Here is a 59,357-nt window from a genome sequence, read left to right as displayed (position 1 = left end):
AAAGCACAGGCATTCGAGTAATGAGATGTGGCTATGTTAGGTACTCTTATTAGATACTATTAAGTAACATGTAGACGAATTGTCTAAGGATGTAAAATTTTGCACTGGAACCTAAACGGAGAAAAAGCACCATATTTGTGTAATACTTTAAGACACCAAGCAAATTTTTCAAACTATATTAACACTTGGTGTTTTAGTGTGTGTCTTCTCTCTGTGTCTGAGTAACTGTGTAGTATCCTGTCTTTTGTGTATGTGTTTGTACCTCTTTCCTTGGCTGCCAGTGCTTTTGTAGTATGAGATTATTTGTAGAATGGTTGTGTCATGTCGCAAAATCGCCACAATATTCTGGCAATGACCACAACATTGCCATATAAACATGAGCCTCGTGAATGTTACAGCTAATCTATAAAGTATGGACGCTTAAATTGTTGTATGGAAGATGATATGGTCCTTGAAATTACAGATAGAAACTGTATGTTTTACTGTGCTTGCTCCATTCATGTTTGTGTTACTATCAGGGCGTTTAGCTGCTAATGCTTTTAACGTATTCAGGAAGTGGTAATTCATTAAGTGATTACTTCAGGTCGCAAAATTGCTCGCAATGTGATGGCAATGGCAAGCTCGGCAACAGGTGAAGCCCCTCCAGCAGTTGTTACAGGACAAGAGATTTCAACAGAAGTGTCACAGCTGAGCCCCCAGAGCTTGTTAAGAAGATTCAACAAGCTGTACGCAATTCAGATCCTCTGCAGTCACTTGTATAATGTATTCAGAGAGATGATAGGAAAAAGAATATGCATACAATGAAAGTATTGATTGGATTAGATTCCAGATGCAGTTTCACTGTATTATTTCTCTCTCTTTGAATGAATGGCTCTATGAATAGAGAGGATCCGCTCCAAGTTATAGGAATGTGTTTGATATTTTTGAACTTGTTTATCCCTAATGGTTAAAGTGACTGACTTTATGTTGGGTTTATAGTGGGACAAAGTTGAAGATAAATATGCAGTGAGCACAGTAGCAGCAGCTGGTGTAGTTGCGTTGTGGGGCACAGCTGGGATGATGTCGGTAGGTTATCTGAATTCTTAGTTCGTATTCTCTGATCATAACGTCCTTCTATTTACAGCCAGTTTCAAGTTTTGTTTAGCTCAGTTGGTAACTATTTGTAGCTATCTTATAAAACAGGCAATCGATAGGCTTCCTTTGATTCCTGGGATGCTTGAGGTTGTGGGCATTGGCTACACTGGGGTAAGTTTAATATGCTTCGCTGCTGTTATCACCGTATGTCACTCACTCTTCTCAATTAATGATTATAACAATTTGTCCAGAACCTGGAGATCTGTGTTTGCTTCTTTTGAAAAACACTAGAACAGTGAAGCTTTAAATGCACTACGCTAATCCAGGAAAATGCTCTATAATATCAAAAGAAGAAGAAACAAGTTTCTCAAGAAACTCGAAACCTGCCTCGTAATCCTTTTGTTTCTTATTGCTTCTTGGGTAACAGATATTGCTGGTCTATCTATTAACTCATCATCTCTGTTCCTTTTTACAGTGGTTCGCTTACAAGAACCTAGTTTTCAAGCCAGACAGGTGAGCCTTATACACTGGTTGAAAATTTGAATTTAATCAATTCATCAAGTTCTGAACGATATTTTTCAAAATCCCATTACTTTGCTTTTAGTCATAACCATGCCATTAATAAGCATGTTTAACGCAATTACAGGGAAGCTTTTGTTCGAAAAGTAAAAGAAACATACTACGAAATAACTGGGAGCAGTGCCTAGAGGAGGAGCCATTGACACAAGCAAGGACTGTGGTTGAAGATACGGAACCATTGTTGATAAATGCTTCTGACCATATACTACATTATCCAATGTAATGTTACGCGATTATCTGTACTGAAAATAAATGTAACTTTCACATCATTTCCACCATTATCTCGTACAGTTTTTAAGGGTGGGAAAAACAATAAATTTATGGCGCCTCATTCACCCAGTACAAGAATATTGTCTCCCCTGTATTTGTTATCTGCAGGCACACCTCATGAGCAGATCGCATCTATTTCATATAGATATCCTTTGGGATTCATTCAATTCATTCAGAATTACGCTTCCTAAAAAAGCATATTTAGTTAGATCTCACCTCAAGGATGATTTTAGGTGTTACAGTCTTGAAGCCTCTTTTACCGTTCTGTATGAATTTTAGGTATTACTGAGTTAAGTAAAGCTACTGTCATCATCAAAAAGAAACATATATGTTGTGTGGAATGTTGTGACAAGAGAGAAGAATTATAGGGTAACCATACCATACTTCCATATCCAATTTAGATTCTCCCCACACTTCTTCCGAATAACCAGTTGGATTACAGAATGCAAACTAAATTATCATATTTATTATCATTAGGTTAATTATAAAATGCGTAATAATACTCTCAGAAAATGGAAATATCTATTTGAAGAATTCCATAATCCAAAAGTTACGAACAAAACATTCATATCTGATGCCACTAAACCCTGCTGCCGTAGCCAATTCCATGAACTCTTGCTCACTTCTCTCTTTGCCACCTGGGTTCTGAGTCAGCATTACGAGATCAAGCTGGGAGGTGCTCTTTGCCGCAGCAGAAGTCTGTGGTACAATGGGCAAAACTGCGTCTATCCGCGACCACTTTTCCATCTTCAGGAATGGCATTGTAACAGTTCTTCAACAGCTTCAAGCACCATTCATCACTCCAATCATGAAGTATCCACTACAAAGTTTACCAAAATAAAGCTGAAATTAATTAACCTCTAATTACCATATTGATTATATAATTATCACTACTCACAACCCCACCTTCATGAAGATGGCATCTCCTTGAGGCACGCTTTCAAACATATCTCCTCCCACATGTTCGACTCCTAGAACGTCACAATCATTGATTTAATCACCGATAATTGTTTGTTTTGTTTTCAAGAAAAGCTTACGTGAACGCTTCAGAGAGTTCCAAATTCAGTGTGCAATGACATACCAGGATAAGGAGGAGCGTGCTGGATGACATGAGGCAGGTCGAAATTGATTCCTTGAACGTGAGGACATTTATTAGTGATCAAGCTTAGAGTAACCCCAAGACCTCCACCAACGTCGACGAGTCGGGTGATGTCCTCGAAACCTCGGTAGGATTCAAGAATTTTGGTCACAACTAAGGTGGTCTGATTCACCATTGCCTTGTTGAAGACCTCGTTAAACCTTGAATCCAATCCCGGATACTCGAAAGCATGTGAGCCATGCACCCTATTGAACGCTAACCCCTCCTTCACATATTGCATCCTTCAATTCTCGCCTAAAATTTCCATACTTATCAAGTTTACAGCAAGTCGAAAATGACTTCTTGTAATACATTATTGGGACGACCAAATATTTTTTCGGGCCAATACAATTTTTGGTCTCTAAAATTTGGGTATAATTTGATTTTAGTCCTTCAGATTTCAAACACATAGTTTTAGTTCTTAGAATTTAGTTAATTTTAAAATGTTAATCCTTGGATATGTAATAGTATTAAAATCTATTAAAGTGTCATAAACAGCATTAAACTGGTGATTTAAACTTACCAAATGACACCTAATCGAACCTTGTGTGGATAATAGAAGAAAACAAAAGGAACAAATCCTCAAAACAAAACTCTCTCGCCTCTTTTTTTTTTTTGTCACCATTTGTTTTTAGGAGCTTTTGCATCATCAGGAAATAACGTTTTAATATGGACTAAATTTTAGTGGCTAAAATCACGGGTTTTGAATTTGAAGAATCAAAACTAAATAGGTTCAAATTTCAGTGATAAAAAATTATATTAACCCTTTTCTATTTGTCTATATTCTAATTTTTTTTCATATTACATGTAATTCGTAGAGAAAAAATAAATGATATGATAACCTAAAATAAAGCAAAAGCAATAGACCAGAGATAATAATAGGGGTAAAAAGTCAATTGGTTAGAGAGAATTGTAATCAAATTCTAAAGGAAAAAAATAGTTACAAAATAAGTCTCAGAAATTGTCATTTTCTACTCTAAAACCTTATTACTGGCTGCTTAATTTGTTGTTATTAAGATTTTTTGTAATTATTTTTCTTTCTTGAAATCTCATTGTAATTCTCCCAATTTGGTTATCTTTATTCCAATATTTTTATATCGAATGATCATAAAGCTTTAAAACTATTTTCAACTATTCAATAGTTAATAAATTAAATTAATATATATAATTGACTCAAATAGAAAGGAAAGGAGTAAACGAATTATCATATAAAGAAGAAAAATGAATCTTAATTCAATAGTTCCTCTTGAATGATTGTATAGCCGTAAAAATCCATTTAAGGAATTATACTTCTGTATTGTAGTTTAAAACTTTTTTCCTTTCACTCTTTAGAGCAGCTTAATAATTTAACCTTTTTTATTGTAAGCTTAAATTTAACCTTATATATATCATAATTAATGAATCCAATATTTAATCACACTCGCTGGCCGAAAAAATTTCAATTAGACTATTGTTCTTTTCATCTTAAGATAAAAATCCATATATATTCCTATAATATTATCCTCAATTTTTAATATAAGAGTTATATAACAAATTCATAAATATTAAAAAAATTAGTTAAATTAGTTATTTGTCAAGTATTATCTTTTCTAAAATATTTTTATTAATTATGTATATTATTAGAATGAAATTTTTTTTAATATATGCGGTTTTTATGAGCAGGTCCAGATTGAATCTCTCACTAGTTTTTGTTTTGTATTTAGAAAAAAACACTTACTAACCAGCTGTCAAGGAAGACCTTATCTTGAATCAACGCAATAAAAGGGCCCAACGACACCCCATCTTCATTTCTCGCAAAGAATTTGGCCACCGGACGGAGGCCGTACACTCGTCGGGAACACCCCCGGCCCTCGATCCTCATCGGTGATGACGGAACAGGTAAGAACAGAGTGCGACGCTAGAAGCCAGAGGAGACGATCGAGGCGGAAGGCGCTTCGGAGTTCTTGCAAGAAAGCTCCGTCGCGATCTCAGCGGCGGAGAGCTTGGCGCCGTGACCAGCTCTATGAATGACGTCGAAGACACCGAGCTCCACCGCTGTTTGCATCGCCATGGAAATCGCAGTGGAGGTCGCGAGCTGCATGGCGTAGGCGAAACTCTCTTCTTCGATGTCATCTATTTTTGGCGATTGGTGACTGCTCGCTTCGTCGTGAAGAGGCTTAGACTGAGACTGAGATTGTGGTGCCTGAGCCTGAGCCATCATGAGTGGGTAAGTTGAAGGGAGAAATGTGTATGCTTTGATTCAAAAGATTTATGAATCACCAGATTTATAGGGCTCTGAAGAACAAATAATAGTGTTTGGCAAAGAAAGTGACCATGGGGCCTCTTCATTTCGAAAAGAAAATGAATTGGCATTTCGTTCGCCTATCATTTCTTACTTTCTTTCTATTATCTCTTCTCGTTCTTATTATCTCTATTCTTCTTCTTATTATAGAGACGAATAACCGAATTATGTTGATAAAAAACAGTTAAAATTAGTTAAGAACAATCAATTATAAAAATATAATTTTTTTCTAAAAATACCCTCATTATAAAAGAGAGAGCATGAGATTAAATATTGAAAGAAAGATGGGAGGGAGAGAGAGTGTGATTGGAACAATAAATTGGGTAAATAGAAAATCAACACAAAAAAGTAGAGACAACTTTTAAGTATCTCTATATATAGGAATATACCCTAAGCATCAAATGTCTCTTTAATAAGAACGGATATAAATTTATTTAACTAATTAATTAGATTAAAAAATTAAATAAATTTAATATAAAAAATATGATATGTTTATTTAAACATCACAATCATTTTTAAATATAAAAATAAAAATAAATTTTATATTTAAAATTAAAATCAACTTATAATTATTTCTATATCTATTTGAAGGAGTATCTTTCTCTGTGACTTAATAATTTAAAGATAATGATTGAAGTATGGATATGATAGCTGAAAATAAACCACCTAATAATTTAAAGATACTGATTACAGTATGGACACGATCACCGAAAATGAAATTACATAGCTCAGTAGGCCCCTAGTCCCACATCAAAGGGTTGTTAAACATTTGACTTTGGTTATAAATATAAAATTTTAGTTTATTTAATCTTTATTTATTATTTTTTAAATTAATTTATTTAACTTATAAATTAATATACTAATTTAATTATATATAAAATAATATTTAGTAATATAATCATGTCATGATTGTTAGGATTAAATAATTTCTTTTTTTCTAATATACTTCAACTTATACTTTATATAAAGTTAAATAGCTAAAATCATGCTCACCCCTTATCTCTAATTATATAACTCAATTATCTAGTATGTATATTAATAAAGCTTAATTTTTATATATTTAATCCCACTTTAATCTAGGAACTAAATTGGGCTCAAATAAATTTTTATGTATTATTAGATTAATTGATTAATTTTAAAATATTTCATAACTATTGAGATTTTGGATTAAAATATGAATATTTTGGGATGTTCAATTTTAACTCGAAATTAATATTCCCTATTTTTTTAAAATAATTTTTAAATTTTTAGAAAGATTATTTTTGAAATTTTTTAAATTTCTTACTGGTGCAAAATTATTTCTTAAAATTCAAACACAGTCCAATAACTAAATTCAAATAGTTCAATCAAGTATTAATAGGCTTCGGTTTTGGATTAAAAAAATTTCCTCTTTTCTTTTAAATTAACCTAGCTGCCACTCCTTAGGGGTCCTCTCTCGATTTTCCAACGATCCTTCTTTTCTTTTTATGGCGGTCACCTCGTCAACTCCACTCATCATATTCCATCATCGCGTTTTTTGATTTCCTTTCGTCAGCATCCACTCACCATATTCCATCATCATCCGTTCAATTGATTCCCCTCTATTTACCGCACGGACACGCGCGCAACCACACCATCCATCCTCATCATTCCAACCGCGCATACTTCACCCTTGTTATTTTCCTTATCCGCCATGATCGTGCTATGTACGAAGCTTGGGAAGAAGCTTTTCACCGTGACAGTTTAAGCTTGTTTGGGAGATAACTTAGAGAGGAGCATGAAAGGGGCTAGAGTGTTGGCCTAGCATTCGAAGACCATTTATTTTTTAATTTAAAGATTTGAGATTATTTAATTTTAAATTGTATTTTTATAAGATAATTTAGTTTTAAATTGTCATTTTTATTCTTAAATTAGATTGATATTTGGATATATTTGTACCAAGATACTTATTAAAATTTATGTTTATTAACTTTTGTATTGTTAATTAAATTTATAATTGAGTTTTCATTGTAAATTTAATTATTAACATGGTTTGAATTGTAAATTTGAATTCTGTTGCCTCTTGATTTTTTAACTGAGTTAGTGAATTATCTAATTATTTAATTGAATGATTTTAAGCATAATTTTTAGAATTAATTGTTATTGGTTTTTTATGGTTTAATTAACAAGTCCTATGCAGTTATGAGTTCTCTAATAGTTTAAGTGTTTTTGAATGTGAGATTTTTTTGTTTCAAGTAGATAATTGAACTTATTAATTCCATTCTCTTGTCACTTCTCTTTGATCTAATTAATTGATTTAGGCTATGAAAGTTAATTCTAAGTAAATCCAAAGTTGTTCCCTCTACTGTATTTGAAGAAAATCCCTCGTTTTTGCTTTCTTAATTTTCTGCCTTTTGCTTTCCCTTCTAAACAAAACCTCCCAAAAAATTACATTGGCATTCATTTGGTTTACTTCAATTTTTGTATAGAGTCTAGAGCATTTGCATATTGCATTTAGATTTAGTAGATTGCATTTTATTTTAGATCCATTTTATTGCATTTTTCATCACCTAAATTTTTACCTAAATAAACCTATAACTTGCTCTTTGAAAGTAATAATCTTGGTTGATCCTAAATTATAAATCATTTGAGACTTTGTTTAATTGAGTACTTTCATGATAGAGTTAGCATCAATGTATATGTATCAAAAAATTAATTGATATCTAAAAATTTATTCTTTCTTGTTTTTTAAGCTTTATAGGCGTTTCAGGAAAAATATTTAATTGTTTTTAAGACTTTGTAAAGAGTGTTGTAGGAGATATGAACTCCTTTAAAATTGTGTATGATCACTAGGGAGAAATTAAAGGCAGCATATATTTTTCCTATTGATCAAGATATAAAGCTATGATAGAGATTAAACGAGACGGTTGTTGTGGCAATCTAATCAGCTGGCACAAAATTCCAAAACCCCACTGTGCTTTTTACTGCTTCTACTTTCTCTCTCTTCTTTCATTATATTTCTTCTCTTTGTTTGGTGAGATTAATATCCTATTTAATTAATGATTGAAAACAAATCAGTTGAGAGGTATAGTTAGATAAAAAAAGCAAAAAACAAATCACTCTTTTAGCTTGTTTAAGGGCTTAAGCCCTCGTTTAATTTGTATCAAGAAAAAAAAAATCTTTCTGTTTTCCATTGTTTTTTTCTATGTTCGATTTAAAAAAAAAAAAACTACATATTTTTAAGTTCAAGCTTCATGGTTTGCATTTCTGGCACAAAATTCCAAAACCCCACTGTGCTTTTTAGTGCTTCTACTTTCCCTCTTCCTTTCACTATATTTCTTCTCTTTCTTTGTTGTGATTAATCCTATTTAATTAATGATTGAAAACAAATCAGTTGAGAGGTATAGTTAGATAAAAAAGCAAAAATAAATCACTCTTTTAGCTTGTTTAAGGGCTTAAGCCCTCGTTTAATTTGTATCAAGAAAAAAATCTTTCTGTTTTCCATTTGTTTTTCTATGTTCGATTTTTTAAAAAAAAAAACTACATTTTTTTAAGTTCAAGCTTCATGGTTTGCATACGTGGTCAAGATCTAGTTCGATATATGATAAAAATTATTAAAAAAAGCAGAATATGTGCACAGAATCCATTTGCTGATCCTCCCTCCTCTATTTATTAATTGGCTAGCTGGCTTAGGAGTTACTACTAAGTTAATTAGAGGCTGATTTGTAAGTCTTCATCTTCATCGACTTAAGAAGAACCATTTTTGTGGAGGAGCTGAATTCAAAAAATTTCTAGCTAACTACTCTTGTATGAACGCATGGGCAGAGGCCTCTTCTCTCCTCAATTTTGGTGGTTATATTAGGCCCTGCTCAATAACTTTCCAAATTCAAAGTCCTGATCTGTAATAATGATCTCTCTTTAACGACCATTAAATTGTACTTTTCTCTTTTTTTCTTAAAAAAGTGTTTTAAGGATGGTAAGAAGGGAAAAGAGTATGTATATATATATTTATAAATTATTCCCAAGTCATTTTAGGTTTAAAATTAATCTCTATCAGATTGGTAACGTTAAGGTTAAAATCCTTTCAACAAATACGCTTTTCGAAATTTGAACTTGTGTTCTCCTTTTTATAGGGATAAGACTACTTACCATCTAAATTAACAGCTTGCTGATAGGGAAAGAATGAGCATATTATATTCTCCCTCCTAACACAGAAGGATCAGGCACAACTAGAAGGCACGCGTTCAATTAAAGTAGAAGTGCTTTGTTAGTAGACAACTATGTGAATACAAGGGATTTAATATAGGTGCTCATCATGAAACTCATCAAATGTGGACAATTCATATTTGATGAGCTTGGGGTGCCCAAACCCATTCCGTCACAAGGACATAATGTTGCAGATATTGAAGAGTTGTCAACATAAAGTTATAAATGAAAAGGGAAAGGAAGAAAAAAAGGAAATGAAATGAAGTGTATTTGATCGAAGAATTCCATAACCCAGAAGATCTCCTAAAGCCGACTGAGATGGCTAATTGCAAGAAGTCCTTTCCACTTGGATTTTGAGTGTTCATATAACCGGAAACACTGCTTCCAGCCACCACTATCACCTTTCCATCTTCAGTGGTTCTTCGAGCACAACTCATCACTCCAATCATCAAGTATATATCCACCCAATTATCCTCTTCTTGGGTCTAATCAATATTACATTTTCTTATAACCAAAATATATTATAAAATGGAGAGATATAAATCTAAATCAGCAAGAGATTTCACTAATCAATTGCCTACTATATATCTACTTGAAGAACTCCATGACCCAGAAGTTGTCAACAAAGCATTCATATCTAATAATGGCGTTAAAGCAAGATGAAGTAGCCAAATGCATGAACTGTTGCTCATTCCTCTCTTTGCCAGCAGGGCTTTGAGTTGCCATAAGTAAGTAAGTCAAGTTGAGAGATGCTCTTTGTTACAGCAGAAGTATCTGGTGTTGTGAGAAAAACTGCATCTATTACAATCACCTTTCCATCTTCTCGGATTGCACTATAACAGTTCTTTAATAGCTTTAAGCACTTGTTATGAGTCCCACATTGGGGAATTTTACAAGTATTGTGGGGTTTATAAGTTTAAAGGGCTCTCCCTCCTAATAGGCTAGTCTTTTGGGATTGGACTCTCCCCTTGGACTTATGCTCATCACATTGGTGTTTTCATTAACAGTCGGCCAACCGGAAAGGGCTACCTGGGGAGGGTTCTGACCGGTAAGAAGACCGAGTGAAGTGTTGTAGAGTGGAGCTGCCGGGAACATCGGCTCTCGAGGGGTGCTCTATTATGAGTCCCACAGTGGGGAGTCTCACAAGTGTTGTGGGATTTATAAGTTCAAAGGGCTCTCCCTCCCAATAAGCTAGTCTTTTGGGATGGGCTCTCCCTTTGGGTTTATGCTTATCATATTGATGCTTTTATTGAGAGTCGACCAACAGGAAAGGGCTACCTGCGGAGGGTTCTGACTGGTAAGAAGATCGAGTGAAGTGCCGTAGAGTGGAGCCGTCGGGGACATTGGCTCTCGAGAGGGGTGCTCTATTATGAGTCCTATATCAGGGAATCTCACAAATGTTGTGGGGCTTAATAGTTTAAGGAGCTCTCCCTCCCACTAGACTAGTCTTTTGGGATTGGGCTCTCCCCTTAGGCTTATGCTCATCACACTGGTACTTTCATTGAGAGTCGACAACTAGAAAGGGCTACTTGCGGAGGGTTCTGACCGGTGAGAAGACTGAGTAAAGTGCCGTAGAATGGAGCCGCCGGGGACGTCGGCTCTTGAGGGGGTGCTTTGTTATGAGTCCTACATTGGGAGATCTCACAAGTGTTGTGGGGTTTATAAGTTTAAGAGGCTCTCCTCCTAATGGGCTAGTCTTTTGGGATTGGGCTCTCCCCTTGGGCTTATGCTCATCACATTAGTGCTTTCATTGAGAGTCGACCAACCGGAAAGGGTTACCTGCGGAGGGTTCTGACCGGTAAGAAGACCGAGTGAAATGCCGTAGAGCGGAGTCACCAGGGACGTTGGCTCTTGAGAGGGGTGCTTTGTTATGAGTCCCATATCGAGGAATCTCACAAGTATTGCGGGGTTTATAAGTTTAAGGGGCTCTCCCTCCTAATAGGCTAGTCTTTTGGGATTGGGCTTTTTCCTTGGGCTTATGCTCATCACAACACTTCTCATCGTTCCAATTATAAAGTATCTACTACCATTGATGAATCCATAATATCACTAACCCCTCATCCTTAGGGATACTATAGTTTATTAGTAGAGTTAGTTACTAAATTCTTCAATTCCATATAACTCACCTTCATAAAGATGGCGTCCTTTTAGGCATGCTTGCAAACATATCTCCCCCCACCTGTTAGATTTCTGTAACATAAAAATTAAAATTCAATGTTTTAGTACCACATGAAACTCACATATAACTTGATGAGCTCAAAATAAATTACTTTTATATCATTAATGAATGTTTATTTTCTACATATACAGCTACTTTGTCATTAAAATGTATACTTTGAGAATGAACAAGTAAAGAAAGTGAAATGTTAATTATTACTGGGACCCCATTTTGGTTAGCACAAAATCATTCAATATTTTAACCTATAATTAAGCCCTCTCGCACACGAACCAAACCCCTCAAGGCTTCAACATAGTCATTGCTTCTAGGTTCTTCCTGGAAAACTTGAAAGGCAATGTTGTTTGCAGAGAGTTTAGCACGCACCTTCAACTTTTTTGGACATTTCATTGAACATTCTCAGAATACAATGGAGTGTTAAAAAGCTTTCTGGATCTTCTTTATCCTCTTCAAGCTTGTGGTGTCGTATAGGTATTATTACTTTTTTTTTCCAAATATATAATTGTCGAGTAGTCATTTGGTGTTTCGCTTTATTAGAGCAGAAGTGAAAACAAGGCAACATAACTCAAATGAAAATAAGGCAACAGAGACACTCAAGGAGAAGAGTAAGTAACATGTGTATTGATTGTATTTCTATAAATAGTAGTAGCCCAATATATAGAGATTACTATCTAGTACAGGTGTTACACGTGTAAAGCAAAAGTAAAAAAGGAGAGAAGAATTCTACCAGCGTCCCACTCTCCGTTATGGGCTTTGTTTAAATGTTGTGCTTGGTTTGTCTTAGGCTTCAATACCCCCCATGAGTTGAACTGGACTGGAAGGACAGTGAGACTCAAATGCAAGATATTGAACTGAGAGGTAGGAAGAGGCTTGGTTAAGATGGCTGCAATCTGATCTCTGGAAGAGACATGCAGAAGATTGAGAAGATCAAAAGTGAGGCATTCACACACAAAATGATAGTCCAAGGAAATATGTTTGGCCTTGGAGTGAAAAATAGTATTGGCAACAAGGTAGGTGGCACCCAAATTGTCACAGTAGAGAAAAGGTGCATCAGGAAGGTAAATGCCAAGCTCATATAATAGGTTTTGTGGCCAGATAACCTCGCTAGCAGTGGTGGCAATGGCTTTATACTCAGCCTTAATGCTTGAGCGAGCTACAGAGGCTTGTTTTTTTGAACTCTGAGCAATTAGATTAGGACTGAGGTAGACAGCAAAGGCCCCTGTGGATCGGTAATCATCTAGGTTGCCTCCCCAATTAGCATCCGAAAAGGTAGAAAGGGTGAGAGACGGGGAAGACTTGATATGCAGAGCATAATGAAAAGTTCCTCTGAGATAGTGTAAGATGCGTTTGATAGCTGTCCAGTAGTGCTCCTTTGGGTGGTGCATAAATTGACAAACACGGTTGATGGCAAAGGTGATATCTGACCTGGTAAAACTTAAATACTGAAGGCTGCAAACAATACTTCGGTAGTGGTGAGGATTGGGATAATCAGGACTAAGGGAGGCAGTGAGAATAGAACCCGAGGCCATAGGTGTTGACACTAGTTGAGCATTGGACATGTTGGCTTTCTCAAGAAGGTCGAGAATGTATTTTTTTTTTGAGAAAGAATAAGACCAGAGGTGGAAGGAAGAACCTCAATGCCCAAAAAGTAGTGCAATTTATCAAGATTCTTGACAAGAAAAGAGACACCAAGAGCAGTGATCAGATTATTAATAGCATCAGCAGAGGACCCAGTAACAATTATGTCATCAACATAAATTAAAATATAGATAGTGCAATGAGAGTTGTGACAGATGAATAGTAAAGTATTTGATCGAGAAGAGTAGAAACCAAGTTCAGATAGACGAGCACTGCGGCGAGTGAACCAAGCACGAGGGGCTTGTTTGAGGCCATAGATGGCCTTGTGCAGCTTGCAAATGTGGTGTGGAAATTTAGGATGAACAAACCCAGGAGGTTGCTGCATATATACATTCTTAGTAAGGAATCCATGAAGAAAAGCATTTTGAAAATCAATTTGATTTATTGGCCAGCCTTTTGAAACTGCAAGAGCCAGGATGAGCTGAACTGTGATGGGTTTGACAACCAGAGAGAAGGTGCCAGCAAAATCAATCCCTGGTTGTTGGTGAAATCGGTTGAGAACAAGCCGTGCTTTAAGCTTATTAAGAGTCGGGCCTAGCAAATTGGGATATTTTTAAAATTTCAGCCTTGGAGGACTAGCCCTTTTAAGCCCGCCAGCCCTGAAGGGCCGACCCTAATTCCCACCTGTCCGCAAATGAAAATAGCCCAAATATTTAATTATCTAGCAGTTCTTAATTTCATTTTCTTTTGTTAATTATTTATCATATTGCTCCCGTCACTAATCACATCAAGAGACATATTTGTCAAAGAGGTCCGTTAACCATGAAGAATTGGGTCATACATATCCAGATGAAATTAAAGGGAACAGAGCTACAACTGGGAATTAAATTAAAAAAAAAAAATATGATTTAATGATTTAATCGGCCTTAACAATTTGCTCAGAGCCTGGAGATCTGAGTTTGGTTCTTTTGGAAAACACTAGACAATGAAGGTTTAAATGCACTATGCTAATCCAGGGAAATGCTCTATAATATCAAAAGAAGAAGAAGTAAGTTTGTCAAGTTAAGACCTGCCTCAAAATCCTTTTGTTTCTTATTGCTTCTCATGTAACAGATATTGCTGGTCTATCTATTAACTCATCATCTCTGTTCCTTTTTACAGTGTTTCGCTTACAAGAACCTAGTTTCCAAGCCAGACAGGTGAGCCTTATACACAGACTTGAAATTTTGAATTTAATCAATTCATCAAGTTCTGAACAATATTTTTCAAAATCCCATTACTTTGCTTTTAGTCATAACCATGCCATTAATAAGCATGTTTAATGCAATTACAGGGATGCTTTTGTCCGAAAAGTAAAAGAAACATACCACGAAATAACTGGGAGCAGTGCCTAGAGGAGCCATGGACACGAGCAAGGATTGTGGTTGAAGATATGGCACCATTGTTGATAAATGCTTGTGACCATATACTACATTATCCAATGTAATGTTACGTGATTATCTGTACTTAAAATAAACTTCACTTTGATATCATTTCCACCATTATCTCGTACAGTTTTTAAGGGCGGGAAAAATAATAAATTTATGATGCCTGATTCACGGAGTATAAGAAAATTCTCTCCCCTGTATTTGTTTTCTGCGGGTCCTCTCCTCTGTATTTGTTATCTGCAGGCTCGCCTCATGAGGAGATCGCTTCTATTTCATATACATATCCTTTGTCATTCATTCACTGCATTCAGAATTACATTACCTAAGAAAACATATTTAGTCATCATCAAAAGAAACATATTTTCTTATGGAATGTTGTGATGAGAAAAGAATAATTATAGGGTAATCATACCGTACTTCCATATCCAATTTGTATTCTCACACTTCTTCCAAATAACACAGTTGGATTGCAGGATGCAAAATAAATCATCATATTTGATTACCAGGTTAATTATAAAATGCATAATAATACTCTCAGAAAATGGAAATATCTATTTGAAGAATTCCATAATCCAAAAGTTACGAACAAAACATTCATATCTGATGCCACTAAATCCTGCTGCCGTAGCCAATTCCATGAACTCTTGCTCACTTCTCTCTTTGCCACCTGGGTTCTGAGTCATCATCATCACATCAAGTTGGGAAGTGGTCTTTGCAGCAGCAGAAGTCTCTGGTATAATGGGCAAAACTGCGTCCACCACAATCACTTTTCCATCTTCAGGAATGGCATTGTGACAGTTCTTCAACAGCTTCAAGCACCATTCGTCACTCCAATCGTGAAGTATCCACTACAAAGTTTAGCCCAATAAAGCCGAAATTAATTAACCTCTCATTACCATATTGATTATATAACTATCATTACTAATAACCCCACCTTCATGAAGATGGCATCTCCTGGGGGCACGCTTTCAAACATATCTCCTCCCAGATGTTCGACTCCTATAACGTCACAATCATTGATTTAATTCACCGATAATTGTCTTTCTTGTTTCAAGAAAAGCTTACATGAACATTTCAGAGAGTTCCCAATTCAGTGTGCAATGACATACCAGAGTAAGGAGGAGCGTGCTGGATGACATGAGGCAGGTCGAAATTGATTCCTTGAACGTGAGGATATTTAGTAGTGATCAAGCTTAGAGTAACCCCATGACCTCCACCAACGTCAACAAGTCGGGTGATGTCCTCGAAACCTCGGTAGGATTCAAGAATTTTGGTCACAACTAAGGTGGTCTGATTCACCATTGCCTTGTTGAAGACATCGTTAAACCTTGAATCCAATCCCGGATACTCAAAAGCATGTGAGCCATACACCCTATTGAACGCTATGCCTCCTTCACATATTGCATTCTTCAATTCTCGCCTGAAATTTCCATGCTTATCAAGTTTACAGTAATAACTTTATATACACACGCACACTAAAGTCATAACTAATGAATCCAATATTCAATTGCTGACCCAAAAAAAATTCAATTTTTCTTTTCATCTTAACATAACAAGTCCATATATTTTCCTATAATATTATCTCCACCTTTAATAGTTAAATAATTAATTTATAAATATTAAAGAAATTAGTTATTTGCGACGTATTGTGTTTTTAAAAATACCTTTATTAATCATACATATTATTAAAAGGAAAAATCTAAAAAAAAAGCCTTAAAAATTAAAAAGTTGCATACAAGGACCCTTTCATAAAAATTATTGTCATTTGCTTATCAATTATTATCAAAACTTGTATTAATATTATAATGAGTCCCTATTTGTAATATTTTTATTTTTAAGGTCTTTTTTGTGATTTTTTCTTATTAGAATGAAAACCCATTAATATATACAATTATTTTAAGTAATATCAAATTGCATCTCAGACTAAATTTCATATTGAGGGAAAGGACATACTAACCAGCTATCAAGAAAGACCTTATCTTGATTCAACGCAATAAAAGGGCCCAACGACACTCCATCCTCATTTCTCGCAAAGAATTTGGCCACGGGACGGAGGCCGTACACTCGTCGGAAACACCCCGGCCCTCGATCCTCATTGGTGATGACGGAACAGGAAAGAACAGAGTGCGACGCTAGAAGCCAGAGGAGACGATCGAGTGCGGAAGGCGCTTCGGAGTTCTTGAAAGAAAGCTCTGTCGCGATCTCAGCGGCGGAGAGCTTGGCGTCGTGACCAGCTCTATGAATGACGTCGAAGACGCCGAGCTCCACCGCTGTTTGCATCGCCATGGAAATCGCGGAGGAGGTCGCGAGCTGCATGGCGTAGCAGAAACTCTCTTCTTCAACGTCATCTATTATTGGTGATTGGGGATTGCTCTCTTTGTGGTGAAGAGGCTTGGACTGAGACTGAGATTGTGGTGACTGAGCCATCATGAGTTGATAAGTTGAAGGGAGAAATATGTCTGCTTTGATTCAAAAACTTTATGAATCGGCAACGAATAATAATGCTCGGCAAAAGAAAGTGATCACGTGGCCTGTTCATTTTGAAAAGAAAATGAATTGAAGTATGTCCCCACTTTCTTTCTCTGCTATCTTTTTCTCTTGTCGCTTTATAATATATTTTTTTTTGGTCAAAACTTGTCGCTTTATAATTTGAAGATATTGATTGAAGTATGTGCATGTGGCCGAAAATAAAAGAGTATAGCCCACTAGACAACTAGTCCTATATTATGGGATTGTTATCTTGTTAGAAGCTGGTTATAGATATGAGACTTTACTTTATTTAATCTCTATTTATTATTTTTTAAAATTAATTTATTTAACTTATAAGTTAATATATAATCTAATCTTATACATAATAATATTTTAAGAAGATAATCATGTCATGATTGTTAAAATTAAGTAATTTCTTTAACTTCTTTAATCTAATCCATTTAACTTTGTATAAAATTAAATAACTAAAACCATACTCACCCTATATCTCTAATTATAAAACTTAAATATGTAGTATGTATATATATCGAAAAAATTAATTGATGCCCAAAAATTTATTCTTTCGTATTGTCTATTTAAACTTTAAAGGCGTTTAGGGAAAAATATTTAATTATTTTTAAGACCGGGTAGAGATTTTTGCAGGAGATTTGAAATCTCCTTTAAACTTGCGTCTTATCACTAGGGAGAAATTACAGGCAGCATATATTTTTACTGTTGATCAGGATAGAGACTGAACAAGATGGTTGTGGCATTCTGATCAGATGGCACAAAATTCCAAAACCCCACCATGGTTTTGGCTACTTTTACTTTCCCTCTTCCCTTCATTTCTTGCCTTTGTTGGGTGAGACGAATATCCTAATAAATTAATGATTGTAAGCAATTCAGCTGACAGGCAGTGAGCTTGAGAGACCAATCTAGATGACATAGGGGAGAACTGTGAATGCAGTTTAAAATTTTTTAACGACTCTCTCAATATACTGAGAGATTGATGTCAGCCTTCATCTTCATTGAGTTAAGCAGAACCATTTTTATTGAGCAGGTGAATTCATAAATTTTTTAGCTAACCCCTGTTCTATGAACGAATGGCTACTCCTATAAAGCATTGACATATAGAGTGTCTCCCCACTCTCTCACTCATGTGGGCGGCAAGGCCCTCCCTCTTTAACGATCATTAAATTGTACTTTTCTCATTACTTTTTAGAAAGTGTTTTACGGCAAGGGCGGAAGGAGAGGAGTATACTGTATCTATGTTTACTATGAAACTGTTCCACAAGTATTTTCAGAAGAGAGAGAGAGAGGAGAGAGGGGGAAAAGGAAGGGAAATAGAGTGCTGGTGAGGCAATGCTACATGGGACTTAATATAGAGCCAACATTGTTATATTTTCTACACGTGACATTGCTTCTAAGTGAAAACTTCCAAAATAAAATTGCATATTATTCCTAGTTTTTATTATATATATTAGACGCATTGTTTTCTTCAAAATTTGTTGAGTCTGTTGTACTATGAATGATTCATAGCTGTGTGCCTTGTTATTGATTTATATTTTATGGCGACACATGAAATCTTCCAGACTTGTAGATAGAGTGTTTCGTTAGGGATATTATATTTTCAAAAACATTTTAGGTACATGTTAAGTTCTCAAATCATATACGGGTATGTACTTCTTTTTTTGGGTTTCATGTAGGTTTATAATTAAATACTATTACATGTCAATATTTTAAAAATATAACATGTAGTTGCGTGATTGGAGAACTTAACATAATGAATATAAGAAATTTAATGTAAATATTATCTTTATATTTTCTATTTGTAATGACATTTTTTTTTGTTAAAAAAAGAGTACTTTCCAAAAATAAAGTATTTAACTTAATTTTATGAAAAAAAAATTGGGCCCTGTTTGTTTTTTTTTTTACCAGAACAATTTTATAAAATTGTTTTTTCAAAACAGATTTTGAAAACAAAGAATAAAAACATTTGTTTGGATAGTTGTTCTAAAAAATTAAATTTGAGAATAAAGATACTGAGGTTGGAGGGTGAAGCTTCAATAATAATTAAGTCTTCACATGGAGAAATAGCCATTGAGTAGAGAAAAAAAATTCCGAATTTTTTAAACAAAAAATACAAAATACAAAAAAAATTGTTTTGATTTTTTATTTTTTAAAACATATTTTTATTTTTTTTTAAAAACACTTAACTAAAAATAAATTACTAAACAAGTTTTTTATTTTTAAAAACAAAAAACTGTTTTTAAAACAAGAAACCAAACAAAGCTTTAGGGCCTGTTTGTTTTTGTTCTTTGTTTTCTTATTCTCAAAAAAATTTTATAAAATTGTTTTTAAGAACAAGTTTTGGAAACAAAAAACAAAAAAAATTGTTTGGAAAATAATTTTTTAAAAATCATATGTGAAAAAAAATTTAAAAAATTATACTTTGACAAGTGGTAGTTATTACCTGTAATGATAAGTAGTAAGTAGTAGAGAAGAAGATTTCTCCAAATTTTCAAAAAATAAAAATAAAAAAACACAAAAGTAAAAACAAAAAGACATGCAAAAGTTGTTTTGGTTTTCAGTTTTTAAAAATATATTTTTGTTTTTTGGTTTTTAAAACAATCAACTAAAAACAAATTGCCAAACAAGTTTTTTTGTTTTTCTGTTTTTAAAAACAAAAAATTATTTTCAAAACAAGAATCCAAATAAGCCCTTAGTTTTTTTTTTTTTCCGGAGTCAAAGCAAAATCAGAAGTAATCGGTCTGCTGTAGAAAATGAGCATTAACAACACAAATGTAAAAAATTTTAATTTTTAAAAGCTCCGTATGAAATTATTTTACCAAGTAAATTACTTGTCCGTAATTGTGCATTTTATAATGTCTATTAATAAAACAACTTAAAACAACTACTCGTATATGTGTTATTTTACATAGAGTGACCATAAATGAAAATAGGATAATATTAAAATCTCTTGAGAATTTTCTGTGAATAGCACCAACAAATGATTCAGGATTTTCAAATCCAAGAAGTTGTATAGGAGTATAGGAAATCATCTAAGTAAACCATTTTCTTAAAGAGCTAGTCATATGAGAAACAAATTTTGCAACGAGCTGTCTAAGAGTTATCTTTAGTCTTGTCATTTGAAAATTTAGTCATGCTCTAAATTCATGTAAACGATCTCTCCATTTATGAGGAAGAAGGTCATCAAAAGTATTTTTTGTTAATTATTTATCATATGGCTCCCGTCACTGACCGCGTAAATCAATAGAGATATTTGTCAACCAGGGAATTAAAATCCATTAACCATGAAGAACTGGGTCATACATATGTGGATGAAACTAAAAGGATCGGAGCCACAAGTGGGCAATTAAATTAAAAATTTAAAGCTAAAAATATGATTTAATGATTCAATCAGCCTTAAACAAGACGAGGCAAGTTTCCTTGGCGAGGCCTCTGTTCCAGAACTGGTGGTAGTATTCACCGAAGGTGAAATCCCGGCACAGCGCAGGATGATGAGTGTCTATGAGGTCGGGTGTCGGACCAATCACAGCGTCCGGTGATGTGCAATAGAACGTTGGGATAGACATTCTCTCCTTCGCGCAGTTCACGACTGCTCGGTGCAACACACACTTGTACCTGTCGCTGCTTATCGCTTTCACCACATACCAAAACCAAACCTTGCATCAGCTTTTTTGTATTGTCTGATCATAACGTCCTACTATTTACAGCCAGTTTCAAGTTTCGTTTAGCTCAGTTGGAAACTATTAATGGCTATCTCCTAAAACAGGCAATCGATAGGCTTCCTTTGATTCCTGGGATGCTTGAGGTTGTGGGCATTGGTTAGAGCTGGGAATCAGGGCCGATCCTTCAGGGCTGGCGGGCTTAAAAGGGCCGGCCCTCTAGGACTGAAATTTTAAAAATACTCTAATTTGCTAGGCCCGGCCCTTAAGCTGCAGGGCCAGGGTCGGCCCGCGGGCTTTTGGCCCATTTAAGAAAAAATACTATTTCTTATATTTATCATATTTTTTATAAAAATATAAAAATAAACCAATGAAATTATTAATAAAAGACATAAATATGAATAAAATTAAGTCACAAATATAAAATATTATCATATATAAATATTCATCAACATCTAAAACATTCATTAACAAGATAACATCTAAAAGTTTTATCTATAATGCAATTGTATAATAAATAAACACTATCATTAATCTTTTGAAACTTCATCATCACTATAATTAATTACTTTTCTTCATAAGTATGCTTTTCATTCGTAACAAAAATATCAAGTTTTTCTTCTTTATAAGAATTTTATTTTTAAATTTTGCAATCTAACTTTTATTTTACTTTAATGTGAGAAACATTGTTGTTGAAACTCATGAATTTCTAATTCAAATTATAGAATCACAAGTTACATAAGTATAAAAATATTCTATTATCAAATATATATATAGTTTAAAAATATCAACGCATATAATATAAATCAAATCGTTATTAAAGTCCAAATTAACCCATTTTTTAAAAATTTAATTGGATAAATTATTGTCTAAAACTAAATTTAATTTTAAAATGATAATAATAACTAAATATTTGAAATATTATTAACAATGTAAAAAATTAATAACATTAATATTATATAAAAAAATTAAAAAAATAAAAAATTATAAAAGGGCTTAAAAGGGCCAGCCCGCGGCCCTCCAGGGCCGGCCCTTTTAAGCCCTCAGCCCTCCAGGGCTTATTTCTCATTTTAACAGAAAAATATCAAGCCCGGCCCTCATAATTTCAGGGCCTAAACGGGCCGGCCCGATGGGCTCGGCCCGTTTTCCCGGCTCTAGCATTGGCTACGCTGAGGTAAGTTCAATATTCTTCGCTTCTGTTATCACCGTATATCATTCACCCTTCTCAATTAATGCTTATAACAATTTGTTCAGAACCTCGAGATCTAAGTTTGCTTCTTTTGAAAACACTAGGACAGTGAAGCTTTCAATGCACTATGCTAATCCAGGGAAATGCTTTATAATATCAAAAGAAGAAGAAGAAAACCAAACGCGATGAGTCGAAGTTTGCTCTCGTTGGCGGACTTTCCGAGCTTGAACGATTCTGGGCGGCACACGACGGAGGAGGCAGATCTCCTGCATCGAAACAAGAAGAAAGTAAGGAATGATGATGGGAGAGCAATGGACATGGATTTTGAAGGACATACCAGATCGTTTAGTGATACTTTAAAAGGAGTAAGCTCGAATGGGAAGGAAGAATCATCAAGTAGGGCGCGTTTGCAGAAAGAAAAGATCAAGGAAGGGATTCGGATTATTGATCACAAGAGAGGTAATACTACTATTCCTGAATTCATTCTTTCTGAAGAAGTAGTAGATTATATCTGTCGGCCATTTGAGTTGAGCCTAATTGTTAAATTGTTGGGCTGGAAACTTGGATTGGGCAAGATGGAAGAGAGGTTGCAAAGAATGTGGGCTAGGGATGGAGTAGTTTCAGTAGTTGATCTGAGAAATGATTTTTTTGTGGTAACTTTCTCTAACAAATCTGATTATGAGCAAGCTCAAGCGGGAGGTCCTTGGATGATCTAGGATCATTATTTGACGGTTAGAAAGTGGAGGAGGAACTTTGATCCGTTGATGGAATCAATTGAGGATGTTATAGTATGGGTGAGGCTAACAGATTTTCCTCTGGAAGCATATGAGGAGACGATTCTGGCAGCAATAGGAGATAGGATTAGTAATACTGTGAAGGTGGATCTAGCTACTTCCTTGTTAACCAGAGGAAGCTTTGCGAGGCTGGGGGTTCAGGTGAATTTAAGAGAGCCCTTACTGCCTAGGATTATTTTTGAAGGGAAAGAATATGATGTAGAATATGAAGGTTTACATCTTCTCTGTTATGGATGTGGGAGGTATGGGCATTTTGAGAGAGATTGTAGTGAAAAGGCTGGGGATGAGGCTAATTCTAGAAGGGAGGAGCATATGGAGGAGGATGGAAGTGGGGAGACAGAAAAGAAGGAAAAACTCTATGGAGCTTGGATGACGGTGAGGAAGGAAAGGAGGACTAGGCGTGGAGGGACTGGTAGTACTGGAGGGGTACGCAAGAGCTCAGGTTCCAGATTTACAGCATTGGTAGTAGAAGAGGTAGAGGAAGAGAAGCAAACCTCTGAAACTGTGAATCCTTTACTGATTACTCAAGGAGCAAACCCTGAGTCCTGGAAGGAAGTTAAAGAACGGATCAAGCAAAATAGATGACAACAGGACCTTGAATCTTTGAAGGGGCCTAAAAAGGAGAATAATGAGGTTGGAAACATAAGGGAGGATAAGGAAAGAAGAATGGTGGTGAGAAGAAAGGAAAGAGAAGCCAAAGCAGGAATTGAGTTTATTTCGGGGCAAAAAGAGGTTGTGAGACGATTAACTTGGGAAAGAGAATGTTTGAAAGAAGTTGACAATAATAGAGGGGCCATGGTTCCAATTTCAGGAGACAAGGATGCACTAATGGAAGGTACAACAAGTGGAAGACCCCCAGATCTAGAAGAAGCTGTGTTTGAGGTGAATACTGGGCAGTGTGACTTGGAGTTTGAAGTGGGGAAGGTTGTGATGGCCCTTGACTGATTGTCCTATTCTCTTGAAAAGTTTTTTAATGTTTATGAATCAAAAAATTTTGGTGTGGAATTGCAGAGGTGCTGGAGGAAGGGGTTTGAAGAGAGGTTTGAATTTTTTGGTGAAGGAGAAAAATCCAGATGTAGTGGTTTTATTAGAAACAAGAGTAGATGGTGGTAGAGCAGAGGGATTGATGAGGAGTATGGGCTTTAGAAAAGTGACAGTCATCCCGGGGGCTGGGTTTTCTGGTGGGATCTGGATCGCCTGGGTGGAGGACAAGGTGACTATAAAGATGGAGGAGATGGATAAACAGTTTGGGCACTGCGAAATCCAATTTGCCAATGAGGATTCGTGGAAAGTTACTTTTGCCTATGTTTGCCCAAGAGAATGCGAGAAACAGGAGTTTTGGTGCAAAATGATAGAGGTTGCTGAAAGAGAAAGGGGGCCATGGTTGTTGATTGGTGATTTAAATGATATAAGAGGGGAGCAAGAAAAGAGTGGGGGAGCTCCTGTGAATGTTTGGAAGTGTAGTAAGTTCATTGAAAGAATTGATCAGTGTGGATTGATGGATGTACAGACGTATGGAAATCGATTCACTTGGAAGGGGCCTCTAATCCCAGGATATAACAGGGTGTTTGAAAGATTGGATAGGGGACTTTGTAACATAGCATGGAGGACAAAGTTTCAAGAAGCTGGAATCAGAGTGTTGCCAAGGCTTGAGTGCTCTGATCATCACCCTCTTTTGCTAGTCTTAAAGGAGGATAGGGAGTGGAGGGGAGAGAAACCATTTAGGTTTGAAGCAGCATGGCTCTTACATGAGAAGTTTGAGTCAATGTTAAGGGAAAACTGGAAGAAAGGGGGGGTAGTGAGTAATAACCTGAAGGAACTAAGGGGAAAGCTGCAAAGTTGGAACAGGGAGGTGTTCAAAAATATTCAAAAACGGAAAAGATCCATATTGGTTAGATTGGATGGAATTCAGAGACAGATAAGTAGAAGAAGTGACGGAGGACTGTTTAAATTGGAAAAGAAGTTACAGAGAGAACTGGAAGAGATATTGAAACAGGAAGAGATCCTTTGGTACCAGAAGTCAAGAGGTGATTGGATCAACGATGGAGACAGAAATACACGGTTTTATCATATTAGAACTATAAATAGAAGGAGAAGAAATAGAGTAGTTATGTTGAAAAAAGATGATGGTGAATGGGAGGAAAATCAAGAAGAGTTGAAGAAGATGGCAGTAAACTTCTATAAAAGTTTATTTTCAGTAGATGCTGTAGAGGAATCAGCTGGGGACTCAGTGGAACAGGGAGTTTGCACTTTTCCTGTTCTGAAGGATGAGGAGGTTAGGAGGTTGGAGAGACCGCTTGCGGAAGAGGAAGTGAAGAATGCTATGTTCAACATAGGGGCCTTTAAAGCCCCAGGTGTTGACGGATATCCAGCTTTGTTTTTCCAAAAGGAATGGGAGATTGTGGGGAAGGAGGTTTGGAAGTTTGTAAGAGAGGTTTGGACAGGAGAAAGGGCGATGGATGACATAAATAAAACGCTTTTGGTTCTTGGTCCAAAGATTGATAGGCCAGAGCATTTACAACAAATGAGACCTATAGCACTCTGTAACGTAATATACAAATGCATTTCTAAAGTAATTGTAGCAAGAATGAAGAGGGTAATGGATAGATTGGTTGCCCCGAATCAAGTCAGCTTTGTACCAGGCAGGCACATACAAGATAACATTGTTGTCGTGCAGGAGGTATTGCATTCGATGAAGGGAACCCGAGGAGGAAGAGGGTATTTTGCTATGAAGTTAGACCTTGAAAAAGCGTACGATAGATTAAAGTGGGACTTTATCAGTGTAATGCTGGAGGAATTAGGGATGGGAAGTAAGATGAAGGGCTTAATTATGCAGTGTGTTAGCACTGTGGCAATGCAAGTTTTATGGAATGGGGAGAAGACAGAAGTGTTTTGCCCAGAAAGAGGTGTTAGACAAGGGGATCCTCTTTCCCCTTACATTTTTGTTTTGGCTATGGAAAAACTCACGCATATTATTCAGAAGATGCAGAGTAGTGGAAGGTGGAGGTCAATCAAGATTGGTAGGGAGGGTCCTATGGTTACTCATCTAATGTTTGCTGATGATCTGATGATATTTGGGGAGGCTACTAAGGAACAAATGCAGTGTACAATGGAATGTCTAGAGTCCTTTTGTCATCTAACAGGGCAGAAGGTAAATTTTACCAAGTCGGCTATTCTTTTCTCCAAGAATGTAAGTAAAGAGTACGGTAGAGAGCTTGTAGGTGGGACTGGGCTCCGTATAGTGGATGACTTGGGAGATTATCTGGGGCTACCGCTGAGCTATGGTAACGCAAAAAGTAGAAAATTTGTGTCTGTGTTGAATAAAGTAAAGAGCAGACTAGCAGGATGGAAGGTGAGATGCTTGAGTATGGCGGGACGTGTAACCTTGGCTAAGTCAGTGATTGGTGCCATACCGATCTATCCTATGATGGTGACTGAGATTCCGAAGGGGATTATCGATGGGATTGAGAAAGCACAGAGATGTTTTGTGTGGGGGCATGATAATGAAGTAAGGAAGATGCACTTAGTGAACTGGAATCAGATGCAAAGGCCAAGACAGTATGGGGGGTTGGGCATTCTAAACTTGACTAGTATGAATAAAGCGTGTCTGATGAAACTTGCGTGGAAACTGAAGGCTCAAAGTGGAGGATTGTGGAGGGAGGTACTGTTAAATAAGTATAATGATGGAAGGGAAATAACTGGTTTCCCCATAGTCAGAGCTTCGGCGTCAACGTTATGGAAGGATTTGGGAAGAGTTTGGGAAGAGGTTAGTAATTTTAGTTGGAAAGGTGTGGGGAATGGTCAAAACACGCTGTTTTGGAGGGATAGATGGGTTGATAATGAAACTGTTCTACAGGATTTCAAAAGGGGTGAAGATTTAGTAGAAAGTGATTGTAGGGTTGCTGATATGGTAACTGAGGAGGGACAGTGGAATAAGGAGCTAATTGAACTCATTGTTTCCCAAGAAGTTGTTGGGAAGATTTGGGAAAAGCCCCGCCGAGAGGGGATGGAGGAAGAGATAAGGATCTATGGAGAGGAAATAGAGACGGCAGATTCACTGTGAAGAGTGCCTATAAACTGTTAGAAGAGAGGAAGTGGGGAGTTAAGGGGAAAGACTGGGACCTAATTTGGAAATGGAAAGGGCTGGAGAGAGTAAGGTTGTTCCTCTGGCTAGCTACCAATGACAGATTACATACTAATGCGTTGAGGAATCAGAGGCTCGGTGTGTCAGGGAGTTGTGATGTATGTCAGGAGTTAGAGACTACCAGTCATATTTTACGTGACTGTTCGAAGGCAAGGGAGGTTTGGAGTATGATGGATGGGTTAAGAAGATATAGTATTAACCAGCAGACAAACCAATGGATTAAGCTGAATTTAAAAAATGAGGAGAGATTTCGAGGAATACCTTGGAATATTTGCTTTGGGGTGATTTGTTGGAACCTATGGAAACGAAGGAATGTGAGAATCTTTAACCCAGGTAAGGCGCGAGGTGATGAAGGGGCGTTCTGCCTACTCCTCAGATGCTTGAACTCATGTCGTGAGATTATGAGGGCGAAAAGATGCAACCTTGTGTTGCCAATGGAGGTTGATCCTGAAGGAGAAGGGCGACGAGTTTGGAAGGCCCCAGAAGCAGGATGGTTCAAGCTTAACATTGATGGAGCTTGTAGGGGAGAGCAGGAAGTGGCGGGATGTGGTGGTGTGGTAAGAGATGAGAAAGGGGAGTGGGTTTCTGGATTTGCAGCGAAAGTAGGACGCTGTACACCAGAAGAGGCAGAAGCTTGGGGTATAAGGACAGGTCTGGAAGTAGCTTGGAATTTGGGAATCAAAAAGGTAATATTGGAAGTTGATGCGAGAGAAGCTGTCAGAAGGTTGAAGGGGAAGTATAAAGAAGGAAGTTTTACCTGTTGTTTATGGAAGGAGATTGCTGAATTAATGGATCAAAGGTGGGAAGTCAAAGTAGAGTGGATTCGGCGAGAAGCGAACACTGTGGCAGACGCTCTTGCGAAGTTGAGTTTGGAAATGGTTGGGTCTTTGCAGATCTGGAAAGAGGAACCTGAGATCTTAAAGGGATTATGCGAAGAAGATAAGATACGAGGAATGGGGGGTAGCTGTCGTGTAAATGGGGTAGGAAGAGTTGAGCATGAGTAGTGAGTTGGGCTTGGGCCTTCTTTTATCAACCAAAAAAAAAAAAAGAAGAAGAAGAAATAAGTCTGTCAAGAATCTTGAGGCCTCAAAATCCTTTTGTTTCTTATTGCTTCTTGGGTAACAGATATTGCCGGTCCATCTATTAACTCATCATTTTTGTTTCTTTTTAAAGTGGTTCGCTTACAACAACCTAGTTTTCAAGCCAGACAGGCGAGTCTGATACTCATTTTAAATTTTGAATTCAATCAATCCATCAAGTTCTGAACAATATTTTTCAAAATCCCAATTACTTTGCTTTTGGTCATAACCATGCCATTGACAAGCATGCTTAACGCAATTGCAGAGAAGCTTTTGCGCGAAAAGCAAAAGAAACATACAACGAAGTAGCTGGGAGCAGCGCCTAGAGGAGTCATTGACACGGGCAAGGATTGCCGATGAAGATATGGAACCGTTGTTGATAAATGCTTCTGACCATATACTACATTATCCAACGTAATGTTACGTGATTATCTGTACTGAAAATAAACGTAACTTTCACATCATTTCCACCATTATCTCGTACAGTTTTTAAGGGTGGGAAAAACAATAAATTTATGGCGCCTTATTCACGCAGTACAGGACTATTCTCTCCCCTGTATTTGTTATCTGCAGGCACACCTCATGAGCAGATCGCATCTATTTCATATAGATATCCTTTGGGATTCATTCAATTCATTCAGAATTACGCTTCCTAAAAAAGCATATTTAGTTAGATCTCACCTCAAGGATGATTTTAGGTGTTACAGTCTTGAAGCCTCTTTTACCGTTCTGTATGAATTTTAGGTATTACTGAGTTAAGTAAAGCTACTGTCATCATCAAAAAGAAACATATATGTTGTGTGGAATGTTGGGACAAGAGAGGAAGAATTATAGGGTAACCATACCATACTTCCATATCCAATTTATATTCTCCCACACTTCTTCCGAATAACACAGTTGGATTACAGAATGCAAACTAAATTATCATATTTAATCATTAGGTTAATTATAAAATGCGTAATAATACTCTCAGAAAATGGAAATATCTATTTGAAGAATTCCATAATCCAAAAGTTACGAACAAAACATTCATATCTGATGCCACTAAACCCTGCTGCCGTAGCCAATTCCATGAACTCTTGCTCACTTCTCTCTTTGCCACCTGGGTTCTGAGTCAGCATTACGAGATCAAGCTGGGAGGTGCTCTTTGCCGCAGCAGAAGTCTGTGGTACAATGGGCAAAACTGCGTCTACCACGACCACTTTTCCATCTTCAGGAATGGCATTGTAACAGTTCTTCAACAGCTTCAAGCACCATTCATCACTCCAATCATGAAGTATCCACTACAAAGTTTACCAAAATAAAGCTGAAATTAATTAACCTCTAATTACCATATTGATTATATAATTATCACTACTCACAACCCCACCTTCATGAAGATGGCATCTCCTTGAGGCACGCTTTCAAACATATCTCCTCCCACATGTTCGACTCCTAGAACGTCACAATCATTGATATAATTCACCGATAATTGTTTGTTTTGTTTCAAGAAAAGCTTACGTGAACGCTTCAGAGAGTTCCAAATTCAGTGTGCGATGACATACCAGGATAAGGAGGAGCGTGCTGGATGACATGAGGCAGGTCGAAATTGATTCCTTGAACGTGAGGATATTTATTAGTGATCAAGCTTAGAGTAACCCCAAGACCTCCACCAACGTCGACGAGTCGGGTGATGTCCTCGAAACCTCCGTAGGATTCAAGAATTTTGGTCACAACTAAGGTGGTCTGATTCACCATTGCCTTGTTGAAGACATCGTTAAACCTTGAATCCAATCCCGGATATTCGAAAGCATGTGAGCCATGCACCCTATCGAACGCTATACCTCCTTCACATATTGCATCCTTCAATTCTCGCCTAAAATTTCCATACTTATCAAGTTTACAGCGAGTCGAAAATGACTTTTTGTAATACATTATTGGGACGATCAAATATTTTTCAGGCCAATACAATTTTTGGTCTCTAAAATTTGGGTAAAATTTGATTTTAGTCTCAGATTTTAAACACATGGTTTTAGTACTTAGAATTTAGTCAATTTTATGAAGTTAGTTTTTTGAGATGTGACAGAATTAAAATCTATTAAAGTGTCATAAACAGTATTAAACTAGTGATATAAACTTACAAAATGACACCTAGTTGAATCTTGTATGAATAATAGAAAGAAACAAAAAGAACAGATCCTCAAAACAAAACTCTTTAGCCTCTCTTTTTTCCCCCTCCTTTTGACTACTTGTTTTTAGGAGCTGTTGCATCGTCAAGGAATAACATTTTAATATGGACTAAATTTTGGTAGCTAAAATTACGGGTTTGAAATTTGAGAGACCAAAACCAAAATAGGCTCAAATTTCAGTGACAAAAAATTATATTAATCCTTTTCTATTTGTCAATATTCTAAATATTTTTCTTCATATTACATGTAATTCATAGAGCGAAATAAATGATATGATAACCTAAAATAAAGCAAAAGCAATAGACCAGAGATAATAATAGAGGTAAAAAGTCAACTGGTTAGGGAGAATTATAATCAAGTCCTAAAGAAAAAAAATAATTACAAAATAAGTTTTAGAAATTGTTATTTTCTACTTTGAAACTTCATTACAAGCTGTTTAATTATGTTGTTATTGAGACTTTTTAGTAATTATTTTTCTTTCTTAGAATCTTATTGTAATTCTCCCAATTTGGTTATCTTTATTCTATCATAAAAGCTTCAAACTATTTTCAAGTATTCAATAGTTAATAAATTAAATTAGTATATATAATTGAGTCAAATAGAAAGGAAAGGAGTAAACGAATTATCAATAAAGAAGAAAAATGAATCTTGATTCAATAGTTCCTCTTGAATGATTGTATAACCGTAAAAAATCCAATTTAAGGAAATTATAATTCTGTAGTGTAGTTTAGAACCTTTTTCCTTTCATTCTTTAGAGAAGCTTAATAAAATTTAACGTTTTTTTTTATTGTAAGCTTAAAATTTAACCTTATAAGTCATAATTAATGAATCCAATATCTAATTACACTCGCTGGCAAAAAACTTTTCAATTAGACTATTTTTCTTTTCATCTTAAGACAAAAATCCATATATATTCCTATAATGTTATCGTCAATTCTTAATATAAGAGTTATATAATAAATTCATAAATATCAAAAAATTAATTATTTATCAGGTGTTGATGTTCTTTCTAAAATACTTTTATTAATTATGTGTATCATTAGAATAAAAAATTTTTAACATGTGCAGTTCTCATGACTAGGTTTAAATTGAGTCTCTAGCTAGTACTTTTTGTTATGAAAAAAAAAAACACACACACACTAACCAGCTATCAAGGAAGACCTTATCTTGAATCAACGCAATAAAAGGGCCCAACGACACCCCATCTTCATTTCTCGCGAAGAATTTGGCCACCGGACGGAGGCCGTACACTCGTCGGGAACACCCCGGCCCTCGATCCTCATCGGTGATGACGGAACAGGTAAGAACAGAGTGCGACGCTAGAAGCCGGAGGACACGATCGAGGGCGGAAGGCGCTTCGGAGTTCTTGCAAGAAAGCCCAGTCGCGATCTCAGCGGCGGAGAGCTTGGCGCCGTGACCAGCTCTATGAATGACGTCGAAGACGCCGAGCTCCACCGCTGTTTGCATCGCCATGGAAATCGCAGTGGAGGTCGCGAGCTGCATGGCGTAGGAGAAACTCTCTTCTTCAACATCATCTATTATTGGTAATTGGTGATTGCTCTGTTCGTTGTGAAGAGGCCTGGACTGAGACTGAGATTGTGGTGACTGAGCCATCATGAGTGGGTAAGTCGAAGGGAGAAATATGTATGCTTTGATTCAAAAGCTCTATAAATCGGCAGATTTATAAAAAGAAAGTGATAATGTGGCCTCTTCGTTCATTTCCCCCCACTGAAAGATGTTAAATTGAAGTGTGGGCATGTGGCCGAAAATAAAAGAAGATAGGCCACTAGGCCACTAGTCTTATATCATGGGATTGTTATTATGTTAGGGGCTAAGACTTTAACTTATTTAATTACTATTTATTATTTTTTTAAATTAATTTATTTAACTTATAAATTAATATATAATTTAATTTCATATATAATAATATGTTAAGAAGGTAATCATGTCACGATTGTTAAAATTAAGTAATTTTTTTAACTTCCTTAATCTAATCCATTTAACTTTGTATAAAATTAAATAACTAAAACCACACTCACCCCACATCTCTAATTATAAAACTCAATTATCTAGTATGTATATATATCAAAAAAATTAATTAATGTCTAAAAATTTATTCTTTCTTATTGTCTATTTTAACTTTAAAGAAGTTTAGGGGAAAATATTTAATTATTTTAAGACCGTGTAAAGAGTTTTGTAGGAGATATTAAATATTTAAAGAGTTTTGTCCATTTCATTTTGCATTTAATGAGTTGGGCTCGTGCAGGTGTTTTAAAATGACCTCCTCGTGCGGTTTCCTTTCTTTGCTACTTCACTGCCGCAATTAAAACCCACCTCTTCCCTTCTACTTTTTTTTTTCCCGTATTCAGATAGTAGTTTAAAAATCAATTGGTCAGACTGAAATTAACTCAAAAACAAACCAGTCATATTAAAATAATATAATTTCATTAAAAATAATAAAATATGATAACATTAATAATAACTAATACCAAAATATAAGAAAATATATCATAATAGTTTGATTGTAACAATAACAAAATACAATAAGATTGAGAATTTTGATTTTTATGATTTATTAATAACTAAAATTAATATTCATTATACCAAAATTATTATTAAAATTCATTTAAATTTATAGTGACTAAAATATGGTTATGTACCTTTTTTTCGCATAGATTTATAATTAAATAATATTAAATGCTAACATTTTAAAAATATAACACATAGTCATGTGTGATTGGAGAACTTAACATAATGAATATAAAAAATTTGATATAAATATTATCCTCATATTTTCTATTTGTAATGACATATTTTTTGGTTAAAAAAAAAGAGAATACTTTCCAGAAAAAAAGTATTTAACTCAATTTTTATGAAAAAAAAATTGGGGCCTGTTTGTTTCTATTTTTTTTGTTATCAGAAAAATTTTATAGAATTTTTTTTATAACAAGTTTTGAAAACAAAAAAATAAAATAATTTGTTTGGATAATTGTTGTAAAAAATTAAATTTGAGAATAAACATACTGAAATTAGAGGGTGAAGCTTTGATGATAACTTAAGTCTTCAAGTGGAGAAATAGTCATTGAGTAAAGAAGAAAAGATTCCCAATTTTTTCAAACAGAAAATAAGAAATACAAAAAAAAACAACAAAATTGTTTTGATTTTTTATTTTTTAAAACATATTTTTAATTTTTGTTTTTAAAAACACTTAACTAAAAACAAATTACTCAACAAGTTTTTTTATTTTTAAAAATAAAAAACTGTTTTGAAAACAAGAAATCAAACAAAACACTAATTTTTTTTCCGGAGTCAAAGCAAAATCAGAAGTAATCTGCGTGCCGCAAAAAAAGAGTATTAACGGCACAAATGTAAAAAATTTTAATTTTTAAAAGCTCCGTATGAAATTATTTGACCAAGTAAATTTTTTTTGCCCACTTTCTTACCAAATAAAAATTACTTGTCCCTAATCGTGCATTTTCTCAAAGAACCAGTCATATGAGAAAGAAATTCTACAATAACCTGTCAAAGAGTTATCCCTAGTTTTGTTATTTGAAGATCTAGCCATGCTCCAAACTCATATAAACGATCTCTCTATTTATGAGGAGGAAGGTCATCAAAAGTATCTTTTGTTAATTATTTATCATATTGCTCACATCACTAACCACGTAAACCAATAGAGATATTTGTCAAACTGGGAATTAAAATCCATCAACTACGAAGGTCATACATATGCGGATGAAATTAAAGGGATCGGAGCTACAACTGGGCAATTAAATTAAAAATTTAAAATTTAAAACACGATTTAATCATTTAATCAGCATTAACCAAGTCGAGGCAAGTCTCCTTGGCAAGGCCTCTGTTCCAGAACTGGCGGTAATATTCACCATAGGCGAAATTCCGGCACAGCGCAGGACGATGAGTGTCTATGAGGTCGGGTGCTGGACCAATCACAGCGTCCGGTGAAAGGGCAATAGAACTGAAAATAAATGTAACTTTCTTCTCATTTCCACCATTATCTCGTACAGTATTCAGGGGTGGCAAAAACAACAAATTTATGGCGCCTCATTTAGGTAGGTAGTGCAAGAATATTCTCTCCCATCTATTTGTTATCTGCAGGCACAACTCATGAGCAGATCGCATCTATTTCTATAGATACACTTTGGGATTCATTCAGAATTACATTTCTTAAAAAACCTATTTAGTTAGATCTCACCTCAAGGATGATTTTAGGTGTTACAGTCTTGAAGCCTCTTTTAGCGGTCTATATGAATTTTAGGTATTACGGAGTTGAGTAATACACAGCCACTGTCATCATTGAAAAGAAATATATGTCGTTACGGAATGTATGATGTGATGAGAGAGGAAGAATTGTAGGGTAACCATACCATAATTCCATATCCGATTTATATTCTTCCACTTCTTCATAATGACGCTGTTGGATTACAGAACGCAAATAAAATTATCATATTTAGTTATAAAATGCATAATAATACTCTCAGAAAATAGAAACATCTATTTGAAGAATTCCATAATCCTATAGTTACGAACAAAACATTCATATCTAATGCCATTAAACCCTGCTGCCGTCGCCAATTCCATGAACTCTTGCTCACTTCTCTCTCTGCCACCTGGGTGATGAGTCAGCATTATCAGATCAAGCTGGGAGGTGCTCTTTGCAGCAGCAGAAGTCTCTGGTATAGTGGGCAAAACTGCGTCCACCACAATCACTTTTCCATCTTCAGGAATGGCATTGTGACAGTTCTTCAACAGCTTCAAGCACCATTCATCACTCCAATCGCGAAGTATCCACTACAAAGTTTAGCCCAATAAAGCCGAAATTAATTAACCTCTCATTATCATATTGATTGTATAATAATCACTACTAATAACCCCACCTTCATGAAGATGGCATCTCCTTGAGGCACACTTTCAAACATATCTCCTCCCACATGTTCGACTCCTACAACGTCACAATCATTGATTTAATTCACCGATAATTGTTTGCTTTGTTTCAAGAAAAGCTTACGTGAACGTTTCAGAGAGTTCCCAATTCAGTGTGCGATGACATACCAGGATAAGGAGGAGCGTGCTGTATGACATGAGGCAGGTCGAAATTGATTCCTTGAATGTGAGGATATTTATTAGTGATCAAGCTTAGAGTAACCCCAAGACCTCCACCAACGTCGACGAGTCGGGTGATGTCCTCGAAACCTCGGTAGGATTCAAGAATTTTGGTCACAACTAAGGTGGTCTGATTCACCATTGCCTTGTTGAAGACATCATTAAACCTTGAATCCAATCTCGGATACTCGAAAACATGTGAGCCGTGCACCCTATTGAAAGCCACACCTCCTTCACATATTGCATTCTTCAATTCTCGCCTAAAATTTCTGTACTTGTCAAGTTTACAGTAATAGCTTTTTATATATATATATATATATATATATATTAAAGTCATAATTAATGAATCCAATATTTAATTACACTCGCTGGCAAAAAACAATTTTCAATTGCACTATTTTTCTTTTCATCTTAAGACAAAGGTCCATATATATTCTTATAATATTATCCCCAATCCTCAATATAAGAGTTAGATAACTAATTCATAAATATTAAAAAAATTAATTATTTGTCAAATATTATCTTCTTTAAAATACTTTTGTTAATTATTTGTATTTTTAGAGTGAAAATTTTTTAACACGTGTAATTATCATGAGTAGATCCGAATTGAATCTCTAACTAGTTTTGGTTTTGTGTTTAGGAAAAAAGACATACTAACCAGCTATCAATTAAGACCTTATCTTGATTCAACACAATAAGAGGGCCCAACGACACCCCATCCTCATTTCTCGCGAAGAATTTGGCCACTGGACAGAGGCCATACACTCGTCGAAAACACCCTGGCTCTCGATCCTCATCGGCAATGACGGAACAGGAAAGAACAGAGTGCGACGCTAAAAGCCGGAGGACACGATCGAGCGCAGAAGGCGCTTCGGGGTTCTTGCAAGAAAGCTCCGACGCGATCTCAGCGGCGGAGAGCTGGGCATCGTGACCAGCTCTATGAATGACGTCGAAGACGCCGAGCTCCACCGCTGTTTGCATCGCCATGGAAATCGCAGTGGAGGTCGCGAGCTGCATGGCGTAGGAGAAACTCTCTTCTTCAACGTCATCTATTTTTGGCGATTGGTGGTTGCTCGCCTCGTTGGGAAGAGGCTTGGACTGAGACCCAGATTGTGGTGACTGAGCCATCATGAGTTGATAAGTTGAAGGGAGAAATACGTACGCACGCTTTGATTCAAAAGCTTTATGAGTAGGTAGATTTACAGGGCTCTGAAGAACCAACAATAATGTTCAGCAAAAGAAAGTGATAATGTGGCCTCCTCGTTCATTTCCCCACTTTCTTTCTATTCTATCTTCTCCTCTCATCGCTTAATAATTGAAGTATGGGCATGTGGCCGAAAATTAAAGAAGATAGCCCCCTAGAACTAGTCTTCTATTATGGGATTGTTATTATGTTAGGAGTTGATTATAGATATAAGACTTTAATTTATTTAATCTCTATTTATTATTTTTTAAAATTAATTTATTTAACTTATAAATTAATATGTAATCCAATCTTATAAATAACAATATTTTAGAAAGATAATCATGTCACAATTGTTAAAATTAAGTAATTTCTTTAACTCCTTTAATCTAATCCGTTTAACTCTGTATATAATTAAATAACTAAAACCATACTCACCGCATATCTCTAATTATAAAACTCAATTATCTAGTATGTGTGTGTGTGTGTATCAAAGAAAGTAATTGATGTCCAAAAATTTATTCTTTTTTATTGTCTATCTAAACTTTAAAGGCTTTTAGGGAAAAATAATTAATTATTTTTAAAACAGTGTAAAGAGTTTTGCAGGAGATATGAAATCTCCTTTAAACTTGTGTGTCTTATCACTGGGGAGAAATTAAAGGCAGCATATATTTTTATGGGGAAATCACAAATAAAGACCCTTGAATTAGCAAAATCACTCTATGGTCACCTGAATATATCAAATTACCATGAGGGACCCGGTCTCAAATTATAATTATGAAATCATGGCCAAATTACCAAAATACCCCTCTTTAATTTTTTTTTTTAAAAAGAAAGCCACTGCCTCATCGGAATCCGGCCACCGGCGCCGGAGCTCTGGCGGCCGCTTCCGGCCACTGTCGGCGGCCGGACCCCGCCGGGGCTCCGGCACCGGCGGCCGCTTCCGGCGGCCGCTTCCGGCCACTGTCGGCGGCCGGACCCCGCCGGGGCTCCGGCACCGGCGGCCGCTTCCGGCGGCCTTCCTTTGTTTTTTTTTTTGTAACTGTTTTTTTTTAAATAGTGAGGGAAGTGAGGTTGGGGGGATTTGATCCCCCAACCTAATGCTTTCCAAAATGAGGAATCACCATTAAGCCAACAAATTTTTGTTAACATTATGATGCAAAAAAATATATAAGTTAACTCATTTACTCTTGTTCCAGGTGATGACAACAATACATTTAAAAATAACAAGTTCTGATTATAAAATAACAAGTTTGGGATTAAATTTTAACAACACGTTTTTTTTATAACAAAACACTTTGTTTCAAGTGATAACCACAATACATTTAAAAATAACAAGTTCTGATTATAAAATAACAAGTTTGGGATTAAAATTTAACAACACGTTTTTTTTATAACAAAACACTTTGTTTCAAGTGATAACAACAATACATTTAAAAATAACAAGTTTGGGATTAAAATTTAACAACACGTTTTTTTTATAACAAAACACTTTGTTTCAAGTGATAACAACAATTTATTTAAAAATAACAAGTTCTGATTATAAGATAATAAGTCTGAGATTAAAATTTAACAATACGTTTTTTTATAACAATTAATTATTTTATACTTTTAAAAAATAAATTATTTATAACTTATAAAAATATTTTTAATATATTATTTCTCTAAAAAATACTTTTTAATCTGTATATCTATACAACTCATTATAAATCAAACTACTTCTTATAAATTATAAAGTATTTATAATAAGGCATTTTTAATCTATTAATCATAGTATAAATTTTATATTATAAAAAAACATGTTGTTAAATTTTAATCTCAGACTTATTATCTTATAATCAGAACTTGTTATTTTTAAATGTATTGTTGTTATCACTTGAAACAAAGTGTGTTGTTATAAAAAAAACGTGTTGTTAAATTTTAATCCCAAACTTGTTAGTTTATAATCAGAACTTGTTATTTTTAAATGTATTGTTGTTATCATTTGAAACAAAGTGTTTTGTTATAAAAAAACGTGTTGTTAAAATTTAATCCCAAACTTATTATTTTATAATCAGAACTTGTTATTTTTAAATGTATTGTTGTCATCACCTGGAACAAGAGTAAATGAGTTAACTTATATATTTTTTTGCATCATAATGTTAACAAAAATTTGTTGGCTCAATAGTGATTCCTCATTTTGGGAAGCATTAGGTTAGGGAATCAAATCCCCCCAACCTCACTTCCCCCACTATTTAAAAAAAAAAAGTTGCAAAAAAAAAAAACAAAGGAAGGCCGCCGGAAGCGGCCGCCGGTGCCGGAGCTCCGGCGGCCAGACGCCGGGGTCCGGCCGCTGACAGTGGCCGGAAGCGGCCGCCAGAGCTCCGGCGCCGGTGGTCGGATTCCGGTGAGGCAGTGGCTTTCTTTTTAAAAAAAAATAATAAAGAGGGGTATTTTGGTAATTTGGCCATGATTTCATAATTACAAATTTACAATTTGAGACTGGGTCCCTCATGGTAATTTGGCATATTCAGGTGACCATAGAGTGATTTTGCTAATTCAAGGGTCTTTATTTGTGATTCTCCCTATTTTTATTGTTGATCAGGATATAAAGCTATGATAGAGACTGAACAGGATGGTTGTGGCATTCGGATCAGATGGCACAAAATTCCAAAACTCCACCAAGCTTTTTGCTACTTTAACTTTCCCTATTCCCTTCATTTTCTTTTTTCTTTGCCCGGTGAGATTAATATCCTATTTAATTAATGATTGTAAGCAATTCAGTTGAGAGGTAGTAAGCTTGAGAGACCAGTTTAAGGCGATATAGGGGTGAGCTGTGTATGCAGTTTAAAATTTTTTAGCGACTCTCCCAATATACTGAGAGATTGGTGTAAGCCTTCATCTTAATGGACACACACACATGTATATATTTAATGGAGCCCCCCCCCCCCCCCCCAAAGAAAAGAAAACCCACCCCACCCGAAGTGTCTCCCCACTCTCTCACTCATGTGGGTGGTTAGGCCCTCCCCTCCTTAACGATCATTAAATTTTACTTTTCTCATTGTTTTTCAGAAAGTGTTTCACGGCGGCAAGGGCGGAAAGAGAGGAGTATACTGTATCTATGTTTACTATGAAACTGTTCCACAAGTATTTTCATTTGATTCTGGTTTCCCATTGGCTTATCTATAAGCTTACTGTTCATCCTCTCACATATTGTGGCCCACAATGTCGTAATCAGTTGGTCTCTATCGCTTGGGCTTCATGTACTGGGCTTGAGGATGACATACCTTTTGTCCATTTTAGTTTGCATTTAATGAGTTGGGCTCTATCGTGCACGTGTTTGAAAATGACCTTCTTATGCGGTCTCCGTTCCAATTTCACTGTCGCAATTAAAATCCCACCTCTTTCCTTTTTTTTCTTTTGTTTTTGTCGAGGTAATGATTTAAAAATCAGTTAGTCAGATTAGAATCAACTTAAGATCAAACCAATCATATTAAAATAATATAATTTAATTAAAAATAACAAAATACAAGAGTATTTATAATCATTAATAACAAAATATAGTGAAATATAATAATAGTTTGATTGTAATAATAACAAAATAAAATAGGATCGATAATTTTGATTTTTACGATTTATTAATAACTAAAATTAATAATCATTACACCAAAATCATCATTAAAATTTATTTAAATTTATAGTGACTAAAATATTAGGAGTTGAATGAGAAAAAATAAAACCAATAGCAACATAATCATCGAAACTGGTTCATATTGGTTTCTACATGTTTTCACTAGTTCATCCCAATTTGAATGGTTCGATATCGGTTCGATAATAATGCCTAAGAAGAATTGGCTTCACCAATGTCACATCATTGTTGCAGGTGCCACATCATCGTCACCGGCTGCCATGTCATCACCGCCAGCCGCCACATCATCACCGTCGGCCACCACGTCATCATCATCATCGGCGGCCACATCATCACCGTTGACCACGACATCATCACTAGCCACCTCCACATCATTGCCACATCACTCGTCCTCGCCACGTCATCGTCCAAATATTTTCACCTTAAATGTGTCTTCTTAAAGGTTCGAACTCGTGACTGCCTCCTTTCGTGTTCAGTCTTCTTGCCGCTGAGCCAGATTAAATTTGTTTATTAATATTGTAAAATAAAATATATATTATTATATTACACTTTTAGCGTTGACAAAAAAAATTGCCGCTGAAAGTCTTAATTTCAGCAGCGAACTTTTAGCGGCGACAAAAAAGTCACCGCTGAAGGACTACTTTCAGCGGCGACAAAAAAAGTCGCCACTGAAGGTCTACTTTCAGTGACGACACTTTTGTCACTGCTGAAAGTCTTAGTTTCAGTAGGGAACTTTCAGCGGCGACACTTTTGTCGCCACTGAAAGTCTTAGTTTCAGTAGTGAACTTTCAGCGGTGATATTTTTATCGCCGCTGAATTTTGTTGCAGCCGAAAGTCGCCAACTAAAGTCTGTTTTTTTGTAGTGGTATCTATGTTTACCATGAAATTGTTCCCCCCAAGTATTTTCATTTGATTTTGGATTCCCATTGCCTATCCATACGGTCACTGTCCATCCTCTCAAATTATTGTTCACAATGTCGTAATCGAGTCTCTAACGATCGTTTATTTCGTATTTAGGAAAAAAGACATTAACCAGCTATCAATTAAGACCTTATCTTGAATCAACGCAATAAAAGTGCCCAACGACACTCCATCGTCATTTCTAGCGAAGAATTTAGCCACCGGACAGAGGCCATACACTCGTCGGAAAGACCCGGGCCCTCGATCCTCATCGGCCATGACGGAACAGGAAAGAACAGAGTGCGACGCTAGAAGCCGGAGGACACGGTCAAGCGCGGAAGGCGCTTCGGAGTTCTTGCAAGAAAGCTCCGTGACCATCTCAGAGGCGGAGAGCTGGGCGTCGTGACCAGCTCTATGAATGACGTCGACGACGCCGAGCTCCACCGCTGTTCGCATCGCCATGGAAATTGCAGTGGAGGTCGGGAGCTGCATGGGGTACGAGAAACTCTCTTCTTCAATGGCATCTATTTTTGAGGATCGGTGCTTGCTCGCTTCGCAGTGAAGAGGCCTGGACTGAGACTAAGATTGTGGTGACTGAGGCATAATGAGTTGATAAGTTGAAGGGAGAAATATTTATGCTTTGATTCAACAGCTTTATGAATCGGCAGATTTATAGGGTTCTGAAGAACGAATAATAATGTTTGACAAAAGAAAGTGATCATGTGGCCTCTTCATTTTGAAAAGAAAATGAATTGGCATTTCGGTTCGCCTAATCATTTCCCGCTTTCTTTCTATTCTACTAGCTCGGATACTTAATATAAGAGCTTATTTAACTTTCTATATAGTCTTAAATATAAGATCATAATACACTTTATCTCTCACATTTATCTTTTTTTTTTCTAAGGTAGTTCTTGTAATAATAATAATTATAGTTCATACACTTGATTAGTATGAATATTTTAGCAAAAATAACATTTATTTATAATAAATAACTAACTTAACTAATATTATTAATCTATTTAAATTAGTCAACTAGCTCTAATATTAAGAAATAAAAATAGTATCTTTTTCTCTCATCTTTTAATAATTTATCGATTGAAATATGGGCACATGGCCGAAAATAAAAGTAGATAGCCCACTAGGCCACTAGTCCTATATTAAGGGATGGTTCTTTTTTTTTTTTCTTTTCTTTTAAAGTTAGTTCTAAATATAAGATTTTATTTTATTTTATTATTTATTTATTATTATTTTAAAATAATTTGTTGGCTCATAAACTAATATATAATCTAATTTTACATATAATAGTATTTTAGAGAGATAATCATGTCGCAATTGTTATAATTAAGCCTTTTTTTAATTTTCTTAATCTACCGTATATTAATTAACCTTGTACAAAATTAAATGAGCAAAACTATACTTACCCCATATCTCTGATTATAAAACTCAATTATCTAGTATGTATATATATCAAAAAAGAATCAATTGATGTCTAAAAATTTATTCTTTCTTATTGTCTATTTAAACTATAAAGGAGTTTCAGAAAAATTATTTAATTATTTTTAAGACTTTGTAAAGAGTTCTGTAGGAGACATGAAATCTCCTTTAAAATTGTCTTACGCAAGGGAGAAATTCAAGGCAGCATATGCTTTTACTACTCAACATATAAAGCAACGATAGAGATTGACCCAGATGGTTTGTGGCATTCTGATCAGATGGCACAAAATTCCAAACCCCATCCGCCGGGGGGGCTTTTTGCTACTTTTAGTTTCCCTCTTCCCTTCATTTCTTTTCTTTGTTCGGTGAGATTAATATCCTAATTAATTAATGATTGAAAGCAAATCAGTGAGAGGCAGTAAGATAACAAATATATTTGTGAAGGCCATACTTGAGAGAGCAACTTAGATAACAGATGGTTAAACTGTGAATGCAGTTTAAAATTTTTTAACGACTCTCTCAATATATATATATATATATATATTGAGAGATTGATGTAAGTCTTCATCTTCATCTCAATATATATATATATATATATATATATATATTTAACAAAACCATTTTTATGGAGTAGTTGAATTCATAAATTTTTTTCACCTAACTCCTCTTGTATGAACGAATGGCCACTCCTATAAAGCATTGATATATATATATATATATATATATATATATAGTATCTCATCTTCTTAATATGAGAATTAGTTTGATTTTTAATTTGGTTTTAAATATAAAACCCCAATTCACTTTGTCTCTCATATTTATTCATTTTTCTTAAGGTAGTTCTTATAGTAGTTGCACATGTTAAATATTTTATCACATGATAGTTTTAATTAATACACATGATTAGTGAGTGTATTTTAGAAAAGGTAGCATCTATTTATTACAAATTAAATAACTAACTTAACAAGTTTTTTTAATCTACTCAAATTAATCAACTAGCTTTTATATTAAAGACCAGAAGTAATACTGCCTTTGATCCTTAATATAAGACCTCGTTTTACTTTTATTTTGATCATAAATATAAGATCTTAATCTACTTTCTCTCTCATATTTATGTATTTTTTTCAAGATAGTCCTTCTAATAACATAGTTCTAGCCAATACACCTGATTAGCAAGGATATTTTAAAAAAAACAATACTTAACTTATTATTTTAATCTATTCAAATTAATTAACTTGCTCTTATATTTAGGTCAGGAGGTAATATATATATATATATATATATATATATTTGATGGAGGCATTCCCCCAACCCCCACCCCAAATGTCTCCCCACTCCCTCCCTCCCTTATGTGGGCGGTTAGGCCCTCCCTCTTTAACGGTCGTGAAATTGTATTTTTCTCATTGCTTTTCAGAAAGTGTTTTATGGCAGGAGCGGATAGAGAGGAGTATACCGCATTCTCCCTAACAACACAGCACCATTACGGAATGCAAGCTGAAAATACCATTTTCAATTACGCACCGCTAGAAGTAGACACGCGTTCAATTTAAGTAGCTCACACACATCCATGTGCATCACCCGAATTCTTCATATCTGGAAAGTGTACATAAAAAGTTTTAAATTAATTATTTTTAAATATAAATTACTTTTTTGAAAAAAATTGTATGAGAGATTATCTTTATTTTAAATTTTAGTTCCCACTAAAATAATTATTTAAAAAAAGAATCAAATCTAAATCATCTAAATCGTTTGTGGCTGGTCTATATTTGATGAGTTTGGGGTGCCAAAAACCTCATTCCATCACAAGGCAGATATTGAAGAGTTGTCAGAATACCTTTAAATGAAATGGGAAAGGAAAAATAAGAAATGAGATGAAGTGTCTTTGAAGAACTCCATGTGGAAAACCTCTGGAGCCAGCTGGGTTTTGAGTCATCGCTCTCATAGCACCTGATGAGCTCTCTGCTATAACTATGGAAACACTGCTTCAACCACAACTCATCACTCTAATCATCAAGTACGCACGACAATAATCCACCCAATTATCCTCTTCTTGGGTCTAATTAATATTAAATTTTCTCATAACCAAAATATATAAAACGAAGATAAATCTAAATTAGCAAGAGATTTCACTAACCCATTACCTACTATATATAAACTCCTCCGACCCTTAATATAGGACCTAGTTATTAAGTTGATTTTGGTTCTAAATATAAGATCTATATATTTATCATATTTATTAATTTTTTTTATATTACCCTATTGATACTCTATCAACCATAATTAAGTAGGAAATATATGATGATATTAAGTAAGATGATTATGGTGTTTTAGGAAAAACATGTCATATTTTTTATAATTAACTAACTTACTAACTTTCTTAATTTAATCAAATTTGTTAAGTAGATATTATATTAAGGATAAGAGGATTATATATATACGCACACTTGAAGAACTCCATAACCCAAAAGTTATCAACAAAGCATTCATATCTAATGCCGTTGAAGCCAGATGAAGCAGCGAAATGCATGAACTGTTGCTCTTCCTCTCTCTGCCCCCAGGGCTTTGAGTCATCATAATAAGGAGGTCAAGTTAAGAGATGCTCTTTGTTGCAGCAGAAGTATTTGGTATTGTGGGGAAAACTGCATCCATTACAATCATATTTCATCTTCTGGGATTGCACTATAACAGTTCTTCAACAGCTTCAAGCACTTATCATCGTTCCAATCATGAAGTATCCACTACCATTAATGAATCCATAATATCATTAACCTCTCATCGTTAGGGATAATATAGTTTATTAGCGAGGTGAATTAGTAAATTCTTCAATTCCATATAACTCACCTTCATAAAGATGGCATCCCCTTTAGGCACACGCTTTCAAACATATCTCCCCCCACATGTTCGACTCCTGCAAGATAAAAATTAAAGTTTGATGTTTTAGTACCCCATGAAACTCACATATAACTTGATGAGCTTAATTAAAACATTAAAAGATAAAAAATGGGTCATACTAGAAAGTAAAGCTCCCACACACACACACACACACCAGGATAAGAAGGAGCGCGTTGGATGACATGAGGCAAGTCGAAGTTGATTCCTTGCATATTAGGATACCTAGAAGTGATCAAGCTGAGAGTAACCCCAAGACCAAGCATGTCCATTCAGCTGGATAAGATGAATATAATACAAAAAAAATTAGGAAAAATGACATTGAGGTCCCATGAAAGACAAAATACTACAAAAATGTGCCTTCAAACTTAGTAATTGATCAGAAGTCCCAAAGGGACCTAGCTGTAGTAAAAGAAAACGTCAAAAGTCTATATTGTCCCTGCTAAATCTATGGTTAATTTCATCTAGACTCCGTCCATCTCTTTAACCCCAAGACCAAGCATATACATTCAGCTGGATAAGATGAAACTTTTCTAATATTCAAAACATGGCAAGAGAGGGAAACTGACCGGCTATCTATGAAGACCTTATCTTGAAGCAACGCAATGAAAGGGCCCACCAAAGACCCACCAGTACCAGCATTTCGCAGAAAGAATTTGGCCACCGGTGTCAGGCTATACAACAGCCGGAAACATCTCCGTCCGGAATTTTCTTCATGGACGACGACGGAACAATGAAGCACAGAGTGGGATGCCAGAAGCCGGAGGACAGGGTCCTGTGCAGAAGGAGATTCAGCATTCTTGCAAGGAGCTTTCGCCGTGAAGAGCCTTTCGCTAGGACCAGCTCTATGAATGACGTCAAAGACGCCGAGCTCCTATGCAGGACCACGGAAATCGCAGGAGAATTTGCCAGCGGCATCGCGTAGGAGAAGCTCTCTTTTTCTTGTTGGTCTACTTCTACTGGTTTTTGCTTCACAAGTTCACCTTGGAGAAGCTCGGACGGAGAATGGGATTCATGTGAGAGATCCATTTTGAGTACAAAGATGAAAAAGCACGATAACTAGTGTATTTGGCACTTAGCTAGTTCATTAAGAGGATTCAAGAGTTCTTGTGGCCAAGTCTACAGTGCAAGGAGATTGGAAATTAGTTTCTACCATTGGCGGTAGCTATCGTGAGCTAAAAAAAAAAACAGATGAAGAGAAGGATGGATAATGTATGTGGTACGTTTGTGTTTGATTCTGAATCAATAATTGACAGATTTATGGAGATTTGGCCAACCACAAGAGAAAGTTAAGAGTATGTTTGGGTAATTGAAAAGAAGGATTAAGGTGGAATTTGGTTTAATATAATACTACCTCCAATCCTAATTATAAGATCTTGTTTATAATTAGAACCGGGGGTAGTATATATGACTGGATTACCGGTATGTGGCTTGATAGTTAATTTTTTTTAAAAAAAATAGAGAACAAATATTGATTGCAAAAATATCCCAGCAGAGCCATAAGTTCTCTAAATATCTGCTCAATGTATTATTCCTGAACTAAACCCAAAATGAGAGAGACCCAATATATCCAAATGCTGCAAGTTGCTAATTGAAGATATTGATCAATATAATGTGTTATCTGGATCAAGTTGAGGTGGGCTGCTACGGCAAACCTTCCGTTGACGATATGTGTGAGTGTGTGGAAGGGAGGCCATTGTAAAAGGATTAGGTGGGCCTTAGTTCCCCTGAGAAGATTATTAAAGTGTGTTTGATGAGGCGTTAATTGGAAAAGAAATATTAATAGATGCATATATATGTATATTAATATTAAAAGGATGGCATGCTTGTTTGTGAAATGTTAATTATGAATGAGAGCCATGGTTAGCACAAGATACAGTGATGCTGTATTCCACATTTCAAACTATATATAAGCCCTCGCGCATGAATCAAACCCTTCCACATTGTCGTTGCTTCTAGGTTCTTCCTGGAAACTTGAAACGCCGCGTCGTTTGCGGAGGGGTTAGCACGCACCTTCACCTCTTTTGGACGTTACGATAGAGTGTTAGAAAGCCTTCTGGATCTTCTTTGTTATTATTACTACTATCATCACCTCCTATGCTTAATATAAAAATTAATTAAAATTAAATGTCATCCTAAGTATAAAACCTTGATCAATTTTGTTTTCTTAATTTGCAATTCATTTTTTAAAGTATCCTTATTAATTACACATATGGAAAAAAATTTCTATTTAAGAGTAATCATGACTAAAAGAAGTAGTTTAAGAAAATTAATTCATATTTATTACAAATAATTAATTTAATTAATTTTTTTAATTTACTCAAATTAATTAGCAGCTGTCACATTAAGAAATGGAGGTAATATTTTATAATTTCTTTTGTATTGGGCATTGGGCTAATGACCCATAAATGAAAGGCTCTCTATTTCATTTTCAATTTTCTTTCTGGTAGTAGCCATCAGCCCATATAGTTTTATGATGGAGCAAAAAAGAAAGCACTATTATAGTTTTTTGTTCCTTCAGAATTTGTTGAATCGGTTGTACTACGACCGATTTATAATTGTGTGCCTTGTTATTGATTTATATAAAAGTTAAAGTATATTTTTTATCTTTGAATTTTATACAAAATTTTAATTTGATCCTTTAATATTAAAAAGTATATTTTTACTCCATTGACCTTAAAACCACTAACAAAAGTTATGATATTGAGATCTTGAATGTTGATAAAATATTTTTAAATACTAACATATTAAATTTAATTTTTAAAATAATCATGATTGTCACCAAAAATCATCATTTACAACCAACAATTTTAGGGTTTAATGATTAAAAATATATTTTGTACAGTCAAAGGACCAAATTCAATCTTTATATAAAGTTAAAAAACTAAATATATGTTTTGGCCTAAAAAACATGTACTTCCAAAAATACAAAAAATAAAGTATTTAACTTAATTTTTGTGGAAAAAAATTAGTTCTTTCCGAGTCAAAGCAAAACCAGAAGTAATCTGTCTGCAGTAGAAAAAGAGTATTGACAGTAGAAATGTAAAAATTTCAATTTTTAAAAGCTCCCCATCAAATTATTTTACCAAATAAAAAAAATTTTCGGCACCTTTTTACCAAAAAAAATTACTTGTCTCTAATCATGCATTTTATAATTTTATAATATCTATTAATAAAAGAATCTAAAACAACTCTCTGTTTTATTTTACAGTGACCGTAAATGAAAATAGCCCAAATATTTAATTATCTAGCAATTCTTAATTCCACTTTCTTTTGTTAATTAGTCCTTTGCATAAGCTTTAAATTTAGAAAGATATGTGATACATTTTATAAGATTTAATTTAGGTTTGTCTTTACATTTAATACAATTTCTTTTAATTCCACCTTTAATTATTTATTCTCTTTCCTTTTCATAATCTCTTTTATAATATTTTTCACGCATTTCTTTTATCATTTTTTTAAATTTATTGTGAAGACATATTTAAAAAAATATTTTTAACATATTTATTACTTTTGATTAATTTTAAATAATTATTTTTTATTCATAAATTAGCTATTTAAAATTTATAATAAAAATTAAAGAGAGTAAGAGAGTATTTATCATGTTGCTCACGGATCTAATTACGTGAATCAATAGAGATATTTGTCAAACAGGGAATTAAAATTTATTAACCATGAAGAACTGGGTCAATCATATGCAGATGAAATTAAACGGAGCTATAACTGGGCAATTAAATTAAAAATTAAAAATATGATTTAATGATTCAATCAGCCTTAAAAAGGTCGAGGCAAGTTTCCTTGGCGAGGCCTCTGTTCCAGAACTGGTGGTAGTATTCACCGTAGGTGAAATTCCGGTACTGCGCAGGATGATGAGGGTCTATGAGGTCGGGTGCTGGACCAATCACAGCGTCCGGTGATGGGCAATAGAACGTTGGGATAGACATCCTCTCCTTCGCACAGTTCACCACTGCTCGGTGCAACACACTCTTGTACCTGTCGTTGCTGATCGCCTTCACCACATACCAAAACCAAACCAAACCAAACCTTGTATAAGCTTTTTTTTTTTTTTTTTTGCTTTTTGACTAGATAACATTATGCCAGATTACTCGTCAACATTTTGAACATTCAACTTTCAAATATTCATATTAATTTTAAGCCACCGGACAATAAACATATATGATCAAACATTATTTATTGTTTGAGAGCCACCATCAAATGCCTACCTTTGCAGACCAACTTTATAGGCTTGAACTATAATAAAAATAGGCATCAGTACTTATTTTTCTTTCGGTTTCGCACTTTCTAAAAAATATGAAAACCATTCGCCCAAAGGACTAACAAGGAGTGTCTATCAAAAGAGTACGAAAGTTAGGTCCATCTTTTATTCCAAGCTATGAAACACAGACACTACCGCACCAAATTGATCATGTATATTTTAAGAACGTTTAATTTGACACGTAAAGTGAAATAAAATTGAAGTTTTGCATCTATAAATGAAAAGAAGGATAAAGATATTAAAATATATACTCAAAACGGCAACAGCTTTCATCCCATTCCTTCTACCCACTATGTACTTAGTTATCATCATCTAATTACCGCAAGGTTAAAAGACCAAAACGGAGAAGTAAAAAATTAAAAAAGAAGAGAAAGTGAAACAGCGAGTGGAGTGAGGTACCTGAACCTGGTCGCCGATATTGACAGTGAAGGTGTTGGGAATAGGATTAACGGCGAGCCACTTGCCGTCCTTGAGGACCTGTAATACCGGGACGTCGTCTTGCAGGAGAAGCGTAACGGCGTTGGGGTCAGCATGGGCGGGCAGCCCGTAGGTCAGCTCCGGCTCTGGACACGGCGGATGGTAGTTTATCGCCATGTGCTGCCCGTGCTGCCCTAACGCCTTGTTTATGTAATCCTTCTCTAACCCCAGGCTCTCTGATATCGCCTCCAGCAATCTCAGCGATAACTCCCTCATTTTTCTGCAGTACTCACCCACATCTTCTCTGTTTCCCAAAACAAACCCAAAAAACAAAATAAAAAATTGATGAGATCGATCCATATTTAATCTGCATGGGACCAAACTCCTTTTTCTAGAATTAACGTGCTTAGTTTGGCAGTCGTGTAGAAACCCCCAACTGAGTAAAGGGATGGTTGGATTTGCCATTGGATCCTTTAGATGAGATAAGTATGTAAGGAGAGTTTTGTCTTTATTTGTGTAAAAATACTTATAAACACTCATCACTAGTAGATCCAATCAAGTCCTAAATAATAATTAATGGATTTTTATGTATTTTGTAACTGAGTATTCCTTTGGTTCTTATTATAAAACATCAACTAAAAAGGTATTTTTAAGACCTTTTATAAGGCATTTGTTTAATTTCAATTAACATTAAATATTATAAACTCCCAGTTACTAAAAAGTTTTAATGACAACCGAGTATTAATACTTAGTCTTTTTTTTGTGGTAGGCACAGGCCAGTATCCTCCTATTGAAAGCAAGACACTATCAGACACTAAATATGAACACCATAGTCCTTTTTATAAGGCATTTTTGCTTAGTTTCAATGAGTATTAAATATGTTTTTATCATACTGTTTTTATTGGTATTTATGAATTAGTTAAAAAATGACTAATAATAAGGAGGACCAGGAGGAGAGTAACTGACTTTAAGTGGTCCCACAAACCCTCGTTTGTTTTCTCCCTTCGGGAATTCTCTGAATCATCAAGCCTGTTTAATTGATTTCATATGTATCAAAATGTACCTGAATGATGGGGGGTTGGCGGGCCATTCATGGATGTAGTCCCCAAGAGGATGACAGAATAGCCTCAAGAAGTCTCTCCAGTTTGCAACTTTCTCGGTTTTCACATTGAAACTGGTGGACAGCCTCGTCGTCTTCGTTGCATCGTCGGAGTAGCTCTTCATCCTCTCACTCTCCGGTAGACGGAAGAACTCCCTCGACACATTCACCATCTTCTCAACCACTTCCTCCGGAACTCCGTGGTTCACAACCTTCACCAAAACCACAGAAATTAATTATTACTGAGCGAAAGTTACTTGAATAAACTCTTCCGTTATATCAGCATGCATAAACTTCATATGGAGTTACTTTTTTCCCTCTGAATTTTACCTGAAAGAAGCCGTAGTTTCGGCAGGCGTCATCGATCTTGCGGATGGCCAGAGAGCGGTTAGGGCCATCGAGATCTTGAAGGTCGATGAGAGGGATGGAGGATCCCTCGGCGGATTGAACGTTTTGAAGATTTGGACGGTCGCCGAGGGACCTGACGAAATTAGAGGGTACGTGGCTCACGGAGGATGCCAGGTCGGTTAAGAGGGTCGGCTTAGTGGCGGCGGCGGCGTCGGTGGTTGCGGCGGCCATTGCAGAGCACTCTGCTTAAAGGGAATTGAAGCTAGCTGAACTACAAATGGCGAATCAAGTAGCAAGTGAATGAGGCTTGGATGCTTAATGTAGACGACTGTGAGTGAAAAGCTTCTATTAATACAAGCAGAGGCCCGCATTGAGGCCCGTGACCGACTCAAATCAACGTATTACGTAAGCACCATGACGTTATGATCATATGCCTTATTCTCATTTAGGAGAATACTATAAAACAAAATAGTTAGGGGCAGTTTGGTTTACCTAAATAACACTTCTAAAAATATGTTTTCATGTAAGTTAAGATAAAATTCATCTCACATATTTATTTTGTATATTGTAAAATTCATCTCACATACTACCTCCGGTCCTTATTATAAGACCCCATTTGACTTTTTGTTTGGTCCTAATTATAAGACCCCAATCCATTTTGTCTCCCATATTTATGTATTTTTTTCCAAAATAATCCTTCTAATAATGATAGTTTTAGCCAATATACTTAATTAGCAAGGATATTTTAGGAATGACAATACTTATTTATTATAAATAACTAACTTAACTTACTTCCTTAATCTCCTCAAATAAGTCAACTGGGTCTTATAATTAGGACCGGAGGTAGTATTTATTAAGCTTGGATGCTTAATGTAGACGACTGTGAGTGAAAAGCTTCTATTAATACAAGCAGAGGCCCGCATTGAGGCCCGTGACCGACTCAAATCAACGTATTACGTAAGCACCATGACGTTATGATCATATGCCTTATTCTCATTTAGGAGAATACTATAAAACAAAATAGTTAGGGGCAGTTTGGTTTACCTAAATAACACTTCTAAAAATATGTTTTCATGTAAGTTAAGATAAAATTCATCTCACATATTTATTTTGTATATTGTAAAATTATTTTTAAAACAATGATTTGGTTGTCATCCAAACACCCGTTTAATCTAATATAAAATAAAATAAATTTATGGTAGAATATCTTAGAAGTATCCACAAAAAGTATATAGTACCTGAAAGTTTTTTTTTTACTCTTATATGTCTTAAAAATTTATTTTTGTAGCAAAAATATTCTAGTTGTTATCTACTATTAAATTTGACCATCAAATTATACAGTTTAACTAGTATCTTTAAAGAACAAACTTAATGATGGATAATAATTTATGACAAAAATACTGTGAAATAAAAATTTCAGGGCATGTAAGAGTAAAAAAAACTTCCAGAGTATACCTTCAGAATATTTAAGCACCTTTTTTTTTTTCCCAATAATTGTGCATGGTATAATACTATAATTCGTCCCTTCTGTATGTGTATATATAAGTATAATTCGTTCCTAGGGAGCATATTTCATGCTCATCGCAATCATGAACATGAAGTACTCACCACAATTTGGACCTTCTATGTTGATTTTGAATTTTAATTTTTTAGATATTTAATTAATTTATTTGTTGTAATAGATACATAATTTAAAATAAATATAATCTTATAATTAACACCTTTTCAAAAAATAAATTTATTATTAAAAAAGTTGTATACTAAAAATTTAAATCTGAACCATCTGTACCACATTTTAAATGGTTTAAATTATAGTATTATAATAATCACCATGCGATGCTGATTATTGCGATCAGTTTCTTTCTGAACAAGAACTCCCGTTCCAAGCCGTCCGTCTCTTTCTGTTTTTACCAGCAAAACGGACGTCTAATTAAAAGTTTATAGATCATAGAGACTGGACCATGAAAAGCCACGAGGATACATCGGACAGTACGCGTCTCGCGCGAAATGTTTTGTGAGTACATATTGAGGGTTAATAATTTTTATTTTAAAAATATAAATACCATAAATAAAATTTAAACTCATAAATTGAAAGATAAAGGTGTATTCAGCATTCTGTTCTACCTGATCTTTTTTATGATGCATTCAGCACTCTTATTTTCTTTTTTATGCATACAACACCTTAAAAATTAAAATATTGAATGTAACTAAAAAATAATATCAAATACTAAATGCATAAATAAAATAAGATAAAAATGCTGGATGTACTATAAAAAAATAGGAGCATTAAATATACCTAGAAATAATATCAGGCTGCTGATCCACTTTTACCTAAGTTGAAATGTGTAGTTTACTTTGTACACATTTGTAAAGAGGCGCAGACGGCCTATGCTCTTTAAAACAGATAGCTAGCAATTTATTTCTGTCATTTTGTATTGTACTCAACAGCCTATATTGATTTTACATATTTCTCATTCTGATCTCTAAAGAAGAAATTGATGTTTTTTTCCCCTTTACTTGATGACCAGCCTACACTGGGAACATTATTTATTGTGGTCCCTTCTGAAGAATCAGACGCCATGTGATTTTTGAAGGGTAAATTTAATCTTTGCAGATAAAGGATAAAAATGTAACATATCATGGTAAAATTAGATTTTGGGTATATCAAAATTATTTTTCGCACGACTCATACTTAGGATGAGATTTGTTAAAGTTTAAAGGGAATAAAACCATGGTTTTCAAAATAATTTTACGGTATACGAACTGGATTTACGAAAAAGTATTTTTTAAAAGCACTTTTATAATCTTCCTAACACCTCCTAAATTTGAGTTATGGAATAGTGGCAAAAAAAAATTGAGCTATGGAAAGAAAAGTTTTACACGTACGTAAAAAACACCATAGACCTCCTTCGGGTCCTGGTTATATATAAGGCAAAGTTAACTACTATAATTTTATAGTTCTTGAAAGTGATAGCTAACATCTTTGAATTTTTTTTTTGGGGGGGGGGGATTTTTCAATTCTGCCTGTTGCTAGAATTTATGACCACACTGTCCTATTCATATTTAGGATCAAATTTTAAGCTTTTGGGTTAAACCTACTCATATGCCCCTAATACGTCTTCCTAATGTTTAGTTTTTTAGTTTTTTTTAATATTGTATTTAAATTAAAACCATGTACATATTTTGTATGGAAGATATTTGTGGTTTTCTATAGACATAGGCATGCAAATAATAGATCAGACTAAAGAATAAAAATAACTTAAACTAATTAAGAAGATGTCTTGATATTCTCAGTGAAAGTGAAAAGAATCAAACTAACTAGCGTTGGAAACTCTCAACCATCAAGCAGGAAATTCTAGCTGAATCTGTTATAGCAAAGCCTTTATTCATTTATCCATTTTTGGCAGCGATAGCAAAGCCTTTATAGTCTGAGGAGATAACACACTTTTAAATGGAATACTTCTCATTAATTAAGGTGATGATTCAAGAGGCATATATTCATCTCATTAAATAAATATAAATATATAAATTCAGGAAAAAATGTTTAACTTTTTACAATTTTAAATAATTACTGTTTTTTGAGTTTGGCACAACTAAAGAATAGGAGAATAACATTGTGTTAAATACCAAGACCACAATTAAGTGGGAACACGAATTTTGTTTGAATGATCTCTTGCCTCCGCAAGATATGATTATATAATTGCTGATGGAGTTGGGTATCACAATTAATTAATGTCATAAAAATTTAAAGGAAAATTCCCAATAGTGCGAAACTATTTTTCAAGTTTGATTTTGTCGCAACAGCTCTTATTATTTCAAAATGATAATTACTTTAGTGTATGTGGTTGAATTGAAACTATATATATATATATATATATATATGTTTTGCTTATTACTATAGTATCATAGATATATGACCTTATTCAACTAACTTGTTTGAACAAATTAAAGTTCTCTCCACGCACACGTGTGAGAGCGAGAGTTCTCTCCGCTAGAGCGTGAGAGCGGTGAGTTTTGTGTGGGTGATCGGAGGTCGGAAGGGTGATCGGAGTGGTGAAAGGAGGTTTGATGCTTGATCGGTGCTAGCGTGGAAGGAGGAGCGATCTGGTTGTGGTTCCCTCAATGGAGGAAGTCACAATTACATCTCCGCTAATCTGGAAGGAGGAGGAATTGAAGGGGACTCTAATTGGTAAAATCCTAACTGATAGAGTTTATACAAGAGCGACTATTGAGACGATCCTGCAGAAGGCTTGGAATCTGAATTCTGGTTTCGATGTGATCGAAGTCGCCAAGAACGCGTTTCTATTCAAGTTTGCTGAGGAAGATGAGTGTAGCAGGATACTAAGAGGAAGACCATGGGCAGTTAACGGAAGCCTATTGAACTTGTTTGAGCGATCGAAATTCAAGTCTTATGAGGATTTCGATTTTGGTTACTGTCCAGTCTGGATCCAGCTGCACAATGTACCATTGGAAGCAATGTGCCTGGAGAACGCGATTACTATTGGAGGCTACGTTGGTGAAGTGATTCTGGCCGAGGATCCGCGTTACAATGGTAAATACATTCGGAGTTTCTTGAGAGCCAGAGTAATGCTGGATCTAAGGAAGGCCTTGGCTTATGGTTTCTGGATACTGAAGCCAGATGGTAGTCACGCTTGGATTCAGGTCAGATATGAGAAGCTACAAAACTTCTGCCATCGTTGTGGCAAAGTCGGTCATGACCATCGCAGCTGTAGAATTGAAAGACTGATGTCGCTATATGATCCAAGCGAGCCAAGATATGGAGCTTGGCTTATGACTACTTCGTGTGGGAATTGGGAAGAGGCTGTGGTGGTAGTAAAGGAGGATTGTACTGAGGCTAATATATTGAGAAGAAGGAGGAAGGAGATGGCTGGGAGAGATATGGGAAAAAATTGGAGAAGTGAAAAAGTGACGAAGGAAAATATTGAGGAAGACTTGTTTAAGATTAATTTAAACCGGTCAACTAGTGTGGAAGAGGGAGAGGATATGGCTAGAGGAGCGGCTTTTGATAAACCCACTGAAGAGAGGAAGAGCCAAGACTGGGTGAGAATTAAAACAGTAAAAAAGAAGACAAGAAGTCCTGGGTTGACCTTACTTGAAAATGGGCTTGGAAACAGTGATGAAGGACCCAGTGGATATAAGAATTGGAAAGGGGACGAACTCCATGATGGCAATGTTGAATTGGGCCCAGGTGGAGAGGGGTTCTGTGGAGCTAGTGAGACGGACTTGGGTAACAGAAACATATGCAGTATGGCAATTGTTCCTTATGCTGGTCCAGCTCTTGTAGAAGTGACTAATAAGCTGAGTGTGCTTGGCTTAAAGCGGGAGGCGGAGGAAATAGCGGAACCAGAAGCTGTGAAAAGAAGGAAAGTTATTGTTGAGGTTGTGCATAAACCTGAGATTTCAGTACTGGCTTCTAATCTGCGTAAGATTAAGGCTAGAATGAGAAGAGTATCTAAAAAGAAAGAGAAGGGTTTGGAGCAGCTAGAGTATGACGAAAGTGTGGAAGAGGGGAATGTGATGAAGGACATAACAAATACTGTTAACTCCAATGAAGATTTTGTGTTTAAGGCTGGAAGGGGAAGGAGAAGAAGGGGTGTTGCTGAAGGTGAAGGTGGCTGGCCTTTAACAGCCACCAAGTTGCCATGAGAGTTATATCCTGGAACTGTCAAGGTCTAGGAAGAGCCTTGACAGTTAAAAATCTAAGGGACTTGGTGAGAAAGTTTTGTCCCGAGATCATCTTCCTTATGGAAACAAAAATGAGTAAAGAAAGAAGTCTAAAAGTAAAAAGAAAATATGGTTTGGAGCATGAAGTTATGGTGGAGCCCAAGGGTCTATCTGGAGGTTTGATTGTTTGGTGGAAGGAGGGAATTGATTTGTCTGTTTTATACAAATCCAGAAACTTGATTCATGTTGCAGTTTCAGCAAGAAGTTGTAATGCCCCACAGTTTGTTAGCTTTGTGTATGGACCACCAAAGGAAGCTGAAAGAAGGATGGTGTGGGATAAGCTGAGAGAGTTAGCATCTGGTATGAGGGATTCTTGGTTGGTGCTTGGTGACTTTAATGATGTCTTGTCTCAGGCTGAGAAGGAAGGGGGGAATCCAAGAGCATTGAGAAAAATAATAAACTTTCAGAGTATGGTCTCAGACTGTAACTTGATGGATCTGGGATTCAAAGGAGCAAATTTTACTTGGTGTAATAAAAGGCCGGGTGCAATTGTGAGGGAAAGGATAGATCGAGCTTTTGGCAATACTGAATTCAGGGATGCTTTTGACAAGGCAATTGTTTTCCATACTGAACCAATTGGTTCAGATCATCATGCACTGGTTGTTGATTGCCACTATGTGGAAGAGAAAATTGCTAGGCAGTTCAAGTTTGAAGCAAGCTGGGTGGGTCATGAAGACTATTTGTTGACTGTCAGACGTGGTTGGAATAAGGTGGAAGGGGATGCTATGAGTAGAATTGGCGATCTAAATAGAAGGTTAGCCTCTTGCAAGTGTGAACTGATAAAATGGAGCAGAATTGTATTTCCTAATGCTAGGAAGCTTATCGACTCTCTCAGAAGTAAGTTAGAAGACTGTCAGAGAGGGGTGATGAGTGATGTTAAGCTAAAGGAAGCTGAAGAACTCATTTTGAAAATTGAAGAGGCTTGGGACAGAGAGGAGAAATACTGGTGGCAACGTTCTAGAGTGGCTTGGTTGAGTTGGGGTGATAGAAACACGAAGTTTTTTAATAGTAGTGTGATTCAAAGGAGACAGAGAAATAAAATTTTGAAGCTCAAAGATGAAAATGGTGTGTGGATTGAGGAAAGAGATTGTATTGACAAGTCTTTTAGTAGCTTCTATCACAAACTCTTTGCCACTGTGGGAACAAGACCGATGGAGCAAGCCCTTCTTTATGTGAGACCTGTTGTATCAGAAGAGGACAATACTCTGCTACTTTGCCCTGTATCTAACCAGGAGATTGAGGAGGCATTTTTTCAGCTTGGTGCTAGCAAAGCCCCGGGACCTGATGGTTTCTCTGCATTATTCTATCAGACAGCTTGGAAGGAGGTGAACAAAGAGGTTTGTGATCTGGTTCATGAGTTTTTTAATGATGCTTCTGATTTGGGGAGCATTAATAGTACTAACATTGTGCTGGTGCCCAAAGTTGATAAACCAGAGGGTGTTCATCAGTTTAGACCAATTGGATTATGCAATGTCTCCTATAAGATCATTGCAAAAATCCTTACCAACAGAATGAAGGGGTTGATGGACAAGACTATATCCTCTAATCAGAGAGCTTTTATCGCTGGTAGGATGATTCAGGATAACATTATTATAACTCATGAGGCATTTCACTATCTTAAGAATAAGAAGAAGGGTAAGAAGTATGAGTTGGCCCTAAAGATTGATATGAATAAGGCCTATGATCGAGTTGAATGGGATTTTCTGGAGGCTGTGATGTTGAAAATGGGTTTTAGTCGAAGGTGGGTGAGCTGGATTGTGAAGTGTATATCCTCAGTAACCTTTAACTTACAGATTGCAGGAAGGAAAGTAGATTCTTTTGTGCCTGGCCGTGGGGTAAGACAAGGAGACCCCTTGTCTCCTTATTTGTTCATTATGGTGGCTGAGGTGCTATCTTCAATGATTCAGTACCATGTTGAACAGAAGGAGCTACGTGGAATTAAGATTGCTCGCAGAACCCCAATATTGTCACAATGTTTCTTTGCAGACGATGCTATCCTATTCTTAAAGGCTGAGGAATCGAACTGCTTGATTCTGAGAAAGATTTTGGATGTCTACTGTGCAACATCAGGGCAGATGGTTAATTTTGATAAGTCAAG

General features: G+C 35.5%; 4 protein-coding genes and 3 pseudogenes across 4 annotated transcripts; 1 reads left to right on the top strand and 6 right to left on the bottom strand.

Annotated features, from left to right (window-relative positions):
* The first annotated feature begins 444 nt into the window (after positions 1–444).
* Positions 445–14,709, top strand: LOC114711987 (protein CURVATURE THYLAKOID 1B, chloroplastic-like; annotated as a pseudogene).
* Positions 2,429–5,236, bottom strand: LOC114711994 (anthranilate N-methyltransferase-like; annotated as a pseudogene).
* A 361-nt stretch (positions 14,710–15,070) lies between the features above and the next one.
* Positions 15,071–17,218, bottom strand: LOC114711993 (anthranilate N-methyltransferase-like). The gene is made up of 4 exons (XM_028896444.1): positions 16,645–17,218; positions 15,797–16,107; positions 15,622–15,686; positions 15,071–15,535 (listed from the first exon to the last, which is right to left on the bottom strand). Exons 1-4 carry the CDS (start codon positions 17,115–17,117, stop codon positions 15,239–15,241), a joined length of 1,146 nt encoding a protein of 381 aa, XP_028752277.1. The 5' UTR covers positions 17,118–17,218; the 3' UTR covers positions 15,071–15,238.
* Positions 17,219–29,020: 11,802 nt separating this feature from the next.
* Positions 29,021–31,752, bottom strand: LOC114711995 (anthranilate N-methyltransferase). The gene is made up of 4 exons (XM_028896445.1): positions 31,364–31,752; positions 29,596–29,906; positions 29,421–29,485; positions 29,021–29,334 (listed from the first exon to the last, which is right to left on the bottom strand). The coding sequence occupies exons 1-4, from the start codon at positions 31,720–31,722 to the stop codon at positions 29,038–29,040; spliced, it is 1,032 nt and encodes a 343-aa protein (XP_028752278.1). The 5' UTR covers positions 31,723–31,752; the 3' UTR covers positions 29,021–29,037.
* Positions 31,753–34,601: 2,849 nt separating this feature from the next.
* LOC114711997 (caffeic acid 3-O-methyltransferase 1-like) lies at positions 34,602–36,417 on the bottom strand. The gene is made up of 4 exons (XM_028896446.1): positions 35,999–36,417; positions 35,290–35,600; positions 35,115–35,179; positions 34,602–35,028 (listed from the first exon to the last, which is right to left on the bottom strand). The coding sequence occupies exons 1-4, from the start codon at positions 36,355–36,357 to the stop codon at positions 34,732–34,734; spliced, it is 1,032 nt and encodes a 343-aa protein (XP_028752279.1). The 5' UTR covers positions 36,358–36,417; the 3' UTR covers positions 34,602–34,731.
* Positions 36,418–40,368: 3,951 nt separating this feature from the next.
* LOC114711986 (anthranilate N-methyltransferase-like) lies at positions 40,369–46,403 on the bottom strand (annotated as a pseudogene).
* Positions 46,404–49,014: 2,611 nt separating this feature from the next.
* Positions 49,015–51,756, bottom strand: LOC114711989 (protein DMR6-LIKE OXYGENASE 2-like). Its single transcript, XM_028896443.1, has 4 exons — positions 51,497–51,756; positions 51,131–51,378; positions 50,050–50,371; positions 49,015–49,384 (listed from the first exon to the last, which is right to left on the bottom strand). The coding sequence occupies exons 1-4, from the start codon at positions 51,743–51,745 to the stop codon at positions 49,139–49,141; spliced, it is 1,065 nt and encodes a 354-aa protein (XP_028752276.1). The 5' UTR covers positions 51,746–51,756; the 3' UTR covers positions 49,015–49,138.
* Positions 51,757–59,357: the final 7,601 nt, after the last annotated feature.

The sequence above is a fragment of the Neltuma alba genome, unplaced genomic scaffold, assembly GCF_004799145.2.
Source record: "Neltuma alba isolate B1F8T4 unplaced genomic scaffold, ASM479914v2 tig00011324_pilon, whole genome shotgun sequence".
Taxonomy (NCBI): domain Eukaryota; kingdom Viridiplantae; phylum Streptophyta; class Magnoliopsida; order Fabales; family Fabaceae; genus Neltuma; species Neltuma alba.
The sequence above is the reverse complement of the archived record's forward strand: the minus strand, read 5'-3'. Positions and strand labels throughout refer to the sequence as shown.

Bases quoted from the DNA above. Each gene is read 5' to 3' on its own strand.
- LOC114711993 (XM_028896444.1), bottom strand. From the start codon at position 17,117: ATGATGGCTCAGTCACCACAATCTCAGTCTCAGTCCAAGCCTCTTCAC. The intron at 15,687-15,796 runs GTATGTCATTGC...GTGACGTTATAG, and splicing joins GCACGCTCCTCCTTACTCTG to GAGTCGAACATCTGGGAGGA. The intron at 15,536-15,621 runs GTGGGGTTATTA...TAAACTTTGTAG, and splicing joins GAGATGCCATCTTCATGAAG to TGGATACTTCACGATTGGAG.
- LOC114711997 (XM_028896446.1), bottom strand. From the start codon at position 36,357: ATGCAGCTCGCGACCTCCACTGCGATTTCCATGGCGATGCAAACAGCG. The intron at 35,180-35,289 runs GTATGTCATCGC...GTGACGTTGTAG, and splicing joins GCACGCTCCTCCTTATCCTG to GAGTCGAACATGTGGGAGGA. The intron at 35,029-35,114 runs GTGGGGTTATTA...TAAACTTTGTAG, and splicing joins GAGATGCCATCTTCATGAAG to TGGATACTTCGCGATTGGAG.
- LOC114711995 (XM_028896445.1), bottom strand. From the start codon at position 31,722: ATGCAGCTCGCGACCTCCACTGCGATTTCCATGGCGATGCAAACAGCG. The intron at 29,907-31,363 runs GTTAGTGTGTGT...TGGAAATTTTAG, and splicing joins AAGGTCTTCCTTGATAGCTG to GCGAGAATTGAAGGATGCAA. The intron at 29,335-29,420 runs GTGGGGTTGTGA...TAAACTTTGTAG, and splicing joins GAGATGCCATCTTCATGAAG to TGGATACTTCATGATTGGAG.
- LOC114711989 (XM_028896443.1), bottom strand. From the start codon at position 51,745: ATGGCCGCCGCAACCACCGACGCCGCCGCCGCCACTAAGCCGACCCTC. The intron at 50,372-51,130 runs GTACATTTTGAT...TTTGGGAAACAG, and splicing joins GCCAACCCCCCATCATTCAG to AGAAGATGTGGGTGAGTACT. The intron at 49,385-50,049 runs GTACCTCACTCC...TATGTGGTGAAG, and splicing joins ATATCGGCGACCAGGTTCAG to GCGATCAGCAACGACAGGTA.